Here is a 72,089-nt window from a genome sequence, read left to right as displayed (position 1 = left end):
GGCATGGATTGTACTTTTGGCCTGTGCTTTCTTAATTTAAGAAGATGTATATTTGCTACCTTTATTGCCTTGTGCATAGACAATATGCTTCCTATAAAGGTGTTTTTTATTGAATTTAGAGTCGAGACACAATCGCAGGTCCTTCCTTAGCTCTGACAATTTATCTATGAGGGAGTTGGTTTGTGAGAGCTTTGCCAGCTGCTCTATCTTGGCTATTTGCGCCAGTTTATCATCTATTTCTTTTTGCTTTATTTTTTTAGTTCTAGAGCCCAAGGCGATCAGCAGGCCTCTCACGTAAGCCTTATGGGCCTCCCACACCATGGGCAATTCAACCTCTCCTCCCGCGTTAAGTTGGAAATACTCTTCAATTTGGTTAGTTAATTTTATGGTCTCTTCTTTTGAGTCCAATAGTGTAGCATTGAGCCTCCATCTCCATTCCTTGGGGACCTGCCGTACAGAGCGGAGTGTCACGTGTACAGGTGAGTGGTCGGAGACTGTCACCGAACCCATATCGGCTCCTACCAATTCCGTGAGAAGCTCGGATGAAATAAACAGGTAGTCAAGCCTCTGGTAGGATGAGTGTACCTGGGAAAAGAAGGAGTAGTCCTTCGTTGTTGGGTATATAAATCGCCAAGCATCCACTAATCCCATATCCTGTAGGCATTTGTTGAGCTTCCTCAATCTCAATCTAGGTAACTGGGATCGCCCGGTAGAGGAATCAAGAATGGGATTGAGGGTGGTATTAATGTCCCCTCCCAATATGATCTGTCCCACCGCAAAGTGTTTAAGCCCTTCTAGTTGAGAAATTAACCATGAGGCCTGGTCAGTATTGGGAGCATACAGGTTTGCAATTGTGAATTGTTTATTGTTGATGGTCCCCTTCAGGAACAAAACCCTTCCCTCACCGTCAGTGTACTGCGAGTCGGGGATAAAACTGAGGGTTTTGTGAAAGAATATTGAAACCCCCCTGGAGGCTGAGGCAGTGTAAGTGCTGTGAAAACTCTGGGCAAATTGTTTACCTGGCAACGCGAAGCACCTATCCCCCTTGTAGTGGGTCTCCTGGAGGAGGAGAATCTTCGTGGCGTATCTTTTAAGAAGTAGAGCCACTCCATGACGTTTTTCGGGCGTGTTGAGACCTCGAACATTGAAGGAAGTTATCTTCAAGTCATCAATGTCGCACTGCTTATAGGGAAGAGGAATGAGAGAAGAAGTTACTTAAGAGAGTTCCCGGTCTTGTGCTGAAATCTGCCTACCAGCCCAAGGTATAGGATATGAACAGGTGAAGGGGTGAGGGTGGGGACAAGAGGTAAGTATACACTAGGAGGTAAGACACTTAAGATAAACGGTTGTTACACAGACAGACAGGTAAAATAATATGATATAGAGAGTCAGATGTATTAGACTCTTGTTGTTAGGTGGGTGAGCTGTAATCCGGTGGCTCAACAGCAGCACCTAAGAACTTGAGCGAAAAAAAAAAAAAAAGCACACGACCTGATCTAATAAGCACGGTCGTGGACCCTGGCTATTGATGGGGAATCAGGCAGGGGGCTGGTTTAATAACCAGCGCGAAATGAGCGGGTATCGAACAGAAAGACAAACGTAACCTTGAAGTAAACGTTACACATACCAATAGCAGAAACTTTAAATAACCAATTACCTTGAAGGTCTTGTGGGTAACTGTGAGGGGTTAGAGAGGAGACCTCTCCTCAATCTCTCAGGGAAAGGTTAAACGTGTCACCGCCTCCTCTGCAACCCGGTCAGATTCGGAAGACCAGAGGGGTCGGGTTCCACCGTCTCACATACATTAACAGTACTAACTCCTCAACTGGTGCAACTTGGCAGTGAAATAGAGTCAGAAATAAGATAATGATCACAGGTGGGTGGTAACCCTCGTCCTCTCAAAGAGAGTAATTTTTAGCAAACCTCTGGTGGATTCAAGTGTCTGACACCCAGTAGTTGTACGGAGCAGAGGCGTCACGGAGGACGGTGGTACAATCGGCTGCGTACTCCCTCACCATCTTCTTACAGTGCTCCCTCCGACTCAGCCTGGACTGGGGAGGTGTGAGACAGTCTTGCTGGGGAGTCATAAAGCTGGAAAAGGCCTTGGAGAGTGTTCCCCTGCTGCGCTGAACATGCTGCCTGATCTCCGCGCCTCCCCTGCTACTTGGCCCTTGGAACTGCGCCTTCTGCCACTAGCGCTGTCAGATGGGAATTTTACCATCACTTTGACCACCAGGGCCCTGTGGTATTGCATCACTCTCAAACCCCTTTCCTCTTCGGGAATGAGAGTAGAAAGGTTCTCCTTATAGCGTGGGTCAAGCAGTGTGTATACCCAGTAATCCGTAGTGGCCAGAATGCGTCTAACATGAGGGTCACAAGAAAGTCATGCTAACATAAAGTCAGCTATGTGTGCCAGGGTACTTGTACGCAACATATGGCTGTCCTCACTAGGAAGATCACTTTGAGTATCCTCCTCCTCCTCTTCTTTAGGCCATACACGCTGAATGGATGACAGGCAAGCAGCATGGGTACCCTCTGCAGTGGGCCCAGCTGTCTCTTCCTCCTCAGGCTCCTCCTCCTCCACGCGCTGAGATATAGACAGGAGGGTGCTCTGACTATCCAGCGACATACTGTCTTCCCCCGCCTCCGTTTCCGCCCGCAAAGCATCAGCCTTTATGCTTTGCAGGGAACTTCTCAACAGGCAAAGCAGGGGAATGGTGACGCTAATGATTGCAGCATCGCCGCTCACCATCAGGGTGGACTCCTCAAAGTTTCCAAGGACCTGGCAGATATCTGCCATCCAGGCCTACTCCTCTGTAAAGAATTGAGGAGGCTGACTCCCAGTTCGCCGCCCATGTTGGAGTTGGTATTCCACTATAGCTCTACGCTGCTCATACAGCCGGAACAACACGTGAAGCGTAGAGTTCCACCGTGTGGGCACGTCGCAAAGCAGTCGGTGCACTGGCAGATTAAACCGATGTTGCAGGGTGCGCAGGGTGGCAGCGTCCGTGTTGGACTTGCGGAAATGTGCACTGACCCGGCGCACTTTGCCGAGGAGGTCTGACAAGTGTGGGTAGCCTTTCAGAAACTGCTGAACCACCAAATTAAAGACGTGGGCCAGGCATGGCACATGCGTGAGGCTGCCGAGCTGCAGAGCCGCCACCAGATTACGGCCGTTGTCACACACGACCATGCCCGGTTGGAGGCTCAGTGGCGAAAGCCAGCGGTTGGTCTGCTCTGTCAGACCGTGCAAAAGTTTGTGGGCAATGTGCCTCTTCTCTCCTAAGCTGAGTAGTTTCAGCACGGACTGCTGACGTTTGCCCACCGCTGTGCTGCCGCACCGCGCGACACCGACTGCTGGCGACGTGCTGCTGCTGACAAGTCTTGATTGCGAGGTAGAGGTTGCGTTGGAGGAGGAGGAGGAAGGTTTAGTGGAGATGGCACACACCGCCGCAGATACCGGCACTGATCTGGGGCCCGCAATTCTTGCGGTGGGTAGTACATGAGCGGTCCCAGGCTCTGACTCGCTCCCAGACTCCACTAAATTCACCCAATGTGCTGTCAGGGTGATATAGTGGCCCTACCCACCTGTGCTTGTCCACGTGTCCGTTGTTAAGTGGACCTTGCCAGTAACCGAGTTGGTGAGGGCACGTACGATGTTGCGTGAGACGTGGTCGTGCAGGGCTGGGATGGCACACCATGAAAATTAGTGGCGACTGGGGACAGAGTAGCGCGGGGCTGCCGCCGCCATCATGCTTTTGAACGCCTCAGATTCCACCAGCCTGTAGGGGAGCATCTCCAGGCTGATCAATTTGGCTATGTGGACATTTAAAGCTTGAGCATGCGGGTTGGTGGCGCCGTACTTGCGCTTTTGCTCCAACGATTCTCTTAGCGACAGCTGGACGCTGCGCTGAGAGACATTGCTGGATGGGGCCGAGGACAGCGGAGGTGAGGGTGTGGGTCCAGGCCAGGAGACGATCATGCCTGTGTTGTGAGAGGTGAGTTGGATCTCAGTGGCAGGTTGGGGCCCAGGGGGAGAGGCAGTGGCGCAAGCTGGAGGCGGTGAACGGCCTTCGTCCCACCTTGTGGGGTGCTTGGCCATCGTATGCCTGCGCATACTGGTGGTGGTGAGGCTGCTGGTGGTGGCTCCCCGGCTAATCTTGGCACGACAAAGGTTGCACACCACTGTTCGTCGGTCGTCCGCCGTCTCAGTGAAAAACTGCCACACCTTAGAGCACCTTGGCCTCTGCACGGTGGCTTGGCGCGAGGGGGTGCTTTGGGAAACAGCTGGTGGATTATTCGCTCTTGCCCTGCCTCTACCAATGGCCACCCCACTGCCTCTTCCAACTTGTCCTGCGGCTGCAATTGCCTCCCCCTCTGAAGACCTGTCCTCACTTGGCTTATCACACCAGGTGGGGTCAGTCACCTCATCGTCCAGCGGCTTTTCCTCCGAATCCTCTGTGCGCTCCTCCCTCGGACTTACTGCCCTTTCTACTACCTCACTGATAGACAACTGTGTCTCATCGTCATCGTCCTCCTCACCCACTGAAAGCTCTTGAGACAGTTGTCGGAAGTCCCCAGCCTCATCCCCCGGACCCCGGGAACTTTCCAAAGGTTGGGCATCGGTCACGACAAACTCCTCCGGTGGGAGAGGAACCATTGCTGCCCAATCTGGGCAGGGGCCCGAGAACAGTTCCTGGGAGTCTGCCTGCTCCTCAGAATGTGTCATTTTCATGGAGTGAGGAGGCTGGGAGGAAGGAAGAGCAGCAGCGAGACGATTCAGAGTTGCATCAGTGGACGGCGTAGAAGACTGGGTAGTCGATAGATTGCTGGATGCATTTTCTGCCATCCACGACAGGACCTGCTCACACTGCTCAGTTTCTAATAAAGGTCTACCGCGTGGACCCATTAATTGTGAGATGAATCTGGGGACCCTAGAAACTTGCCTCTCTCCTAATCCCGCAGCAGTCGGCTGCGATACACCTGGACCAGGAGCTCGGCCTGTGCCCACACCCTGACTTGGGACTCTGCGTCCTCGACTGCGTCCATGTCCTCTGCCCCTACCCCTACCCCTCAGCATGCTGGATTAAGAATCGAGCAGAGACAGAGCGGCGTAAAAATGTTAAATGGTAAATTATTGCCGCGCAGTTGGTGGCTGCCAGTGGTAATATAACGCAAAATGAAGCCAGAGATAAATTATAAAGAAGGCTGCACTTAGGCCTAGCTGTGAACTATGCATTTTGGATGGGCGTGAAGTCCCACAGGCCACGCAGGCAAATGCACTGGGTCACCGGTAGCCGTAAAAAGGAATTTAAAAAAAAAATCTCCTTATTTTACTCAGCAATGCTGGCTGAGGCTAGGGAGTGTGTATTGCACTTTCAATCTATGGGCGTCGGGCAGACTGTGAACTTCTGAGACAGCGCACGTATAACACAAAGCATTGTAGAAAATGTGTATTTTCTTGGCGTACACTTAGAGGCAGAGTGAACTGAGGCGACACAAAGTGCGGACAGAAAAATGTTTAAATGAAGGCTGCACGCAGGCTCTGCTGTGCAATACAGAGGTACTACAACTCCTAGCAACCACGGAGTTAAATGCACATGGTCACAGGTTGCCCTAAGAAGAACCGTTGGGGTACTTGTAGACAGGATTCTACACTACCACTGTCCCTGCCTGACCAATACTGCCCCTATACTCAAGTACAGACTGCAGCCTGAGAACGCTACAGCCTGCACGCCCGATATACTGTACATAAAAAAAAAAAATTGTGCAAACTGCTCACAGCAGCCACAACAGTAATGCACTAGGTGAGCTGTGGCCCTAAGAAGGACCGTTGTGGTTCTTGAAGATGCTAACACTGTCCCTATAGCAGCAGCAGCATCAGCAGCACTGTCCCTCATCTCTCTTAGCGTGTGTCTGAGGCGAGCCGCGGGCGGGGCAGATTTAAATACTCGGGGGTCACTTGATCTCGCCACCCACTCACTGCAGGGGGGTGGGATAGGGCTGATACGTCACAGGAGGAAGTTGTAATGCCTTCCCTGTGTTTCTATTGGCCAGAAAAGGGTGCACATTTCTCAGGGAAGGAAATGTAATGGAGTCGAGTGCCGCATGGTGCTCGTCTCGAGTAACGAGCATCTCGAACACCCTAATGCTCGAACGAACATCAAGCTCGGACGAGTGTGCTCGCTCATCTCTAGTTAATATTTCTTTTTACTATCAAATTTAAGGGATGGGACAACATAATCCCCTAGTAGGGAATGTTATCCTCCTGCTATCCACTCGAAGGGAAACTCTTTCCTTAAAGCTTCACGGTGGCTGGATTCAAGCTGCAATAGGACACTTTACTATACATTTGTATAGCCTTCCAGACCTCTGTCAGACTGGAGAGTTATGGTTAAAGTCAGATTGATATCATCTTCAAATAAACCTAATTTATGGTTAAGGGAACCTGTGATAACACCCTGCACACACATGTTGGTACAGATCAATTAAGCCAGAGGTTTAATAGCCATAGTAAAAAGCAAAGGGGACAGCGGGCAACACTGTCTTACCCCATTGGAAATATTAAAAGGTCTCAAAAGTGTTACGACAACCAGGACTCTAGCCGCAGGGGAAGAATAAAGTGCTTTAATTGTATTAATCACGGTATTTCCCATGCCAAACTTTTTAAGGGCTAAGAAAGCAAAGTCCCAATAGACCCTATTGAAGGCATTTTTAGTGTCCAACATTAGGAGCACAGTAGGGGTACGAGATTGTTCTGGAATATGGATCAAGTTTATAACTTTGCGTATGCTGTTTGGTGCTTGTCTGTCCTTTGTAAACCCTACTTGGTCAGAGTGAATAACCTTAGGGAGAATAGTCAGTAGGCGATTAGCTATCAATTTAGCATAAATTTTAGCATCTGAATGTAACAAAGAAATTGGGTGGAAATTGCTGCAGACCTTCTTCTGGAAGGAACCCGTCATCTGCAGTAGAGATGAGCGAACGTACTCGTCCGAGCTTGATATTCGTGAGAATATTAAGGTGTTCGGGATGCTCGTTACTCGTAACGAGCACCACGCGGTGTTCCGGTTACTTTCAGTTTCCTCTCTGAGACGTTAGCGCGCTTTTCTGGCCAATTGAAAGACAGGGAAGGCATTACAACCTCCCCCTGTGACGTTCAAGCCCTATACCACCCCCCTGCTGTGAGTGGCTGGGGCGATCAGATGTCACCCGAGTATAAAAATCGGCCCCTCCCGCGGCTCGCCACACATGCCTTGTGACTTAGCTGAGGGAAAGTGCTGCTGCTGGTGCTGCTGTAGGGAGAGCGTTAGGAGTCAGTGTAGGCTTCAAGAACCCCAACGGCCCTTCTCAGGGCCACATCTACTAGTGTGCAGTACTGTGTTAGCACAGTATTTTTTTTGTCCAAAATTGGATCTGCAGAGCATTGCGCTCAGCAATAGGGACAGAAGTGGGGGTTAGGCAGGGAGAGTGTTAGGAGTTAGTGTAGGCTTCAAGAACCCCAACGGTCCTTTCTAGGGCCACTTCTATCCGTGTGCAGTACTGTCCAGGCTGCTGTTAGCAGTGTTGCATTTTTTTTTTTTTTTCTCAAAACCGGCTGTGCAGAGCATTGCACCCGGCATTAATACTACAGGGATAGAATTGTGTAGGCAGGGCCAGAAGACATACATTATTCATTGAATACACGCAGTGGGGTCTTCCCTAAGCTAAAAAGGAAAAAAATTATATTTGGCCAGCCTGTGTCAGTCCTAAGGTCTGCGTGTACGTGTGTGCTGCGTGTACAACGTACAAAAATTAGACGCAACCAGCTACGCTTTACTGCAGCCTAGCGCCATTGTGTATCCTGGCTGGCAAATACCTGCTCTGCTAGAGTTAATAACTCTGCTACACTATACCTGTGTGACACTTTTTGAGGGCCACACCACAGATATTAAACTTCTTGTTTTTCATTGAATACACGCAGTGGGGTCTTCCGTTTGCAAAAAAGCAAAAACATTATATTTGGCCTGCAGGCTTGCGCCAATTTATTTCCTGCCTGGGAAAGCAAATCACTGGTAATACAGCATGCTGAGGGGTAGGGGTAAGCCTAGAGGACGTGGACGTGTCCTGTCCTGGATGGCAGAAAGTGCTTCGAGCAAGCTATCATCCACCCACAGTTCTGCGCCGTCCAGTGCTGCAAATCCGAATCCTCTGTCTGATGCTCCTCCTTCCTCCCAGCCTCCTCATTCCACTACAATGACACCTGCTCAGGAGCGGGAACACTCCCAGGAACTGTTCTCGGGCCCCTGCTTAGATTGGGCAGCAGCGGTTCCTCTCCCACCAGAGGAGTTTATCGTCACTGATGCCCAACCATTCGAAAGTTCCCGGGGTCCGGGGGAAGAGGCTGGGGACTTACGCCAACTGTCTCAAGAAGTTTCTGTGGGTGAGGAGGACGATGACGATGAGACACAGTTGTCTTGCAGTGAGGTAGTAGTAAGGGCAGTAAGTCCAAGGGAGCAGCGCACAGAGGATTCGGAGGAAGAGCAGCAGGACGATGAGGTGACTGACCCCACCTGGTGTGCAACGCCTACTCAGGACAGGTCTTCAGAGGGGGAGGCAAGGGCATCAGCAGGGCAGGTTGCAAGAGGCAGTGCGGTGGCCAGGGGTAGAGGCAGGGCCAGACCGAATAATCCACCAAGTGTTTCCCAAAGCACACCCTCGCGCCATGCCACCCTGCAGAGGCCGAGGTGCTCTAAGGTCTGGCAGTTTTTCACAGAGACGCCTGATGACCGATGAACAGTGGTGTGCAACCTTTCTCGCGCCAAGATCAGCCGGGGAGCCACCACCAACAGCCTCACCACCACCAGCATGCGCAGACATATGATGGCCAAGCACCCCACAAGGTGGGGCGAAGGCCGTTCACCGCCTCCGGTTTGCACCGCTGCCTCTCCCCCTGTGCCCCAACCTGCCACTGAGATACAACCTCCCTCTCAGGACACAGGCACAACCGTCTCATGGCCTGCACCCACACCCTCACCTCCGCTGTCCTCGGCCCCATCCACCAATGTCTCGCACTGCACAGTCCAGCCGTCGCTAGCGCAAGTGTTGGAGCGCAAGCGCAAGTACACCACCACGCACCCGCACGCTCAATCGTTAACCATCCACATAGCCAAATTTATCAGCCTTGAGATGCTGCGGTATAGGGTTGTGGAAACGGAGTCCTTCAAAGCTATGATGGCGGCGGCGGCCCCGCGCTACTCAGTTCCCAGTCGCCACTACTTTTCCCGATGTGCCGTCCCAGCCCTGCACGACCACGTCTCCCGCAACATTGTACGCGCCCTCACCAATGCGGTTAGTGGCAAGGTCCACTTAACTACGGACACGTGGACAAGCACAGGCGGGCAGGGCCACTACATCTCCCTGACAGCACATTGGGTGAATTTAGTGGAGGCTGGGACAGAGTCAGAGCCTGGGACCGCTCACGTCCTACCCACCCCCAGAATTGCGGGCCCCAGCTCGGTGGTGGTATCTGCGGCGGTGTATGCTTCTTCCACTAAAGCACCCTCCTCCTGAACCTCTGTCTCGCAATCTAGATGTGTCAGCAGCAGCAGGACGTCGCCAGCAGTCGGTGTCGCGCGGCGTGGCAGCACAGCGGTGGGCAAGCGTCAGCAGGCCGTGCTGAAACTACTCAGCTTAGGAGATAGGAGGCACCCGGCCCACGAACTGCTGCAGGGTCTGACAGAGCAGACCGACCGTTGGCTTGCGCCGCTGAGCTTCCAACCGGGCATGGTCGTGTGTGACAACGGGCGTAACCTGGTGGCGGCTCTGCAGCTCGGCAGCCTCACGCACGTGCCATGCCTGGCCCACGTCTTTAATTTGGTGGTTCAGCGCTTTCTGAAAAGCTACCCACGCTTGTGAGACCTGCTCGTAAAGGTGCGCCGGCTCTGCGCACATTTCCGCAAGTCCAACACAGACGCTGCCACCCTACGCACCCTGCAACATCGGTTTAATCTGCCAGTGCACCGACTGTTGTGCGACGTGCCCACACAGTGGAACTCTACGCTCCACATGTTGGCTAGGCTCTTTGAGCAGCGTAGAGCTATAGTGGAATATCAACTCCAACATGGGCGGCGCAGTGGGAGTCAGCCTCCTCAATTCTTTTCAGAAGAGTGGGCCTGGTTGGCAGACATCTGCCAGGTCCTTCAAAACTTTGAGCAGTCTACCCAGGTGGTGAGCGGCGATACTGCAATCATTAGCGTCACCATTCCTCTGCTATGTATCTTGAGAAGTTCCCTGCAAACCATAAAGGCAGCCGCTTTGCGCTCGGAAACAGAGCCGGGGGAAGACAGTATGTCTCTGGATAGTCAGAGCACCCTCCTGTCTATATCTCAGCGCGTTCAGGAGAAGGAGTAGGAGGATGAGGAGGATGAGGAGGAGGGGGAAGAGACAGCTTGGCCCACTGCTGACGGTACCCATGCTGGTTGCCTGTCATCATTTCAGCGTGTATGGCCTGAGGAGGAGGAGGAGGAGGAGGAGGAGGATCCTGAAAGTGATCTTCCTAGTGCGGACAGCCATGTGTTGCGTACAGGTACCCTGGCACACATGGCTGACTTCATGTTAGGATGCCTTTCTCGTGACCCTCGCATTCAACGCATTCTGGCCACTACGGATTACTGGGTGTACACACTGCTCGGCCCACGCTATAAGGAGAACCTTCCCAGTCTCATTCCCGAAGAGGAAAGGGGTTCGAGAGTGTTGCTATACCACAGGACCCTGGCGGACAAGCTGATGGTAAAATTCCCATCCGACAGCGCTAGTGGCAGAAGGCGCAGTTCTGAGGGCCATGTAGCAGGGGAGGTGCGTAGATCGAGCAGCATGTACAGCCCAGACAGTGCAACAGTCTTTAAGGGCCTGGCCAGCTTTATGGCTCCCCAGCAAGACTATGTCACCGCTCCCCAGTCAAGGCTGAGTCGGCGGGAGCACTGTAAAAGGATGGTGAGGGAGTACGTAGCCGATCGCACGACCATCCTCGGTGACGCCTCTGCCCCCTACAACTACTGGGTGTCGAAGCTGGACACGTGGCCTGAACTAGCGCTGTATGCCCTGGAGGTGCTTGCTTGTCCTGCGGCTAGCGTCTTGTCGGAGAGGGTGTTTAGTGCGGCTGGGGGAATCATCACAGATAAGCGTACCCGCCTGTCAACCAACAGGGCCGAGAGGCTAACACTCATCAAGATGAACAAAGCCTGGATTTCCCCAGACTTCTCTTCTCCACCAGCGGACAGCAGCGATACGTAAGCAATACGTAGGCTGCACCCGCAGATGGAAGCTACGTTCTCTCTCACCATCCAAAACGGGACATTTCTGCTTCATCAATCTGTGTCTAATATTCCTCCTCCTCCTCCTCCTGCTCCTCCTCCTGAAACCTCACGTAATCACGCTGAACGGGCAATTTTTCTTAGGGCCACAAGGCTCACTCATAATTTTTCTAAACAATTTTTATATGTTTCAATGCTCTTAAAAGCGTTGAAACTTTAACTTGAACCAATTTTTAGTTAAACTGGGCTGCCTCCAGGCCTAGTTACCACTTAAGCCACATTAACCAAAGCGATTAATGGGTTTCCCCTGCCCTCTTGGTTGGCCATGGCCAATTTTTTTCAGGTACATTAGTACTGTTGATACAGCAATTTTTGTGGGCCCTCGCCTACAGTGTAATCAAATAAATTTTTAGCCCACCTGCATTAAGCACGACATTACTACCTCAGCTGTGTTGGGCAATGCAATGGGATATTTCTATGTACCGCCGGTGGCTTCCTGGCACCCACCCATGCTGTAGGTGCACACAGAGTTTTTACTACATCTGTTTCCACTTGTAAAGAACCCCAGTCTGACTGGGGCATGCAGTGTGGGCCGAAGCCCACCTGTATTAAGCACGACATTACTACCTCAGCTGTGTTGGGCACTGCAATGGGATATTTCTATGTACCGCCGGTGGGTTCCAGGGAGCCACCCATGCTGTAGGTGCACACGGAGTTTTTACTACATCTGTCCACTTGTAGAGAACCCCAGTCTGACTGGGGCATGCAGTGTGGGCCGAAGCCCACCTGTATTAAGCACGACATTACTACCTCAGCTGTGTTGGGCAATGCAATGGGATTTTTCTATGTACCGCCGGTGGCTTCCTGGCACCCACCCATGCTGTAGGTGCACACGGAGTTTTTACTACATCTGTTTCCACTTGTAAAGAACCCCAGTCTGACTGGGGCATGCAGTGTGGGCCGAAGCCCACCTGTATTAAGCACGACATTACTACCTCAGCTGTGTTGGGCACTGCAATGGGATATTTCTATGTACCGCCGGTGGGTTCCAGGGAGCCACCCATGCTGTAGGTGCACACGGAGTTTTTACTACATCTGTCCACTTGTAAAGAACCCCAGTCTGACTGGGGCATGCAGTGTGGGCCGAAGCCCACCTGTATTAAGCACGACATTACTACCTCAGCTGTGTTGGGCAATGCAATGGGATATTTCTATGTACCGCCGGTGGCTTCCTGGCACCCACCCATGCTGTAGGTGCACACGGAGTTTTTACTACATCTGTTTCCACTTGTAAAGAACCCAGTCTGACTGGGGCATGCAGTGTGGGCCGAAGCCCACCTGTATTAAGCACAACATTACTACCTCAGCTGTGTTGGGCACTGCAATGGGATATTTCTATGTACCGCCGGTGGGTTCCAGGGAGCCACCCATGCTGTAGGTCCACAGGGAATTATAAATGCATCTGTTTCCACTTCTAAAGAACCCCAGTCTGACTGGGGCATGCAGTGTGGGCCGAAGCCCACCTGCATTAAGCACGACATTACTACCTCAGCTGTGTTGGGCACTGCAATGGGATATTTTTATGTACCGCCGGTGGGTTCCAGGAAGCCACCCATGCTGTCGGTCGACAGGGACTTCACAATAGGGAGTTGTACCTGCCTGTGTCTATGAATTAAAAAGCCCGGTCTGACTGGGGCATGCAGAGACACCTTGACAGAATGAATAGTGTGTGACACATAGGTTCCCCATTGCTATGCCCACGTGTGCAGCTCCTGATGGCGGTGGCACAGGATTCTATTTCTCATTGCTTCTGTACAGCATTGTGGGCTATCGCCCCGCCCCTTTTAAAGAGGGTCGCTGCCTAGCCGTGCCAACCTCTGCAGTGTGTGCCTGCGGTTCCTCGTCATGGCAGACGCACTTCTCAATAGACATGAGGGTGGTGAGGCATTAGGGCAGCTGAAGGCTGCGCAGGGACACTTTGGTGTGCGCTGTGGGGGGGAGGGGGGGGCGGTTGGGCAGCATGTAACCCAGGAGAAGTGGCAGTGGAGTGTCATGCAGGCAGTGATTGTGCTTTGTTGGAGGTAGTGTGGTGCTTAGCTAAGGTATGCCATGCTAATGAGGGCTTTTCAGAAGTAAAAGTTTTTGGGAGGGGGGGGCCCACTCTTGCCGCTATTGTGGCTTATTAGTGGGACCTGTGAACTTGAGATGCAGCCCAACATGTAGCCCCTCGCCTGCCCTATCCGTTGCTGTGTCGTTCCCATCACTTTCTTGAATTGCCCAGATTTTCACACAAGGAAACCTTAGCGAGCATCGGCGAAATACAAAAATGCTCGGGTCGCCCATTGACTTCAATGGGGTTCGTTACTCGAAACGAACCCTCGAGCATCGCGAAAAGTTCGTCCCGAATAACGAGCACCCGAGCATTTTGGTGCTCGCTCATCTCTAATCTGCAGCTAAATTTAAAGTTTCTAGTAAACATGGAGACAAATATTCTATAAAATGTTTAAAAATTCCTTTGCAAACCCCTCGGGACCAGGGGCCTTTAGGGGCTTCAAGGATTTTATTACCAAATCTAACTCTATTGAAGAGAAAGGGGCCCCCAATATCTTATTATTTTCTTCAGATATAGTCTGTAAATGGATGTGGCGAAAAAGTCTTCTAAGCTTTCTGATGTTGGATGTGGATTGTTTCCTTTAGCTATCAAAATTATTTTTACTGCGTTTTTGTTTCCCATGACATATAAGGCAATTTTTTAAATATATTTTTCACTGTCTTTTTCCCGTTTTTTTGTTTTTTTTTAGTTTTATTGGGGGTGAAATGCTAAAAAAAATGTTTAAAAAAAAAATTATTTATAGTTATTTTTTTTTATTTATGGGTTCTTCTATTTATTTTGGACGTTTTGATATATAGTATGTATGGTTTTGGTTTACAGGGCACATACAGCGATGTTTTTTTGTTGGCGTCGGCTTTGTGTTATTTTCTTTCTTATGTATATATTGTTGTTTTATTCTATAATTTTGTTTTACTTGTGTATGTAATTATGTTTTTTTACTATCTATGTCCCCCATAAAGTCATATAAGACCTCTGGGGAACATTCATTTTTTATTTTTTTATTTGACACTTTCCCACTGTAGCTGAGGCATTCATAGGAGCCCCAGTTACAGGGGAAAGCAACCCCTGTAGTGACATTAGTCACTGGCAGAGCTGCCCAGGGTCTAGTATGAGCCTCCACCTCTGCTGTAGCAGAGAACCTCTGTGGTCACATGACCCCCCCCCCCCCCGGGCTCCCGATGTGAAAGTTACACTTTACTTTCACTTTCAGTACACTGTATACTCTGGGAAGCAGAAGGCAGAAAGGGTTAAAAGGGGGATAACCTTCTACTCCAGGTTATCAGCTGTCCCTAACAGTTGATAACCCGTTCCTGCTCTGAATTATTGCAGATGCAGGAGGCTTAAAGCGCCGCCGTAATTTTACTATCGGCAGAGCTTTAATAATAATAATAAACTTTATTTGTATAGCACCAACATATTCCGCAGCGCTTACATAGACAGGGGATACAGAAAGACAAAAGTACAAACATTACAGAACCACAGTTACATAGTAATCAATTGATGGAAACAATAGGGGTGCGGGTCCTGCTCCAACGAGCTTACATACTACAAGTAATGGGTTGATACAGAAGGTAAAGGGGCTGGAGATGTGCACTGTATGGCGAGGTGGAGAGTGAGGGGTGATATACACATAGACAATGGTCAGACATTTAGCCGTGTGACGGCAGAAACAGTATGACTGCAGGAGCGGTTTATGATGGCTAGCAGGGATTGCAGTCAGTAGGTCAGGGAGCATGTTATCAGGCGGAGTACAGAGGGGTTTGTTTAGGGAATTCCGTATGCCTCCCTGAAGAGGTGCGTTTGTAGAGCACGCCTGAAGTTCTGCGAGTCCTGGATTGCTCGGGTAGCCTTTGGTAGTGCATTCCAGAGGACCGGTGCTGCTCTGGAGAAGTCTTGGAGGCGGGAATGAGAAGTTCGAATTAAAGGGGAGCTCAATCTGGTTTCGTTAGCAGAGCGGAGAGCCCGGGCGGGTTGAGGGATTGAGATGAGGGAGGCGATATAGGGGGGCGCTGCACTGTGGAGGGCTTTGTGGATGAAGGTGGCGAGTTTAAATTGAATTCTGTATTTAACGGGCAGCCAGTGCAGTTACTGGCACAGGGCAGAGGCGTCCGAGTAGCGGCTGGACAGGAAGATGAGCCTGGCTGCCACATTCAGGATGGATTGGAGAGGGTAGAGTCTGGTGCAGGGGAGGCCGATCAGCAACGAGTTGCAATAATCGAGCCGGGAGTGGATGAGGGCAACAGTAAGCGTTTTTAGCGTGTCCACAGTGAGAAAAGAGCGGATTCTTGCGATGTTCTTGAGGTGCAGCTGACATGTTCGGGCCAGAGATTGGATGTAGGGGGTAAAAGAGAGATCAGAATCAAATATGACTCCAAGGCAGCGGGCATGTTGTCTAGGAGTTATGGTGGTGCCAAACACTGAGATGGAGATGTCAGGATGAGGGCGGTTAGTGGAGGGTGGAAATACCAGCAGGTCAGTTTTAGAGAGGTTTAGTTTTAGATAGAGAGAGGACATGGTGTTAGAGACAGCAGACAGACAGTCAGTGATGTTTTGGAGTAAACGTGCAGAGATGTCACACATGCTTTAAGCCCATAAATTTACTGTGCCTTGTTTTTAATGGATTAATAAGATCATCTACTTCTCTTTTTTAAATCTTGCCCCCAATTTAATAAATATACCTCTCGCATAAGCTTTATGTGCCAACCAGACCCACTTAGCATTGCACTTAAAATAGTTCTTAATCTTGTCTAATATAATTTCTCTATATTTGGGTATTGTCATCAGGAATGTATTTATTCTCCAAGGTTTAGGATGTGAATACTGACGTCCCAGAGAGAGGGTGGTAACACTGTGAGCATGGTCAGACCACATGGCTGTTCCTAACTTAGAAGCTGACATAGCGGGTAATAGTGATCTATTTACAAGGCACAAGTCTATCCTGGAAAAGGCTCTGTGTCGGGCCAAGTAAAAGGAAAACTCACGGGAAGAGGTGTTTTTGCAACAAAACGTGTCATATAGTGCTTCCCTTTGCAACCACGGTCCAAGCGAAGGCTTATGTCTATTACTAGTACCTACATTATCTAGCTCTGTGTCCAGGGTAATGTTGAAGTTTCTGCCAATAATCATATCACCCCTACTAAGCCTCCGCACCTCGCTCATTACTTTGTTCAAGAAATGAGTTTGCTTGGTACTTGGAGAATAAATATTCGCTAATGTCACTGGAACTGAGTTGATAGTACAAACTATAATAATATAGCGGCCTTTAGGGTCTGAAATTTGCATTGGCTCTGAATATTCAAAAATGTGCATGTTTCATGGAGGGGGTGCAGAGGCTTTTAAGTGCGACTCCTGTAAACACACTGTCTGCTCCAGATTGTAATGCCTCTCTCCAGACGGCTCTTCTCCTAAAGGGAGAATTAAGGCCCCTCGCGTTAAAGGAGAAAACATGTATTGACATACTTTTTAAATATATTGAGGTAAAATGTGGGGCAGGCTTGTTAATCGCATTTATAGCATTAAACAATACTGAACAATAAGGCAAGAAACAAAAAAAGGACATTGTGAGGACATACCAGACTATACGAGCTGTCCTCAATCGGGGGGTGGAAAGTTTCTTAAAGTCCAGCAGCCTCCTATACTTTCAATAAAGGATCTGGTAAAAGGAAAGGAAAAGAGTGAACAAAATCAACGGGCTCATTTTTTCTGCCCCAACCAGAGTTGTTCCTTGAAGTCTTGGAAGTTTGGAAAGCCCGTAGATCCGGAGCCAAAAAAATGTGCCAAGTTTTGAGGCTCTTCTCTTTGGATTCCAGATTATGGCTAATATGTGTTTTTTCATCTTTATTTAGTAATAATTTAATGCGATGCCAGCTTGTCTAAGGGCCATAGTTACGCGTAAAAGGGATCTTCTGGCTTGCATAGTTGACTGAGATAGATCCGAGAACAACTTAATATTCGAAAAAGGGGCCGAGAGTTGGGTTATCCTTCGTGTTGTCGAAATTAAAGCCTCCTTGAGATGGTAGAAATGGATATGGGCAATAGGGTTGAGGGGCGTTGTTTCCGGCAGAAATCTGGGTTTTGGGAGTCTATGAATTCTATCAACAACAAGGTCTCCTAGGGGTTGTCAGGGAGAACCTTAAAAATAAAGTCTTTTAAATTCTCAGAAGAGACAGACTCAGGGATTCCTCGAAATTTGATGTTTGGCTACTGTGATCTTTGACGGTTGTCTCTGCGGAAGCCACTGAGCAAAGCAAAAACAATGTACTGCTGGCTATTTGCCACCAGGGATCCCACTGCCGCCTCTCTTCCTGTTTGTCCTCTCCTCTCCCACTTGTGGCAGAGGTGGGAGAGAAGTCCCCCATGCTTTAGAGGACTCACCCGAACTCTGGACAGTCCTGGAGGAAGTGACGGGACCATGGGGTGCTGCTATTAGGCCTCATGCCCATGGCCATCTTCCAGCGGAATATCATAGTGGAGTCCGCAATAGCGCCCCCCAAAACCCCAATACTCATCTCTCAGATCTGCTGCGTGAATTTTGTCTGCTGGGCCGGCGCAGTATAATGCATGATGCGCTGGCAGTGATGGATGACGCGGCCAGGGGTGGGCGGGGATGCAAATTCATGTGATTACTCTACTGTGCTGCAGCAGAAGTATAGCGTGATGACCGGCTTCCATTGACTACAATGGAAGCCGTCCGCCCGTATTCACACGGGAAATAGAGTATGCTGTGTTTTCTGTCACGCTGCGTTTTTCCGCGGTGGAATTCCACAGCATGAACATTCAGCTTTTTGGCTCAATAGAACCTAATAGCTGCGGGACAATGCCTTAGTGTTCTCCCTTCTCTCTGCTCCCGACTTCCGCATGGAAACTGGCGCCATCTTGGATGGGATTTCTTTGGAGGAGAAAAAGTCCTCTAGTTTCTTTGGCAGAGCTTTGGATGCTCTTTTTTTTTTTTTTTTTAATATTTTTTATTGAGCATTTTCAAAGCGTACATGAAAACAAGGTACACATCAAGTATGTAATACAGTATTCGACGATTGGGTGAAAATCAATAGAGATAAATGCCTATTTTATAAACAGTGACTCACAGATAGAATACATGTAGGTTAATGAGCAAACTTTGACATGTTTCCATATGAGCATTATTAAGTCCTTGATTAACGCGGCAAGGTAGATATTTGGAGAAATATTTGTTATCACTTCAGCAAAATTAAAACAACAGTTTAACTCAAAATTCTGTCAGTCATTCCACATGCTTGTGAACTTAGAGAGAGAAGTGTTGTTTGTTGCATATAGTCTCTCGTAACAGTAGTGGTTTGGCATTAAGTCCGACAGTTCTTTCAAAGCGGGGGGAGAGGTTTCTCTCCATTTCCTTGCTATAACATTCTTTGCCGCCAGTAGAACATGGCAAATCCACGATCTTTTTCCTGGGGGAATAGATTCGCAATCTAGAAGGAGAAGGGCAAGGTGGGGGCTAAAGGCTCTATTAGCATGACAAACAATAGGGGGGAAAGGGGGCATCCCTGGCGGGTCCCGGTAGTGATTGGGAACACTGAAGATAAGGCTCCATCAACTAGAACCCTGGCAGAAGGCTTCACGTAAAGGGCCCGAACCGCTCGGAGGAAGTTATCTTCCACACCAAATTTCTGGAGGACCGCGAAAGCAAAGCCACAATGGACTCTGTCGAACACCTTCTCTGCATCCAGGGAAAGGAAGAGAGAAGGCGTCCGACACGAGCTTGTTAATTCCAGCAGGTTCTGGACTCTCCGTGCACCGTCTGTTGCGTTTCTGCCCCTCGTGAAGCCGATTTGGTCATTATGTATGATCCCTGGTAGTTGCTTTAAAAGTCTATTAGCTAGAATTTTTGAATAGAGTTTCGTGTCCGTATTTAGGAGCGAGATGGGCCTAAAGTTTGCCGAAGAGGTGGTGGTTTTTCCTGGCTTCAGTATGGTAATTATTTTGGCTTCTAACATCTCTTCTGGCATTTCTCCTTGACTAATTGAATCATTAAATATGGATATCATGTGAGGGGAGAGGAAGGAGGCGAATATTTGATAGTATTCGTTAGATAGGCCGTCAGGGCCAGGGGATTTGTGGTTTTTTAGACTCTTAATAGCGTTGGTAATTTCTGGGATGGATATTGGATTGTTTAAGGATTTATTTTGTGAGGCCAAGGAAGGGAGGGACACATTGTCTAGAAATTCTTTTATGAGAGTTGAAGTGGGTTGGGAGGTGTTTATGTCTGTCTTTGTTTAGGTTATAGAGATTAGCGTAGAAAGTTCTGAATTGTTCCGCTATTTGTTGGGGATGGGTTATTTTTTGAGTGGGGTCTTTAGCATGACTTATGTGTGGGATTTTGGCCTTGACTCGCCTTTTTTTTTTGCCAAATTGGCCATTAATTTTGAGGGCTTGTCAATATATGAGTAATAATTAGCTTTAGGAAAGGTAATGTTTCTGTTATAATTGTCTAATAGGGTTTTCCTTAGTTCTCCCCTTAGTGTAGTTAGTTCTTGGTGAAGGTTATTTTGAGGGGAGTCTTGTTGCGCTTTTTCTAGTGTTCTGATATTGTTTAGTAGGAGATCATTTTTTGCTTGTTTATTTTTCCTTTCTTGGATTTTTAGTTTAATTAGGACCCCTCTAATTACAGCTTTGTATGCACACCACAGTGTAAAATTGTTAATGTCAGGAGTAGCATTAGTAGTGAAGTACTCATCTACGACGTTTTTTATTTTCCTTTGGTAGGTGGGAGACTTGAGCAAATTTACATCATTGCGACATATTCTAGTTAGGTTAAAGGGAGCATTGATATTAAGCTTTATATAGGTTGAGGCATGATCCCACCACGTAATGGTACCTATTGTCGAGTTTATGGCTGAGGCAAGGGTCCATCTATCGATTAGTATAAGATCAATCCTTGAGTATGTTTGGTGTCTTGGAGAATAGTACATGAATTCTCTTGAGGAAGAATTTAGACATCTAAAAGAGTCATAGAGCCCCTCTCTATGAAGCCCAGGTTGGAGCGCTGGGGCCATTCCTGTTTGTGCTGTGGTGCTGTGGACTCTATTTTAGTGTCTGGAGTAGCATTGAAGTCTCCACATAGAATCAGCTTTCCTGATTGGATTTTTTTGACTTTTGTATTAATTTATCTAAGAAGGAGATTTGTTTCTTGATGAGTGCATAAACATTGACTAGAGTTGTTGGGACCTCGTTAAGGGTGCAGAGCAGAATAAGGTATCTGCCTTTTGTATCAATGATTGAGTGTTTTAAGGAGAAGTTTATATTGTCCCTGAAGCCTATTAAAATGCCTGCATGTTTTTTTGAGGCGTTTGCGGTAAAGATGTTTGGATAAGAGATGTTGCTAAATTTGGGGGAAGAATGTTGTGTGAAATGTGTGTCTTGGAGACACAGCATGTCAATATTTGCTAACCTGGCGTCCCTCCAGGCCATCGCCCTTTTGAAGGGAGAATGAAGTCCCTTGACATTTAGTGAGCAAATATTAACTGACATTGTACATATTTAGTATTTGCTTTGAGGGTGGAATTAGCATGGCAGCAGAAATAACATGTAATACAGAAATAGTAGAACTTACAAAAAACAGAAACAGATACCGGTCTTCTTGAGGGAGGTAGCGAAAGTAGGTTTCCTGTAGAATAGATTCTGGAAACTTGGTTTACGACCTGTAAATAAGAACTTGAGAAACAAAGCAGAATGACAGGTGTTAAAACCTGGAGCATTGGGGGGGGGGGGGGGGGGGGGAGTTCGGCACATAGACAATCGCCTTTTTTTTCTGTAGTGAGAGTACTGGACGTCCAGCGTATATCACAGATCTAGCAAGGAAGGTCTTAGGAGTAATTTGTTTCCTTCAAGGAGGAGTGGAGGGTAGCGTACGACGATTAGAAGCTTTTAGTGAGTTTTGAGGTTTAGTTGAAGGTAAAGCTTCTAGTAGAGGGATATCCCACTTAGATAGGATTTTGGCGCCATCTTCTACAGAAGAAATTATCTGAATTGCATTGTTCTTGTGAATTATTAGTTTAACTGGAAAGCCCCACTTATATGGTATTTTAGCGGTTCTCAAAACTGAAGTGACTTGAGAGAAAGCTTTCCTGGCTTGTATTGTTGCTTAGGAGAAGTCTGTATAAAGCTTGATGGTGGAAAATGCAGGTGGAAGGGGATTGGAGGCTCGTGAGGCCGACATCAAGGCTTTTTTTAATATGAAAAAAATGGATTCTCGTGATCACGTCGCGTGGGACCGCATCTGGGAGAAAGCTTGGTTTTGCTAATCTGTGAGCTCTGTCCAGTATGCAATATTGTTCTGTAGAGCTTGGAATAAGTTGTTTTATAAGTTTGGCGAGAACATTTTTCAGATCGGCCTGGGCGACACTTTCAGGTATACCCCTAGATTTAACGTTATTACGTCTGGTTCCATCTTCCAGATCGGTCAATTTGTTCCACTTCGTCCTCCAGAGTATAATGCGCATCGATTAGTTTGTTGTGGGAGGTTGTAACTTCTCCCATTTTGTTTTCAATATGGTCAGAACGCATTTCTAGATCTTGCATAGAAAGGTTGAGCGCATTTGAAAGAGATTTTATGTCCTTTTGTATGGAGCCACGGAGGGCTAAAATCATATTTTTTATAAAATCTTCTGAAGCAGGGAGGTTTGATGAAGGAAGGTCCTTGATAAGGTCCAAATAGGATACCTGCTGGTATGAATTTGTGGAAGATGAGAGACGTGGTCTTATTTTTTCAGGGCTTGCAGAAGGGGTGGAGGGGGCAGAGGTGGAGTGACTGCGTTCAGATGCCATTTTAGATGCAGCCCTGCGGGGTATGTCTGACTCAACAAAGTCTTCAATCACCCGACACTGCAGGGGAACACCTGACATCTCATCCCCATGTCCCTTCGGATCGCCGACAGAAGCAGCTCTGCTGTGGTGAGTAGCTGTAGAAGCCTGTAAGCTGTCAGCGCTCACTTCGGAGCATGTGGAGTGAGGGGAGCCATTTTCTCTTGTCGGTCCCTTCTGCCCCGCGCCGCGGGAGGAGAAGAAGTCGGAGACCTTTGAGAGCGGAGCCTTTGACGTTCTTCTCTTAGGCATGGTTAGCTGGGATGCTTATCGGTTCTCCGGGAGGTTTCTATGAAGTTTACTTTCTTAAACCCTTTCATAAGTATATTTATGCTAAAATAAAGTACAGGAACGGGTTCCTCTATTTGTTTCGGATGTTTTGATATATATCTATGGCTTTGGTGTACAGGGCGCATACGGTGACGGTTTTGGTTGGCGTCGGCTTTGGGTCGTTTTCTTTCTTGTATATATTCTTATATATATGTACATATTGTTTTATTCTGCAATTTTTTAATTACTTATATATGTAATTATGTTTTTTACTATCTATGTCCCCCCTGACATCGTATAAGACCTCTGGGGGACATTCACATGTTTTTTTTTTTTATTTAACACTTTTCCACTGTAGTTGGGGCATCCATAGGAGCCCCAGTTACAGAAAAAGACATCCCCTACAGATGCACGTAATCAAGCTACAGGTTTGCAGAATCAGGTTGCAGAGTTGAAAATGCAGTTAGCAAAGAAAAAATTGTGAATTGGAGTCCCAGATAAGTCAGCTCAAGAAAAATTTGGAAATAGAGAAAGCTGCTTGCAGTCAGGCAGAGAAGCAAGCAGAGATCTTGAAAAAGGCTTGGTATAAGCCGAAACGCGTCGCAGCATTGTAAATTTGTTTTAAAATTATTAAATTTGACCTACAAGAACACGCTTCCCTCTACTGGGTTTTCTGCTTCTCTGGATGTGAGGGGTGCCAGGAGATCGGGCACCCCCAAACAAATAAGATCCTGACACATATCGATACAGTTTTAACGGAGAGCTGAAGTGTTTTCTCCTTTTATCCTGATTGTAAATTCTCTTCCTCCTCAAATGTATTTGTTTGGAGTCACCTTCTGCTGCTCTCCCTCTGGGATGTCTTAGGACGGTTGATCTTCTAATAACCAAATTCTAGTATACGAGGCTTACGTGGATCAACAGACTGACCGGTTCCTAAATCTTAGGACCAGTTCAGTTGCGGTGAGACCCCCTATACACCAGTTCCTCTTCTGTCTTTCCCATAAATCACTGGAGCGCCGCTTCTGACTTATACAAATTCTCTCTACAGCTACTCCTAATTTTTCCAACAGGCTAAACAAAACTGGCCTACGTGTATCCATTCTCTCTTTCCTCTTCCTAAAACCCATTAATGCTTGTCTAACCAAACATTCTTGGCAATGTCTCCGCTTCCCCTCAACTTGCAACCAGTTCACCCCCACTATTGACAAATGTTTTTCCCGCTACGTCCCCCAACCAACTCAGTAAAGCCCCCACCATATCTTCTTCTGAACTCCCCACACCACAATGAGCTAACCACTCCTCTTACTCCTGCCATGCCGCCCCATATGCAGCCCTTCAATTAGGTACCCTACTGCTCACTTACCGCATTCCAAAGCCAAGACGGGCAAGTCTACCCTTCTTCCTCTGCCTCTGGGGCCAATGTCCTGAACCGCTCCTACTGATATGGAGAGAGAGCATCCGCAATTAAGTTTTTGACCCATGGAACGTGCACTGCCACTACCCACATATTTAGGGAAAGTGCCTCCAAAACCAAATAGCGCAGCACATTTACCCCAGGGGGAGCTGAGGCCATCAGAGAATTAATTACCTGTACAACCCCCATATTGTTGCAGTGGGACCTCACCTTTTTGTTTTGAAAATGAGTTCCCAATAGCTGTGGCTATTGCACTTTGGGGCAAAGCTCCAATAGTACTAGATTCCGTACTAAACCCGACGTTATGCACTCCTCTGGCAACTCTCCCCATGCACCATTGCCCTTGGCAATAGGCGCGAAGACTCGCGCTTACTGCCATATACCTGAACAATTCCCAATTCACATTCTCGCTCAAGTCATCCATTATCATGGATCTCCTATTGTCCTCTCTAAAAAGGACGACCTGCACAATAACCGTTATTACCCCAGTAACTGGATGCTGCCTTGAGCCCCAGCAATAGGCAAAAAGCTGATTCAATATCAGATTTCGCCAATAATGCCCCACTTCCGTATTTCCTGGCCCCTTATAACACAGTGTCAAACGAGGTATACACCACCGAACATAGCTCAGGATCTATACCATCATTTACTGAAGCCCCCCTTTGGGTAGGATAAATGATGGATTAACTGAAACTTGTTCGGTTCCTTCTTTGAAACTACACCCAGACACCACAAATTCCTGTGAAGGAGGGTTCTTGAAAAGTCCTGCCATGCGGCCTAAACTAACTACCTTGGCCAACATTTCGGTTACAATCTCCGGACACCTCAGTGTTGACAGCAAGTTTTTTGTAGAAAATGGTAATTTATGTAACGGGACGAAATGGCAAAACCGTCCCTAAAACCCCTAAACAATAACTCGGCCTTCTCCCTGTCATGGTATCTATTTAGGAAGTACACCAACTCATCTAGCATCACCGGGGTCATCTTTTTTTTCAAAACCCCTGTAAGCTTTCCCCTTTCCTTTCCTGAAGCACTTAGCTGCTCTGTGTGACCCTGCATTACAGAGGGAGCAGCCGTGTTTGAACCTACAACCCGCCCCGAATTTACATTGGCCTTCATGGAATTGCTAACAAAACAAAATCTATTACCTCTTGCCCGGTCTCCTTGACTTCCAGCTTGCGAATTAGAAGCGGCTCCTACCTGAAAGGGCTGCCCAGAATGCATTAAGGCCATTACCCTCAGCCACAAACCGATGTTTTTTTCATGCCATCTGATTGATGGCCGGACTGCTTTCCACTGCCTGAACTGCTCATCATAGCGCAGCCAAGTCTGCCCCCTATATACTCGATATGCTTCTCCTATTGAGTACAAATAACAAAAAGGCCGCAGCAATTTTCCCATGCTTTTTTTTTCTTTTTCCCCAATTACCCTTGCCAAAATGGCCAACGCTTGCAGCCAATTGGTGAATGTCTGAGGAATCATATGCCACCTTTGTCTTTTCTCCTCCTTGCACTCTGTCCTCTTCACTTTATCTAAATTAATTTTTCCAATGGAAGGAGGGAGAATATTTCCAAATATTCATCCTTCCAGATCTTTTCCCTAACGTCTTTCTTCAAGTGAGCCCATAATGGCCCCTCAAAGCAAACATAGACCTCCCCTTTACCCTATCATCCCGGCGAATCCCAGGCTTTCCCTACTGGATGATGTGCTGAACGGCATGTGACACCGCGAAACAGACTGCGGACCAAGCCCTAATTCCTGTCCCTGCAAAAACTCCACCATGCACCCTACTAATGCCCTAACCTCACTGCTAGCACCGCACACAGCTGCAAAGGCATCACCAAACCACCCATCCCCTGAAAAACTACTCCCTGCAGGCACTACCCAGCTAAGTATGTTAGACAAAACCGACATGAATGTTAACTCACCAGGCTGCATAGGACCCGTCTTCCTGCCGATCTCCCTTGGAGTCCATGACGTTTCTGCTTTGCGCCACCATCTCTTCTCTGGACTGCTTCCTCCCACCTGTGCACACAGCCACCGCTGCATGCTCCGGTGCTGAGATCCTCCTGTTCTGTGCTGAATCGGCCGAACGCCATCCCACACTAACTTCTCCATGCCACCTGCCTCCACCAACCAGTGGAGCCTGTCTCTCTCCTTTTACTGCTGGGCTGTGTCTGTGGTGGGACTACTCTCCGCTCGGTCCTGCAACAAGAGAGCAGCCCCCCTCTCTCAGCTCTCATGGATACCAGACCAGCACTAGTCCCCGCCTCCCTCTCTACATGGGACCTATTATTGGATGCCGCCCCATGCCACTGTGTGGGATTCCACCCAGTTTTGCTATCTCTGCTTGGTTCTGATGCAGGGGAGAGCCTGCCTGAAGGGACCTGGGATGTGCTCCCTCTCCCGCGTCGGCGCATTGGCACGTGCTCGGGGATAACGCTTGTGGGTGCATGCACCCTCTGCAGCCTCCACTCCCTCTTCAGACCTGCCACTGGCTCTGTCTCTGCTGCTCCAAGGGCCGCTCTGGAGATCTGCTCCAGCCAGGCCAGGCCCTGTTCTTCTGCTGCCACCATGATGCATACCAGCAATGCTTCCATCTTCTCCTCCATAAGTCCTTCATCTTCGGGCTCTTCCTTCTTCTTTCAGGCTCTTCTTACTTCTCGATATGTATTGGAAATATTTTTGCTCGTCCACTGCCTAGGTGTCTCCTCCTTTGGAAAAATTATGCATTGGCTTGGGATCTCTTTCAGACTGCTTCAACCGCTCCGTCCAATTGCGGTACACAGGTAAGTAGATGCAGAAAAATGCTGTCTTCACAGAAATAGTGTCCACAAGTCTTTATTGAATAAAGTGCTACATAAAAACAGTCAGACTATGGCCGCCTGCAGACGGGCGGGTCGGATCCGGCGGCGTACTCACCCACGCCCACCAGCTCCGGCTGTTTGATGTGCCGGCGCATGCGCAGACCGGAGCCGGCAGCAGGTGAGTGACATTTCTGTGTGGGGCTCGCCATGCCGCGATATTTTGCGCGGGCAAATCACGGCCGTCTGCATAGTATTGCGTTTGTTAACGCAATCCCATGCAGGCTTCCAGCAGCGGAAATTCCGCGGGGAAATCCTGCCGCGGAATTTCCGCTCGTGTGCAGACGGCCTATCTCTGTGAAGACAGCATTTTTCTGCATCTACTCTTCTTACTTCTCCTCTTCCTCCTTCTGATTGCCAGCCAGCTTCTTTACTTCAGTCAGTTACTTACTTTTCTCTTCTCCGTCCAGCTCCAGGTTCTTCTTCTTCCTTCTCCCTTACTGCTGGAACTGGCTCCTCCCCTGTCTTTCATGCACTCTTCCATTGTATCCTTCTCTTCCCCTGCTTCGAGCATGCAGCCTCTTCCTTAACCCCTTTCCTCCCCGTTAACACAATCATGACTTTCTCATACAGCTACGTCGATGGATAAATAAAGGAGTAACAATTTTTTAAGAGGGGAGGAAAAAACTAAAATGTCAGGAAAAAAAGGGCTGCGTCCGTAGGGGGTTAATACATAATTAGGGATGAGCCAGTATATTCACTAAAGCACTACTCGCTCGAGTAATGTGCTTTAGTCGAGTATCTCCCTGCTCGTCCCTGAAGATTCGGGAGCCGCCGCAGCTGACAGATGAGTTGCGGCGGGGAGCAGGGGAGAGCGGGCGGGAGAGAGAGATCTCCCCTCCGTTCCTCCCCGCTCTCCCCCGCAGCTCCCTGCTCCGCGGCGGCCCCCAAATCTTTAAGGACGAGCAGGGAGATACTCGTCTAAAGCACATTACTCGAACGAGTAGTGCTTTAGCGAGTATACTCGCTCATCCCTATACATAATGTTTTAAAATTTAATATATAGCGTATGCTTACAGATAGCAGAATTTTACATGAATATTTAGGATTATATCAATAGTTATTACAAATGGGAACCAAAAATCCATAGAGTTCCTGTAATGATAGATATATCGGGAGTATGGGTCTATTCAAAAACGTAATCATTTTCTTTAATTTTCTAATCTTGTAATATATTGTGTTTACATACATATAAATAAGTGAAGATTCACTCATTTGCTTTAATGAGGCTTGGCTGAATTGGAGTATACATTGGTATACGCTTCTCAGAGAGTTTATGGGATCAGTTATTGAAATAAGGACGTCGTCGGCAAAGAGGCCAATGTTGTATTGCCTTTAGCCAACTGGGATGCCTTTAATTGTTGAGGACATTCTGATCATTTCCGCTAAAGGCTCTATTAGCATGACAAACAATAGGGGGGAAAGTGGGCATCCCTGGTTGGTCCCGTTACTGATTGGGAACACTGAAAATAAGGCTCCATCAACTAGAACCCTGGCAGAAGGCTTCACGTAAAGGGCCTGAACCGCTCGGGGGAAGTTATCTCCCACACTGAATTTTTGGAGGACCGCAAAAGCAAAGCCTCAATGGACTCTATCGAATGCCTTCTCTGCATCCAGGGAAAGGAAGAGAGATGGCGTCCGACTTGAGCTTGTTAATGCCAGCAGGTTCTGGACTCTCCGTGCACCATCCGTTGCGTTCCTGCCCCTCGTGAAGCCAACTTGGTCATTATGTATGATCCCTGGTAGTAGCTTTAAAAGTCTATTAGCTAGAATTTTTGAATAGAGTTTCGTGTCCGTATTTAGGAGCGAGATGGGCCTAAAGTTTGCCGGAGAGGTGGTGTTTTTTCCTGGCTTCGGTATGGTAATTATTGCGGCTTGTAACATCTCTTCTGGCATTTCTCCTTGACTAATTGAATCATTAAATATGGATGTCATGTGAGGGGAGAGAGAGGAGGCGAATATTTGATAGTATTCGTTAGATACGCCGTCAGGGCCAGGGGATTTGTGGTTTTTTAGACTCTTAATAGCGTTGGTAATTTCTGGGATGGATATTGGATTGTTTAAGGATTCATTTTGTGAGGTCAAGGAAGGGAGGGACACACTGTCTAGAAATTATTTTATGAGAGTTGAAGTGGGTTGGGAGGTGTTTTATGTGTTTGTTTAGGTTATAGAGGTTAGCGTAGAAAGTTCTGAATTGTTCCGCTATTTGTTGGGGATGGGTTATTTTTTGAGTGGGGTCTTTAGCATGACTTATGTATGGGATTTTGGCCTTGACTCGCCTTTTTTTTGCCAAATTGGCCATTAATTTTGAGGGCTTGTCAATATATGAGTAATAATTAGCTTTAAGAAAGGTAATGTTTCTGTTTTAATTGTCTAATAGGGTTTTCCTTAGTTCTCCCCTTAGTGTAGTTAGTTCTTGGTGAAGGTTATTTTGAGGAGAGTCTTGTTGTGCTTTTTGTAGTGTTCTGATATTGTTTAGTAGGAGAACAATTTTTGCTTGTTTGTTTTTCCTTTCTTGGATTTTTAGTTTAATTAGGACCCCTCGAATTACAGCTTTGTATGCACACCACAATGTAAAATTGTTGATGTCAGGAGTAGCATTAGTAGTGAAGTATTCATCTATGGCGTTTTTTATTTTCTTTTGGTAGGTGGGAAACTTGAGCAAATTCACATCATTGCGCCATATTCTAGTTGACTTAACCCCTTGAGTGGCACACCCGGAAATTTTCCGGGACGAGCTCCACTGCCCATAGCGATATAGCCTGGAAGATTTCCGGGCTATCTATCACTATGGGAGCTGCAGAGCACAATGCCACAAGCTGTGGCACTGTGCTCTGCCTGCACAGTCCCACAGAGAACAAAGTAAGGGCTTTGAAAAGCCAGCAGAAGATATTGCCGATCTGCCGGCAATCTCCTGCTTCTAAGTCTCCTGCTTTGTTTATAGGTTGCCATAGAGACCATTGGGTTGTCAGAAGCAAGCCGATAGTCTCTGTGGCAAGGAGAGCTAGTGCTTGGCTGTCAGAGGACAGCTAGGTACTAGCTCTTACAGCAGAGATCAGAGAAAACCTCCGATCTCTGCTGTGTTAACCCTTTACATGCTGCAGTCTATGTGACTGCAGAATGTAAAGGGCTGTCACTGCAGCATGTAAAGGGCTGTCACCATCGGACCCCCGGAATGTGATCAGGGGGTCCTGATGGGTCCCTGTGGAAGTCCCCTAAAGGGACAAAAAAAAAAAAAGTAAAAAAATTATAAAAAAAAATAATAACACTTGTCTCCCTTTACTTGGTAAAAAAATCAAAAATAAAATCACACATGTGGTATCCGTGTGCGTCGTAATGACCCAGAGAAGGAAGTTAATGCATTATTTAACCCCTTAATGACATGGCCCCTTTTTTTCTTTTTTCCCCATTTCTTTTTTTCCTCCCCCCTGTTTAAAAAATCACAACTTGTCCCGCAAAAAAAACAAGCCCTTATATGGCCATGTCAATGGAAAAATTAAAAAGTTATGGTTCTTGAGACGCAACTGCAAAATTAGTTGAAATTCAATGATTAGACTATTGAAAAAACCTGCCCTGGTGGGTCTGACAGGGTGGTAGGAAACCCGCCACTCAAGGGGTTAAAGGGAGCATTGATATTAAGCGTTAGATAGGTTGTGGCATGATCCGGCCAAGTAATGGTACCTATTGTCGAGTTTATGGCTGAGGCAAGGGTCCATCTATCGATTAGTATAAGATCAATCCTTGAGTATGTTTGGTGTCTTGGAGAATAGTACGTGAATTCTCTTGAGGAAGAATTTAGACATCTAAAAGAGTCATAGAGCCCCTCTCTATGAAGCCAAGGTTGGAGCGCTGGGGCCATTCTTGTCTGTGCTGTGGAGTCTATTTTAGTGTCTGGAGTAGCATTGAAGTCTCCACATAGAATCAGCTTTCCTGATTGGATTTTTTTGACTTTTTAAATTTATTTATTTAAGAAGGAGATTTGTTTCTTGTTGGGTGCATAAACATTGACTAGAGTTGTTTGGACCTCGTTAAGGCCTCGGTCACACAAGCTTTTTTCCCCGCGATTTGCGGATCGCATGACGGAAGTGCATCTGCAAATCACGTGACCGGGGCCAAAAAATCGCCAGAAAAAACTGCTCCTAGCCGTGTTTCATTAGAAACGGGCCGGAGCAGTTCAGCGCTGTCCAGCGCATTGAATTCAATGGAGCCGGCAATACAGCCGGCTCCATTGAAAGCAATGGGCTGCGGGCGATCTCACAATGAATTTTCGGGAAGGGCTTAAAAATATAAGCCCTTCCCTGAAATTCATCCAGAAATGTGTAAAAAGTAAAAAAAATATATACTCACCTTGTCCCGGCAGACGGAGTTCAGCCGTGGCCGGCTGGCTGTTCTCCTGAACTGCTATGAGTAGTATTCGGCAGCCGGGGATTTAAAATCCCCGCCTACTGAATGAGCTGCCTCTGATTGGTCACATCCCTCACCAATCAGAGGCAGCTCTCACTCACCCATTCATGAATTCAGCCCATTGCTTTCAAGGGAGCCGGCTGTATTGCCGGCTCCATTGAATTCAATGGGCAAACATCATTCTTCTCTGCCACAGCTGTTACAGCTGTGGCAGAGGAGAATGATTTGTCTAGTATATGTTCTCAATAGGGTCGGCGCTGCTGCCGCCGGCCCCATTGAGCACATATAGAGAAGAGAACAGGAATCGCAGATCGCAGATAGGTGCGATCTGCGATTTCTGTTCTATAATTTATCGGACGAGCGCATAAAAAGCGCTTATTAGAGATGAGCGAACGTGTTCGGCTCCGCCCCTTTTCGCCCGAGCACCGAACTTTGCGAGCAATTCCGTGCTCGGGCGAAAAAAGTTCGGGGGTCGCCGTGGCAGCGCGGGGGGGTGCGGCGGGGAGTGGGGGGGAGAGGGAGAGAGAGAGGGCTCCCCCCTGTTCCCCGCTGCTGCCGCCCGCGCCGCCGCGCCTCTTCCCGCCCCCCGGCGCCGGCCGAATCTTTACGCGCGGACACTGAAGTCCTCGCTAAAGCCGGTGTCTGGGTGCGTAAGTGTTCGTTAAGAACACGTTCGCTCATCTCTAGCGCTTATGTGTCCGATACCATTGCGAAGCAATGGTTTTATAAAATCGCACATTGCATGCGCATGCACAGATCGCACGGAAAATCGCCCATGTGACCGAGGCCTAAGGGTTCAGAGCAGAATAAGGTATCTGCCTTTTGTATCAATGATTGAGTCTTTTAAGGAGAAGTTTATATTCTTCCTGAAGCCTATTAAAATGCCTACATGTTTTTTTGAGGCGTTTGCGGTAAAGATGTTTGGATAAGAGATGTTGCTAAATTTGGGGGAAGAATGTTGTGTGAAGTGTGTTTCTTGGAGACACAGAATGTCAATATTTGCTAACCTGGCATCCCTCCAGACCATCGCCCTTTTGAAGGGAGAATTAAGTCCCTTGACATTTAGTGAGCAAATATTGACTGACATTGTACATATTTAGTATTTGCTTTGAGGATAGAATTAGCATGGCAGCAGAAATAACATGTAATACAGAAATAGTAGAACTTACAAAAAACAGAAACAGATACCGGTCTTCTTGAGGGAGGTAGCGAAAGTAGGTTTCCTGTAGAATAGATTCTGGAAACTTGGTTTACGACCTCTAAATAAGAACATGAGAAACAAAGCAGAATGACAGGTGTTAAAACCTGGAGCATTGGGGGGGGGGGGGGGGAGTTTGGCACATAGACAATAGCCTTTTTTTTCTGTAGTGAGAGTACTGGACGTCCAGCGTATGTCACAGATCTAGCAAGTCAGGTCTTAAGAGTAATTTGTTTCCTTCAAGGAGGAGTGGAGGGTAGCGTACGACAATTAGAAGCTTTTAGTGAGTTTTGAGGTTTATTTGAAGGTAAAGCTTCTAGTAGAGGGATATCCCACTTAGATAGGATTTTGGCGCCATCTTCTACAGAAGAAATAATCTGAATTGCATTGTTCTTGTGAATTATTAGTTTAACTGGAAAGCCCCACTTATATGGTATTTTAGTGCTTCTCAAAGCTGAAGTGACGTGAGAGAAAGCTTTCCTGGCTTGTACTGTTGCTTGGGAGAGGTCTGTATAAAGCTTGATGGTGGAAAATGCAGGTGGAAGGGGATTGGAGGCTCGTGAGGCTGACATCTCGTGAGGCTGATATCTTTTATATGAAAAAAATGGATTATTGCGATCACGTCGCGTGGGACCGCATCTGGGAGAAAGTTTGGTTTTGCTAATCTGTGAGCTCTGTCCAGTATGCAATATTGTTCTGTAGAGCTTGGGAGAAGTTGTTTTATAAGTTTGGTGAGAAAATTTTTCAGTTCAGCCTGGGCGACACTTTCAGGTATACCCCTAAATTTGACGTTATTATGTCTGCTTCTATCTTCCAGATTGGTCAATTTGTTCCACTTCGTCCTCCAGAGTATAATGCGCATCGATTAGTTTGTTGTGGGAGGTTGTAACTTCTCCCATTTTGTTTTCAATATGGTCAGAACGCATTTCTAGATCTTGCATAGAAAGGTTGAGCGCATTTGAAAGAGATTTTATGTCCTTTTGTATGGAGCCACGGAGGGCTAAAATCATATTTTTTATAAAATCTTCTGAAGCAGGGAGGTTTGATGAAGGAAGGTCCTTGATAAGGTCCAAATGGGATAGCTGCTGGTATGAATTTGTGGAAGATGAGAGACGTGGTCTTATTTTTTCAGGGCTTGCAGAAGGGGTGGAGGGGGCAGAGGTGGAGTGACTGCGTTCAGGTGCCATTTTAGATGCAGCCCTGCAGGGTATGTCTGACTCAACAAAGTCTTCAATCACCCGACACTGCAGGGGAACACCTGACATCTCATCCCCATGTCCCTACGGATCGCCGACAGAAGCAGCTCTGCTGTGGTGAGTAGCTGTAGAAGCCTGTAAGCTGTCAGCGCTCACTTCGGAGCATGTGGAGTGAGGGAAGCCATTTTCTCTTGTCGGTCCCTTCTGCCCCGCGCCGCGGGAGGAGAAGTCGGAGACCTTTGAGAGCGGAGCCTTTGACGTTCTTCTCTTAGGCATGGTTAGCTGGGATGCTTATCGGTCCTCCGGGAGGTTTCTATGAAGTTTTTGAGGCTGGAAATGCTTTTTTAGTTGCTTGTAAGGCTAGTGGAGCATGGAGCTCAAGACTGCACGTCTGCCTCCGCCCGCATCCAGGCCACGCCCCCTAGCTTTGGATGCTCTTGATATAGTAGCCATCTATATTAGGAAGTTCTCTGTTGTGGATTAGGACAAAGTTCTCTCCCTCTACAGGCTGGGATGTTTCTAGAAAGGAGGCTGCAGCACAGAGCTCTCCTCTACACCACCATCTTCCTCAGGCTCTCAAGCCACTCCCCAAAACCTTTTACTTACTTAAAGCCTTTCATGGGTATATTTATGCTAAAATAAAGTTCGGGAACGGGCTCCTCTATGTGTTTTGGATGTTTGGATATATATGTATGGCCTTGGTGTACAGGGCGCATACGGTGACGGTTTTGGTTGGCGTCGGCTTTGGGTCGTTTTCTTTCTTTTGTATATATTGTTTTATTCTGTAATTTTTTAATTACTTATATATGTAATTATGTTTTTTACTATCTATGTTCCCCCTGACATCGTATAAGACCTCTGGGGGCCATTCACATGTTTTTTTTTTATTTGACACTTTTCCACTGTAGTTGGGGCATCCATAGGAGCCCCAGTTACGGAGAAAAACATCCCCTGTAGTGACATTCGTCACTGGCAACCTGGTCAGGGTCTTCTAGGACCCTGTAGCTCTACTGTAACGGAGAATCCCGGCGATCACATGATTTATTGCAGAGCAGGAGGCATAAAAACACTCCGTAATTTTACTATTGGCTGGGCTTTAGCCTGGGACCAGGCGCCATATATTTACCATGCTTGTTCCTTAATGTGTTAAACCTGAACTCTCCACCGCCTTATTAAAGACTACTATAAATTGAAACTTTGATACAAATTGCTCATCCTGGCGCTGCGGGGGCCCAAACTGGCAGCTCTGTCCTAGGTTCCCCCACTCTGGTGGTTGGTCGCAGCGGCCGTGTGGTGCTCGGGCCGGTGCGCGCCGCTGGGGGGAGGCAGCTTTATGATTACCTCCACTCGTCATGTGACTTCGCTCTGCTCTTCTGGGCGGGGAGTTCTGCACTTATACCTTGCTGGCCCAGACTCTGGTTGCCAGTGTTTGGTTTGACTTATCTGCCTACAACCGCAATTATTGACCTGACTTTTTGTGTGTTCGACTTCGGCCTTTCATTTGACTCCGCCTCTGTTTTGCCCTTCTGTACTCCACAGGTGTCTTTCGGCTTGACCCTGCTTGTTTCACGACTACTCTCTGGTCTGTTCATTTGTTGCTTCCAGTCAGCTACGCGGTGCTCACTGGTCAGTCTCCCTGTTCCTCCTTCTTTGGGGTCTCTGGGGTCTCCTTCTTCCTCCGCCTCTGGGGCCAATGTCCTGAACCGCTCCTACTGATATGGAGAGAGAGCATCCGCAATTAAGTTTTTGACCCATGGAACGTGCACTGCCACATTTACCCCAGGGGGAGCAGAGGCTATCCGAGAATTAATGATCTGTATAGCCCCCATATTGTTGCAGTTCGACCTCACCTTTTTGTTTTGAAAACGAGTGCCCCAAAGTGCAATAGCCACAACTTTTGGGAAAAGCTCCAATAGTACTAGATAACGTACTAAACCTGACGTTATCCACTCCTCTGGCAACTCTCCTCACGCACCATTGCTCCTGGCAATAGGGACCGAAGCCTGCGCTTCCTGCCATATATCTGAACAATTCCCAATTCACATTCTCCCTCAAGTCATCCATTATCATGGATCTCCTATTGCCCCTCTCTAAAAAGGACGACCTGTAAAATAACCACCGTTTTTATCCTAGTAACTGGATGCTGTCTGGAGCCACCGGCAATAGGCGAAAACCTAATTCAATATAAGATTTCACCAATAATGCCCCACTTCCGTATTTCCTGACCCATCATAATGCAGTGTCAAACGAGGTATACACCACCGAACATAGCTCAGGATTTATACCATTGTTTACTGAAGCCTCCTTTTGGGTAGGATAAATGATGGATTAACTGAAACTTGTTTGGTTCCTTCTTTGAAACTACCCCCAGTGGTGACACCACAAATTCCTGTGAATGAGGGTCCTCGAAAGGTCCTGCCTTGCGGCCTAAACTAACCGCCTTGGCCAACTTTACGGTTACAATCTCCGGGCACCTCAGTGCCGACAGCAAGTTCTTTGTAGAAAATGGTAATTTATGCAATGAGACGAAATGGCAAAACCGTCCCTAAAACCCCTAAACAATAACTCGGCCTTCTCCCTGTCATGGTATCTATTTAGGAAGTACACCAACTCAACTAGCATCACCGGGGTCATCAATTTTTTCCAAAGCCCTGTAAGCTTTCCCCTTTCCTTTCCTGAAGCACTTAGCTGCTCTGTGTGACCCTGTATTACAGAGGGAGCAGCCGTGTTTGAACCTACAACCCGCCCCAAATTTACATTGGCCTTCATGGAATTGCTAACAAAACAAAATCTATTACCTCCTGCCCAGTCTCCTTGACTTCCAGCTTGCGAATTAGAAGCGGCTCCTGCCTGAAAGGGCTGCCCAGAACGCATTAAGGCCATTACCCTCAGCCACAAACCAATGTTTTTTTCATGCCATCTGATTGATGGCCGGACTGCTTTCCACTGCCTGAACTGCTCATCATAGCGCAGCCAAGTCTGCCCCCTGTATACTCGATATGCTTCTCCTATTGAGTACAAATAACAAAAAGGCCGCAGCAATTTTCCCATGCTTTTTTTTCCCCCCAATTACCCTTGCAAAATGGCAAAGCTTGCAGCGAATTGGTGAATGTCTGAGGAATCATATGCCACCTATGTCTTTTCTCCTCCCTGTACTCTGTCCTCTTCACTTTATCTAAATTAATTTTTCCAATGGAAGGAGGGAGAATATTTCCAAATATTCATCCTTCCAGATCTTTTCCCTAACGTCTTTCTTCAAGTGAGCCCATAATGGCCCCTCAAAGCAAACATAGACCTCCCCTTTCACCCTATCATCCCGGCGAATCCCATCCCCATCCTTTTCTGTTTGTACTGCCACTGTAACCCCCACTAGCGATTCCTGACCATTCACCCCCCCAGCCAAGCTTCCAGCCAGAGTACCATTCCTGCTGCATGAAGTTCGCATCGGCAAGTTTCATGCCGCTGTCAGCAACGGGACTGTCCACACCTCAGACACCCCGCACTGCCTTTCTACCCCAGTCCCACTGACTGAGCTTCCATTCGGAAGGCTTTCCCTACTGGATGATGTGCTGAACGGCATGTGACACAGCGAAACAGACTGCGGACCAAGCCCTAATTCCTGTCCCTGCAAAAACTCCACCATGCACCCTACTAATGCCCTAACCTCACTGCTAGCACCGCACACAGCTGCAAAGGCATCACCAAACCACCCATAACCTGAAATACTACTCCCTGCAGGCACTACCCAGCTAAGTATGTTAGACAAAACCGACATGAATGTTAACTCACCAGGCTGCATAGGACCCGTCTTCCTGCCGATCTCCCTTGGAGTCCATGACGTTTCTGCTTTGCGCCACCATCTCTACTCCTGACTGCTTCCTCCCACCTATGCACACAGCCACCACTGCATGCTCCGGTGCTGAGATCCTCCTGTTCTGTGCTGAACCGCCCGAACGCCATCCCTCACTAACTTCTCCATGCCACCTGCCTCCACCAACCAGTGGAGCTTGTCTCTCTCCTCTTTCTGCTGGGCTGTGTCTGTGGTGGGACTACTCCCCGCTCGGTCCTGCAACAGGAGATCAGCCCCCCTCTCTCAGCTCTCATGGATACCAGACCAGCACTAGTCCCCGCCTCCCTCTCCACATGGGATCCATTAGTGGATGCCGCCCCATGCCACTGAGCGGGATTCCCCCCAGCCTTACTATCTCTGCTTGGTGCTGATGCAGGGGAGAGCCTGCCTGAAGGGACCTGGGATGCGCTCCCTCTCCGGCGTCAGCGCATTGGCACGTGCTCGGGGCTAACGCTTGTGGGTGCATGCACCCTCTGCAGCCTCCACTTCCTCTTCAGACCTGCCACTGGCTCTGTCTTTGCTGCTCCAAGGGCCGCTCCGGAGATCTGCTCCAGCCAGGCCAGGCCCTGTTCTTCTGCTGCCACCAGGATGTGTACCAGCAATGCTTCCATCTTCTCCACCATAAGTCCTTCATCTTCGGGCTCTTCCTTCTTCTCCTCTTCAGGCTCTTCTTACTTCTCGATATGTATTGGAAATATTTTTGCTCGTCCACTGCCTAGGTGTCTCCTCCTCTGGAAAAATTATGCATTGGCTGCTACAACCGCTCCGTCCAATTGCGGTACACAGGTAAGTAGATGCAGAAAAATGCTGTCTTCACAGAAATAGTGTCCACAAGTCTTTATTGAATAAAGTGCTACATAAAAACAGTCAGACGTCTACACAGGACGCGTTTCCACTCTGTGAGGAGTCTTGATCAAGACGCGTTCTGTGTAGACGTCTGACTATTGAATAAAGTGCTACATAAAAACAAAGACTATCTCTGTGAAGACAGCATTTTTCTACATCTACTCTTCTTACTTCTCCTCTTCCTCCTTCTGATTGCCAGCCAGCTTCTTTACTTCAGTCAGTTACTTTCCTCTTCTCCGTCCTGCTCCAGGTTGTTCTTCTTTCTTCTCCCTTACTGCTGGAACTGGCTCCTCCCCTGTCTTTCATGCACTCTTCCTTTGTATCCCCCTCTCCCCCTGCTTCGAGCATGCAGGCTGTTCCTTAACTGCTTTCCTCCCCGTTAACCCAATCATGACTTTCTCATACAGCTACGTCGATGGATAAATAAAGGAGTTACAATTTTTTAAAAGAGGGGAGGAAAAAACGAAAATGTCAGGAAAAGAAGTACTGCGTCCTTAAAAGGTTAATACATAATGTTTTAAAATTTAATATATTGCGTATACTTACAGATAGCAGAATTTTGCATGAATATTTAGGATTATATCAACAGTTATTACAAATGGGAACCAAAAATCCATAGAGTTCCTGTATTGATAGATATATCGGGAGTATGGGTCTAATCAAAAACGTAATCATTTTCTTTAATTTTCTAATCTTGTAATATATTGTGTTTACATACATATAAATAAGTGAAGATTCACTCATTTGCTTTAATGAGGCTTGGCTCTGAAATACATGTAGAACGCAGGGCAGCGTTGGACATTCTGATCATGGTGACTGGCGTCAGCTGAGACGCGCAGTGGAACGCATCGCCATCTTGCTGTGTCCTCATGTGATGTGCGCCTTGATGTATCACATCACCACGTGACGTGTCACATGACCGAGTTAGTTGGAACGCACAATGGAACACATCGTCCCGCTGTGGATGATGCCAAATGATTGCGCCGACGTGATAACTGACGTCATTTGGAAACGCTGTGGGTCCATTTGTGAATACTATTATAGGATAATATATGTGAGTATGTTTGTGTATTACCGTTAGGCTTGAAAAAGGGCTATGTGGACCCTGAAACGCGTTGCCCTGTATACCTATTTATTCAAATTACAGCTGGTTTTGTAAATATAAGAAGTGAAGAAAGAATAAAATCACTATTTCTATCTTTTAAGGCTGACCTGGAATGGGAAGAAATAGTTGCATCCTGATAACCCCAGTGAAGTAAGTAACATTCACTCTGGTTTGAATGTACATCCCTTACTTATAGTTGTTTAATAGCACAAGGGAGCTGAACTGTTCTCTATTATACACAGTCAGTGATTATGTCATATAAAAAATTAGATTTCTCCAGCATGATTTGTTTGTTTCAAACCCATGCCGGCTCTGGTTAATTATTCCATTCTCATCCAAGTACGTGCATACATGCTGTTTAATAATTTGTTCAAAGATCTTTCCTGGTATAGAAGTCAGGCTCACTGGTCTGTAGTTTCCTTGTTAAGGGGGGCTGGGACCTTAGAATGGCATGATCACTGCCTCTTAAGGTCCCAGCCACCCTTACTTTCTCAACCATTCCCTCCCTGTTGGTAATAATTAGGTCCAAGATAACAGATCCCTTTTTCTCTTCTACATTTTGGAAGATAAGGTTTTCTGCAAGAGCGGATAAGAATTTGTTGGACCCATTACTTTTGCCTGAGAGAGATTCCCAAGAAATGTCTGGATCTATGACATCATATTTATTTTCTTGTGTTAGTGTAGTGGCCCGAAATACCTATATATCTGGCCCCTCCATAACTGTCTTTGTCTCACATGTCATGTCTTAACCGTGGATGGACTGTGAAGATTGTCCTGATACCAGTTATGTGTATTGCACAGCATCAGCATGTGAGAGGTTAATGTCTGTGAATGTCTGGGATATGTCTGGAAAGTGTAAGAATTTGTGTTGTCATGTAAGTATACAAGATATATGTGACTGCAAGGTGCAAGTCAGAGAGTTCCATTCCTATCAGTCGGAGAGTTAATGCAAGCCACATAGGGGTACCTTCAACCCTCATGTGTTGAAGAATAGAAGCAGAGGAGCGGTACCCTGGAGGTTCATGCCCAGGACCCCTACCCTAAGAGAGAGTGAGAGAAAGAAAGCAAGAGAAAGGAATTCACTGTGCAGAGTTTAAAAACCGTCAGAAAGTGAGTGTCAGTGGAGTGTTCGAGTTCTCCTCTGGAGTGTGTGTCATACAGATAACTCAACTGTAGTCCTGGTGTCATCCTGTGTTTTCCTCCCTGACCTCCATCATTGTCTTTCTTGCACTGGTGTGTTAAATTATTCAGAGAATTGTGATTTTTATCTCACGATATTTCTCTACAAATAAATGTTTATGCCGATAGGTACCGGAATGGTGGCATCACCCGTGACAACATTTGCACCTGTTCCCCAGTCTATTGGGCATCCCTATGGCTGGGGTGATCGGAAGAGGCCCAGAGCTGCCCTTGCCAAGGCTACTTGTGTTTCTCTGGGAAGGAACGCAGTAAGTGCCACCATGACAAACGAGCATCTTACTCTCCCTGCTCCTCAACGTATGCCCCGTGCTTCGGGGTCACCCTATGGGGCACTGCAGGACCCTATTTTTTGTATCACTGGGAACAGGATTAAATCCTCTGCGCCACAACGAAAGAAGGAATGTGTAAATAATTTACAAGTGTGTGCTCTGCATGATCTGAGAGGGACTATTCAATATGGTGCTCAATCATCAGAGCTCCTCTCTGGCTCACTCTCTCCCACCAAAAGACTCCAACAAGTTTTTGGTATGAAAAGAACTGCACCCTGGCTGTGCGTGAAGTAGGGAAGAGGACTACCCCTATCAAAAGAACTTTACCTATAATTCAGGACAAACCACAGGGGAAGGAGTTATCTGCTGCTGCAGACTCCATGAGACCTAACATTGGCGGACCTCATGGAGTAGAGATTAGAGATGAGCGAGCGTACTCGTCCGAGCTTGATACTCATTCGAGTATTAGGGTACTCGAGATGCTCGTTACTCGAGACGAGCACCGCGAGGTGTTCGAGTCACTTCCATTTTCTTCCCAGAAAATTTTGCGCCGTTTTCTGGCCAATAGTAACACAGGGAAGGCATTACAACTTCCTCCTGTGAAGTTCCAGCCCTATCCCACCCCCCTGCAGTGAGTGGCTGGGGAGATCAGGTGCCACCCGAGTATATAAACTGGGCCCGCCCAGTATATTTAGGGAAAGTGCTGTCTTGCTGTAGCTGCTATAGGGAGAGTGTTAGGCTGTTATATTTGTCTTCAAGAACCCCAACGGTCCTTCTTAGGGCCACATCTGACCGTGAGCAGTACTGTTGAGGCTGCTTTTAGCAATTTTGCTTATTTTTTTTTTTTTTGTATATCGGGCGTGCAGACCATAGCGTCCTCAGTCTGCAGTCATTTTACTGAGTATAGGGGTAGTACTGGTGAGGCAGGGACAGTGGTAGAGGGAAAGAGGTATACTGGCTATATAGGCAGTGGGCTTTTTCAAAAAAATTGGAAAAAAAAATCTTTGGGCTGCCTGTGACTGTGTTCAGTTTACTGTGTGTCTGCTGGGGGTAGTAGTCGCTCACTTATTACCCAGCTAGGTGTTACTGCAGCCTTGCGCATAATTTTTTCTGGCTGCACTGTGCTTTCAATAACCACAGTCATCCTCCAACAGGGAAATCCATATACAGGCTACATAGGCAGTGGGATTTTTCCCAAAAATTGGGAAAAAATACTATATTTGGGCTGCCTGTGACCGTCTTCAGTTTACTGCGTGTCTGCTGGGGGTAGTAGTTGCTAATTAATACCCAGCCAAGCCTGTGACCGTGAACAGTTTACTGCATGTCTGCTGGGGGTAGTAGTCGCTCATTATTACCCAGCTAAGCGTTACGGCAGGCTTGCGCATAATTGTTTCCTGGCTCTGCTGTGTCCGTTACATGATCGCCATCATCCCACCAGAGGGAAAGAGTATACATATATACGCTGCATACGGTGTCTGTCTGGTTTTTCACCTCACCATTTTAAAAAGTTGAAGCAAAATACTTAAGGCCTACCACTGGCCTTTGGCCACTTGACTGGTTCTGCGCTATGAATTCCAGTAGCTCAGTCATACGCACCTAGGTCTCACTACAGGCTTGCGCATAATTGTTTCCTGCTCTGCTGTGCGTTCTGTAAGCGAAGTCAGCCTCCAACCACAGGCCAATAAGCGGCACATTTAATTACAGCGTTCCATTTTCTGCTCTACTCGTAATACACTATGCTGAGGGGTAGGGGTAGGCCTAGAGGACGTGGACGGCGGCGAGGACATGGAGGCCCAAGTCAGGGTGTGGGCACAGGCCGAGCTCCTGGTCCAGGTGTATCACAGCCGACTGCTGCGGGATTAGGAGAGAGGCAAGTTTTTGGGGTCCCCAGATTCATCTCACAATTAATGGGTCCACGCGGTAGACCTTTATTAGAAACTGAGCAGTGTGAGCAGGTCCTGTTGTGGATGGCAGAAAGTGCATCCAGCAATCTATCGACCACCCAGTCTTCTACGCCGTCCACAGCTGCAACTCTGAATCCTCTGGCTGCTGCTCCTCCTTCCTCCCAGCCTCCTCACTCCATGAAAATGACACATTCTGAGGAGCAGGCAGACTCCCAGGAACTGTTCTCGGGCCCCTGCCGAGATTGGGCAGCAATGGTTCCTCTCCCACCGGAGGAGTTTGTCGTGACCGATGCCCAACCTTTGAAAAGTTCCCGGGGTCCGGGGGATGAGGCTGGGGACTTCCGGCAACTGTCTCAAGAGCTTTCAGTGGGCGAGGAGGATGATGTTGATGAGACACAGTTGTCTATCAGTGAGGTAGTAGTAAGGGCAGTAAGTCCGAGGGAGGAGCGCACAGAGGATTCGGAGGAAGAGCAGCTGGACGATGAGGTGACTGACCCCACCTGGTTTGCTAAGCCTACTGAGGACAGGTCTTCAGAGGGGGAGTCAAGTGCAGCAGCAGGGCAGGTTGGAAGAGGCAGTGCGGTGGCGAGGAGGAGAGGCAGGGCCAGACCGAATAATCCACCAACTGTTTCCCAAAGCGCCCCCTCGCGCCATGCCACCCTGCAGAGGCCGAGGTGCTCAAAGGTGTAGCAGTTTTTCACTGAGAGTGCAGACGACCGATGAACTGTGGTGTGCAACCTTTGTCGCGCCAAGATCAGCCGGGGAGCCACCGCAACCAGCCTCACCACCACCAGCATGCGCAGGCATATGATGGCCAAGAACCCCACAAGGTGGGACGAAGGCCGTTCACCGCCTCCGATTTGCACCACTGCCTCTCCCCCTGTGCCCCAACCTGCTACTGAAATCCAACCCTCCTCTCAGGACACAGGCACGACCGTCTCCCGGCCTGCACCCACACCCTCACCTCCGCTGTCCTCGGCCCCATCCAGCAATGTCTCTCAGCGCTGCGTTCAGCGGTCACTAGCGCAACTGTTTGAGCGCAAGTGCAAGTACGCCGCCACGCACCCGCACGCTCAAGCGTTAAACGTGCACATAGCCAAATTGATCAGCCTGGAGATGCTGCCGTATAGGCTTGTGGAAACGGAGGCTCTCAAAAACATGATGGCGGCCCCGCGCTACTCAGTTCCCAGTCGCCACTACTTTTCTCGATGTGCCGTCCCAGCCCTGCACGACCACGTCTCCCGCAACATTGTACGCGCCCTCACCAACGCGGTTACTGGCAAGGTCCACTTATCAATGGACACGTGGACAAGCACAGGCGGGCAGGGCCCTATATCTCCCTGACGGCACATTGGGTGAATATAGTGGAGGCTGGGACCAAGTCAGAGCCTGGGACCGCTCACGTGCTCGCCGCCCCCAGAATTGCGGGCCCCAGCTCGGTGCTGGTATCTGCGGCGGTGTATGCTTCCTCCACTAAACCACCCTCCTCCTCCTCCAACGCCTCCTCCCCCTACGCAACCTCTGTCTCGCAATCAAGATGTGTCAGCAGCAGCACGTCGACAGCAGTCGGTGTCACGCGGCGTGACAGCACAGCGGTGGGCAAGCGTCAGCAGGCCGTGCTGAAACTACTCAGCTTAGGAATGAAGAGGCCCACGAACTGCTGCATGGTCTGACAGAGCAGACCGACCGCTGGCTTTCGCCGCTGAGCCTCCAACCGGGCATGGTCGTGTGTGACAACGGCCGTAACCAGGTGGGAGGAGTCTACCCAGATGGTGAGCGGCGATGCTGCAATCATTAGCGTCACCATTCCTCTGCTATGCCTCTTGAGAAGTTTCCTGCAAAGCATAAAGGCAGACGCTTGGCGCTCGGAAACGGAGGCGGGGGAAGACAGTATGTCAGTGGATAGTCAGAGCACCCTCATGTCTATATCTCAGCGCGTTTTGGAGGAGGAGGAGGAGGGGGAGGAGCATGAGGAGGAGGGGGAAGAGACAGCCGGGCCCACTGCTAAGGGTACCCATGCTGCTTGCCTGTCATCCTTTCAGTGTGTATGGCCTGAGGAGGAGGATCCTGAAAGTGATTTTCCTAGTGAGGACAGCCATGTGTTGCGTACAGGTACCCTGGCACACATGGCTGACTTCATGTTAGGATGCCTTTCTCGCGACCCTTGCGTTACACGCATTCTGGCCACTACGGGTTACTGGGTGTACACACTGCTCGACCCATGGTATAAGGAGAACCTTTCCACTTTCATATCCGAAGAGGAAAGGGGTTCGAGAGTGATGCTATACCACAGGACTCTGGCGGACAAACTGATGGTAAAATTCCCATCTGACAGCGCTAGTGACAGAAGGCGCAGTTCCGAGGGCCAGGTAGCAGGGGAGGCGCAGAGATCAGGCAGCATGTACAGCACAGGCAGGGGAGCACTCTCCAAGGCCTTTGACAGCTTTCTGGTTCCCCAGCAAGACTGTGTCATCACTCCCCAGTCAAGGCTGAGTCGGCAGGAGCACTGTAAAAGGATGGTGAGGGAGTACGTAGCCGATCGCACGACCGTCCTCCGTGACGCCTCTGCTCCGTACAACTACTGGGTGTCGAAGCTGGACACGTGGCCCGAACTCGCGCTGTATGCCCTAGAGGTGCTTGCTTGCCCGGCGGCTAGCGTCTTGTCAGAGAGGGTGTTTAGTGCGGCTAGCGGAATCATCACGGATAAGCGTACCCGCCTGTCAACTGACAGTGCCGACAGGCTTACACTCATAAAGATGAACAAAGCCTGGATTTCCCCAGACTTCCCTTCTCCACCAGCGGACAGCAGCGGTACGTAAACAATACGTAGACTGCACCCGCGGATGGAAGCATAGTTCTCTATCACCATCAAAAACGGGGACTTTTTAGCTTCATCAATCTGTGTATTCTATTCATCCTCCTCCTCCTGCTCCTCCTCCTGAAACCTCACTTAATCACACCCAACGGGCAATTTTTCTTAGGCCCACAAGGCTCAGTCATATTACTTTTGTAAACCATGTTTATACGTTTCAATTCTCATTAAAGCGTTGAAACTTGCACCTGAACCAATTTTTATTTTAACTGGGCTGCCTCCAGGCCTAGTTTCAAATTAAGCCACAGTAACCAAAGTGATTAATGGGTTTCACCTGCCCTCTTGGTTGGGCATGGGCAATTTTCTGAGGTACATTAGTACTGTTGGTACACCAATTTTTTTGGGCCCTCGCCTACAGTGTAATCCTAGTAATTTTTATGGGCTTCGCCTTCACTCATGGTACAGCAAGGTGTGTGGGGTTGGCTTACACTTTTGCTACATAAATGTAACTGGGGCCTTGTCTATACTGCAGCTACTGAAATGTGAAAGAGACTGTTATCTCCCTAAACTGCTGCAACGGGAATGTTACTGGGGCCTGTCTAGACTGCAACTACTACTGAAATGGAACTAATACTGTGCTCCCCCTATACTGCTGCTAGTGATATGTTACTGGGGCCTGTCCAGACTGCTACTACTACTGAAATGGAACTAATACTGTGCTCCCCCTATACTGCTGCTAGTGATATGTTACTGGGGCCTGTCTAGACTGCTACTACTACTGAAATGGAACTAATACTGTGCTCTCCCTATACTGCTGCTTTGGAATTGTTACTGGGACCTGTCTTGACTGCTAGCCGGCTAGGCCTCGGAGAACTTTTAAATGAGGCGAGTGTGTCCGCGATTCTGCCTGCAGTCCTGTCCACGAACATTCTACGGGCAAGACTGGTGCCACGGTTGCTACCCTATGGTGGAGAGGAGCCATCTCTCCCCTGGATTATAATTAATCAGGCCAACAGGGTGGCCCACGCTGTTATACCCCCAGGGTTGCATCCTTTCATACAGGATTTTGAAGACCCCAGGGTAAAGTCTTTTTCCAGGCCCGTGAACATTTCTCCCGTTTGAGGGAACTGCACCCTCCAAGGTTGACTGCCATGTCAGATACTGACAGACTTTTTTCACTACGCAACTGCATACGAGCCCCCATTGCTTCCAGGTTCTTCTGTACTTCTTTCCATACCCCCTGCAGTGTATCTGTGGTGGCAACAGTTGCAGGACAGGCCGACGCAGTAGAAATAGCTGTTAGGAAGTGAGGATACTGACCATATACGCAAAAGAATGGAGGCACCCCAGTGAAAGAACAAGTACGGTTGTTCAATGCAAACTCTGCCAGCGGCAGGTATTCTGCCCACTGATGAGCCTTTTTGCTAGCAAACAACCGTAAATATTGCACTAAATCCTGTTTTTTCCACTCAATCTGACCATTAGTTTGCCGGTGGAATGCAGATGAGAAGGAAAGCGAAATTCCCAGGCTTCTACAGAAGGCTCGACAAAATTGCGCAACAAACTGAACCCCACGATCAGATACAATGTTCTCGGGAACCCAATGTAGACGAATGATTTCTTTTGCAAAAATCTTGGAAAATTCTATCACAGAAGGTAGCTTCTTTAACACCACAAAATGGGCCATCTTTGAGAAACGGTGTACAACAACTAGGATAGTGTTGAACTTCTGAGACTCAGGTAAATCAGTGATAAAATCCACCGGTAAATGAGACCACGGATGAAAAGGCACCGGTAATGGTCTCAGAGGCCCCTCCGGACGCCGACGGCTACTTTTACCATGTACACAGACAGATCATCCCTTAACAAAGTCGTGGATCTCCCGAGACATGCCTGGCCACCAGTAGTTTCTAGTACAAAGATCCAGAATCCCCTGAGCCCCCGGATGGCCTGCGAGACCAGATGAGTGAGACTCTTCAATGACTCTGAGACGCAAGGTCTCTGGCACAAACCATCGGCCCTCTGGCACCCCCGAGGGAACGTTCTGCTGACAATTTTGTAGATGAGGAACAAGATCAAATTCTGCAGCTGCTGCCACCACCCCAGGTGCCAAGATATTCTCGGGAGCCACTATCTCACTTTCCGGCGAACTGAAACTCCGTGACAGGGCATCTGCCTTCATGTTCTTCTCCCCTGGAATATATGTAACGACGAGGTTAAACCTGGTAAAAAACAACGCCCACCTGGCCTGACGAGCCGTGAGTCTCTTAGCATTGGTGAGATATACCAAGTTTCTATGATCAGTACACATGGTAATGGGATTCCTTACCCCCTCAAGATGGTGACGCCACTCTTCTAGAGACAACTTAATCGCGAATAACACACGATAACCCACATCGTAGTTACGCTCCACCAAACTGAACGTCTGCGAGAAGAATGCTCATGGACTATACCCAAGTCTCCTGCTGACTTCCTGAGACAGTACAGCCCCTGCCCCCACCTCAGACGCATCGACCTCAATGAAGAATGGTCACCGCGTGTCAGGCTCTACTAGCATCAGGGCAGCAGTAAACACACTTTTGAGATGACTAAACGCCTCTAGGGCCTCAGGCACCCTTCTTGGTTAGATCGGTCAGGGGTAGAGCAATAACAGAATAATTCTTAATGAATCTACGGTAGAAATTTGGGAAACCTAAAAACCGCTGGAGAGCTTTCAGGTTATCTGGTCTGACCCATTGGGAGATTGCTGCCACTTTACCAGACTCCATTTGAATCTCCGTGTGTGAAATCATATAACCAAGAAAAGACACTTGTTTACTACCAAAAATGCATTTCTCCAATTTGACAAAAAGTTGGTACTCACGCAAACGGGTCAGAACCAGCCTCAGGTGCCGCACATGTGAGTCCTAGTCTGGGGAGTACACCAGAATGTAATTGAGATATATGACCAAAAATACCCACAGAAAGTCTTGAAGGACCGCGTTCATATATCCCTGGAACTCAGCGGGGACATTACAAAGTACGAAGTGCATGACTAAACATTCAAAAGGTCCCAACGAGTTGTTGAAGGTGGTTTTCCACTAATCCCCCTCTCAAATGTGAATTAGATTGTAAGCACCCCTTAATTCCAATTTGGAAAACCAGTGGGCTCCTACAACCTAATTCAATAAGTCAGGAATCAGGGGCAAGGAGCACTGGTTCTTCACTGTAATTTTATTTAAAGCCTGATAATCCACACAAGGCCTCAATGTCCTATCCTTCTTCTCCACAAAGAAGAGACCTGCCCCGGCAGGGAACTTGGACGGCCTGACATGTGGTTTTGCCAGAGACTCTGAGATATAGGACTTAAGGGCTTCGTGCTCACGCCCAGACAAATTGAAAATGGCTCTCTTAGGGATGGGACTGTTGGGGATCAAATCAATACCACAGTTCCACTCCCTATGGGGAGGTAAAGTCTAAGACAGTGTTTGGGAAAATACATAATGAAAATCAGACAAATACTCAGGAATAAGTATGGTATCTGCTGAACACCCAGAAATAGTAGCTAAGTGACTATGACAGGACAACCCCTAATGTGTCAATTCCCGAGTGGACCAATCAAATCGGGGATTGTGCAGTGCCAACCAGGGAATACCAAGCACTACATGAACAAAAATCCTTCCCATTACCAAGAACAACAGATTCTCAGAATAGAGAACACCCACAGTGATCTGTAACATAGGAGTCCTCCATTGTACAACCCCTGCAGATAGAGGGGTAGAATCAATACTAGTGAAGCGTATGGGAATTTTTAACGCTGAAAATTCAGTCATCAGAGTTCTGACAAAACTTAAACTAATCAAATTGGCGGCAGCACCCGAATTAATAAAGGCTGGACCGGACCGAGTGAAATTCCGGAAGCCAATCTGACAAGACACCAACAATTTAGGGAGTACCTGTGATCCTAGGCGATCCTCCCAAAGATCGCCTAGGATCTGAAGTTTTCCGTTGGTTCAGACTGATGTTATGGATGTTTCTGAGGACAGGTCACTACCCGATGTCCGGCTTTCCCACAATAGAGGTAGAGGCAATGAGTCATCCTGAACCGTCGCTCTTCCTCAGGACTTAGCTGATCCACATCTATAGGCTCGGCACCATAAGTTGACATGGGAGAAGGAGGACGAGCCTGCCGGATTCCATAGCCTTATGGGCCTGACATTCCTCTTTTCTAGATCTCAGCCTCCTGTCAGGGTTGATCACCAGTTTCATTGTATCATTGAATGTCACGGGGGCGGGATGAGAAATGAGTAGATCCTTGACAGCGTTAGAAAGACCCAACAAGAACACATCTTTAAGGGCGCTTTCATTCCAAGACGTTTCACCTGCATACAGTCCAAATTTAGAGCAATAGTCCTCTACCCACTGCTGCCCCTGACAGAGGGACATGAGATGAGATACCGCCAACCCCGCACAGTCTGGCTCATCAAAACTACCTCCAAGTTCCTGAAAAAAACAAGTCAACTGACTGCAGGCAAGCTGATCTTTCCGGCAAGGAGTAGGCCCATGTCTGGGTGGGACTCCGAAGTAAGGACATAATCAATCCAATTTTCTGGGATTCTGAGCCGGAGGAGCGGGGCTGCATCCTAAAATACAATCTACACGCCTGCTGAAAAACAAAAAAACTGCTCGTCTCCCTGAAAATACCTCAGGAGGAGGACACTTGGGCTCAGGAATAGAAGGGGCAGTAGAAACATGCACTAACCCCCACTGCTCCTGGGCCATCATACGACCGGACAGATCTTGGATCATGACCACTAAATCCTGCAACTGACTTGCGAGGGTACTCATGGCCTCCATTGGAGAGCAATTTTAAGGGCCAGTTATTATGTTATGGTATACTATCCTTGATATGCCAGCCCGGGTGCCCTAGATCTCACCCGCAACCCCTGTCCCTACCTGCTTACCTCCACCCCTGGCTACCTCCAGGCGGGCAACTGGGCGGCAGTCCCTACTTTCACTAGGGAATGAAAAGGGACATTGGCGTACCTGGATGGAAAGGGTAGAATACTGACAGAAAAGGCCGGGCACCTGCACCCCCGGCAGCTGGACAACAACCTGAGGGGACGCGCCTCGACCACGGGACCCCACATACCGCCGCTCCGGGAGGACCAGCAACCGCCCAATGGTAACAATTAAAGTAATGTGCAGGAGGATGTTTAATACAGCACTTATTGTTTATTGCACCTGCTAAAGTCTAATTCAAAGTAATATATTCTCCTATAAATTTAATGTACTAATGTAGAAATGTTTAGCTTAGATATGCCACCATGTGCATGAGACTGTATGTATGGTATGTATGATTTATGTGTATGACTGGAGCTTTCTTAGGTCCCCTATGTCATGTCATAGTGCTGGCTGTCCCGCAGACAAAAGTAGAAAAAGCAGCAGCACCTCCCTGTGTAACACCGCTGGTGCAAGGTATTCGTTCAGATGCAAAGCCCAGAGAAGGAACCGGACTCCAGGTATCAAATAGATCACAAGTGGGCAGCATCAATATGTAAAAGAAGTTCCTTTAACCCCTTGAGTGGCACACCCGGAAATTTTCCGGGACGAGCTCCACTGCTCATAGCGACATAGCCCGGAAGATTTCCGGGCTATGTATCACTATGGGAGCAGCAGAGCACACTACCACAAGTTGTGGCAGTGTGCTCTGCCTGCACAGACCCACACAGAGCAGTGCAAGGGCTTTGAAAAACCAGCAGAAGATATTGCCGATATGCCGGGTATCTCCTGCTTTGTTTACAGGTTGCCATAGAGACCATCGGCTTGTCAGAAGCAAGCCGATTGTCTCTGTGGCAGGGAGAACTTGGTGCTTGGCTGTCAGAGGACAGCTAGGTACTAGCTCTTACAGCAGAGATCAAAGAAAACCTCCGATCCCTGCTGTGTTAACCTTTTACATGCTGCAGTCTATGTGACTGCAGCATGTAAAGGACTGTCACTGCAGCATGTAAAGGGCTGTCACCATCGGACCCCCGGAATGTGATCAGGGGTCCTGATGGGTCCCTGTGGAAGTCCCCTAAAGGGACAAAAAAAAAAAAAAAGTAAAAAAATTATAAAGACACTTGTCTCCCTTTACTTTGTAAAAAATCAAAAATACAATCACACATGTGGTATCCATGCGTCGTAATGACCCAGAGAAGGAAGTTAATGCATTATTTAACCCCTTAATGACATGGCCCCTTTTTTTCTTTTTTCCCCATTTCTTTTTTTCCTCCCCCCTGTTTAAAAAATCACAACTTGTCCCGCAAAAAACAAGCCCTTATATGGCCATGTCAATGGAAAAATGAAAAAGTTATGGCTCTTGAGACGCAACTGCAAAATTAGTTGAAATTCAATGATTAGACCATTTTAAAAAACCTGCCCTGGTGGGCACGACAGGGTGGAAGGAAACCCGCCACTCAAGGGGTTAATCGTCCATGATAGGAGGGGATGTACAAGCCATATATCAACCCCACACGGGTCTTTGTGAAGCTCATCACTACTAACCCCCACCCATCCTTGAATATGGCACACAACCAATCACATAAAAGCACAGACATATAAAACAGGTGTAGAGAAACACTCACCCATCGGTCTGCTGTAGAGGCAGACTGTTCTGGTCTCTACAGCAGACCGATGGGTGAGTGTTTCTCTACACCTGTTTATATTGATGCTGCCCAGCTGTGATCTAGTTGATAACAGTGCTGGCTGTCCGTCTGGTCTGTTCCAGCTAGCAGGGCCTTCCTTTCTCCTAGTTCTACTTTTTCATGGAGAATGATGGTCATTCCACTCGTCTCTTGTTTCTCTTTACTGCCAGTCGCCCCCCTCATATTTTTGTAGTTTGTTTTATTCTTCAAAAGAGAAAGTGATGTTCATTCCACTTGTCTCAATTCTTTTGTCTTTAGGGGAAAGAGTAATGAATAACCCTCATAGCTATACTAGTATTCCTGAATTCTGTTCAGCCTAGTAGAAATTCCTTAATGTACTTGCAAGTCATATTCCTGACATGCTGTCATAATAGAAAAGCCATACACAGAAATTACACTTCTAGTAGTCTCTGTACACCTGGAGTGGGTTGATCCTTAACATTAGTAACTGGGGGTAGGACATGTGTTTATCGGTTTAGCCTTGCACACTCCATGACTGTGCAGAGGTAAATAGGAAGTCAAACACTGAAGATGACCGGACTCTGGATTCACACACTCTGTTAAGAATAAGCCGCCCCTGCGCCTCCTAAAGTATGTGGGAAAACTGTAGTGGCCCAGTACATCATCCTGTCATCTCCATAATGTCATACATGTCATGTCTTATGTTGATGCACTGTGCAAGCCTGTTTTGTCATTCAGTTATGTGTATTGCACAGCTGCAGCAAATGTAGAGTTAAAGTCTGCAAAGTGTGATTGTAACAATTTCTATCCTGTCAAGTGGCATGAGTGAAGATATAAATGAGTGCCTGAGAGCAGGAAAGGGTCTTGTCCATGTCTCCTGGGTTTCTGCTAAAGAATGCCAGCTACACGGGTGTACCTTTATCCCTCGTGTAGTGAAAAATGGAAGAGGTAGAGAGTAGAGATAAGCGAGCACCAAAATGCTCGGGTGCTCGTTATTCGGGACGAAATTTTTGCGATGCTCGAGGCCTCGTTTCGAGTAACGAACCCCATTGAAGTCAATGGGCGACCCGAGCATTTTTGTATATCGCCGATGCTCGCTAAGGTTTCCATTTGTGAAAATCTGGGCAATTCAAGGAAGTGATGGGAACGACACAGCAACGGATAGGTCAGGCGAGGGGCTACATGTTGGGCTGCATCTCAAGTTCCCAGGTCCCACTATTAAGCCACAATAGCGGCAAGAGTGGGCCCCCCCTCTCCCAACAACTTTTACTTCTGAAAAGCCCTCATTAGCAATGCATACCTTAGCTAAGCACCACACTACCTCCAACAAAGCACAATCAGTGCCTGCATGACACTCCGCTGCCACTTCTCCTGGGTTACATGCTGCCCAACCCCCCCCCCCCCCCCGCCCGCACGACTCAGTGTCCACAGCACACACCAAAGTGTCCCTGGGCAGCCTTCAGCTGCCCTCATGCCACACTGCCCTCATGTCTATTGATAAGTGCGTCTGCCACGAGGAGGAACCGCAGGCACACACTGCAGAGGGTTGGCACGGCTAGTCAGCGACCCTCTTTAAAAGGGGCGGGGCGATAGCCCACAATGCTGTACAGAAGCAATGAGAAATAGAATCCTGTGCCACCGCCATCAGGAGCTGCACACGTGGGCATAGCAATGGGGAACCTATGTGCCACACACTATTCATTCTGTCAAGGTGTCTGCATGCCCCAGTCAGACCGCGGTTTTTTATAAATAGTCACAGGCAGGTACAACTCCGCAATGGGAATTCTGTGTGCACCCACAGCATGGGTGGCTCCCTGGAACCCACCAGCTGTACATAAATGTATCCCATTGCAGTGCCCTGGACATTAGAGCTAATGTCAGATTAAATACAGGTGGGTTTCGGCCCACACTGCATGCCCCAGTCAGACTGGGGTTCTTTAGAAGTGGAAACAGATGCACCCTCTCTGACAAGACGCTAGCCGCAGGACAAGCAAGCACCTACAGGGCATACAGCGCGAGTTCAGGCCACGTGTCCAGCTTCGACACCCAGTAGTTGTAGGGGGCAGGGGCGTCATGGAGGACGGTCGTGCGATCGGCTACGTACTCCCTCACCATCCTTTTACAATGCTCCCGCCGACTCAGTCTTGACTGGGGAGCGGTGACACAGTCTTGCTGGGGAGCCATAAAGCTGGCAAAGGCCTTGGAGAGTGTTCCCCTGCCTGCGCTGTAAATGCTGCCTGATCTCCGCGCCTCCCCTGCTACCTGGCCCTCGGGACTGCGCCTTCTGCCGCTAGCACTGTTGGATGGGAATGTTACCATCAGTTTGTCCGCCAGGGTCCTGTGGTATAGCATTACTCTCGAACCCCTTTCCTCTTCGGGTATGAGAGTGGAAAGGTTCTCCTTTTACCATGGGTCAAGCAGTGTGTACACCCAGTAATCCGTAGTGGCCAGAATGCGTGTAACGCGAGGGTCACGAGAAAGGCATCCTAACATGAAGTCAGCCATGTGTGCCAGGGTACCTGAACGCAACACATGGCTGTCCTCACTAGGAAGATTACTTTCAGGATCCTCCTCCTCCTCCTCCGCCTCCTCAGGCCATACACGCTGAAAGGATGACAGGCAAGCAGCATGGGTACCCTCAGCAGTGGGCCAAACTGTCTCTTCCCCCTCCTCCTCATGCTCCTCCTCCCCCTCCTCCTCCTCCTCCTAGTCAGAGGGTGCTCTGACTATCCAGCGACATACTGTCTTCACCCGCCTCCGTTTCCGAGCGCAAAGCGTCTGCCTTTATGCTTTGCAGGGAACTTCTCAAGAGGCATAGCAGAGGAATGGTGACGCTAATGATTGCAGCATCCCCGCTCACCATCTGGGTAGACTCCTCAAAGTTTCCAAGGACCTGGCAGCTGTCTGCCAACCAGGCCCACTCTTCTGTAAAGAATTGAGGAGGCTGACTCCCACTACGCCGCCCATGTTGGAGTTGGTATTCCACTACAGCTCTACGCTGCTCATAGAGTCTGGCCAACATGTGGAGCGTAGAGTTCCACCGTGTGGGCACGTCGCACAGCAGTCGGTGCACTGGCAGATTAAACCGATGTTGCCGGGTCCGCAGGGTGGCAGCGTCCAACTTGGACTTGCGGAAATGTGCGCTGTGCCGGCGCACCTTTCCGAGCAGGTCTGACAAGTGTGGGTAGCTTTTCAGAAAGCGCTGAACCACCAAATTAAAGACATGGGCCAGGCATGGCACGTGCGTGAGGCTGCCGAGCTGCAGAGCCGCCACCAGGTTACGGTCGTTGTTACACACGACCATGCCCGGTTGGAGGCTCAGCGGCGAAAGCCAGCAGTCGGTCTGCTCTGTCAGACCCTGCAGCAGTTCGTGGGCCATGTAAATTCACCCAATGTGCCGTCAGGGAGATATAGTGGCCCTGCCCGCCTGTGCTTGTCCACGTGTCCGTTGTTAAGTGGACCTTGACAGTAACCAAGTTGGTGAGGGCGCGTACAATGTTGCGGGAGACGTGGTCGTGCAGGGCTGGGACGGCACATCGGGAAAAGTAGTGGCGACTGGGAACCGAGTAGCGCGGGGCCGCCGCGCCATCATGCTTTTGAAAGCCTCCGTTTCCACAAGCCTATATGGCAGCATCTCCAGGCTGATCAATTTGGCTATGTGCACGTTTAACGCTTGAGCGTGCGGTTGCGTGGCGGCGTACTTGCGCTTGCGCTCAAACACTTGCGCTAGCGACGACTGGACGGTGCGCTGAGAGACATTGGTGGATGGGGCCGAGGACAGCGGAGGTGAGGGTGTGGGTGCAGGCCAGGAGACGGTAGTGCCTGGGGGGTTGGATATAAGTGGAATGTTGGGGCACAGGGGAAGAGGCAGTGGTGCAAACCGGAGGCGGTGAACGGCCTTCGTCCCACCTTGTGGGGTGCTTGGCCATCATATGCCTGCGCATGCTGGTGGTATTACGAGTAGAGCAGAAACAGAACGCTGTAATTAAATGTGCCGCTTATTGGCCTGTGGTTGGAGGCTGACTTCGCTTATGGAACGCACAGCAGAGCCAGGAAAGAATTTTGCGCAAGCCTGCTGTAACACTTAGCTGGCTGCGTATTAATTAGGACTACTACCCCCAGCACAGATGCAGTACACTAAGGATGGTCACAGGCAGCCCAAATAGAAAGTTTTTTCCCAAATTTTTTAGGAAAAGCCCACGGCCTATATAGACAGTATATCTCTTTCAGCTTTTTCACTGCCCCTGCCTCACCACTACTTGCCCCATACTATGTAAAATTACTGCAGACTGAGGACGCAATGCTCTGCATGGCCAATATACAAAAAAAAAAAGTGCAACACTACAAAAAGCAGCCTCAACAGTACTGCACACGGTCAGATGTGGTCCTAAGAAGGACCGTTGGGGTTCTTGAAGCCTAAAATCACTCCTAACACTCTCCCTATAGCAGCTCCAGCATCAGCAGCACTTTCCCTGAGCTATGTCAGAATGCATCTGTGGCGAGCTGCGGGAGGGGCCGATTTATATACTCGGGTGACACCTGATCTCGCCAGCCACTCACTGCAGGGGGGTGGTATAGGGTTGGAACATCACAGGAGGAAGTTGTAATGCCTTCCCTGTCTATTGGCCAGAAAAGCGCGCTAAGTCTCAGAGACGAAAGTGAAAGTAACTCGAACATCGCGTGGTGCTCGCCTCTAGTAACGAGCATCTCGAACACGCTAATACTCGAACGAGCATCAAGCTTGGACGAGTACGTTCGCTCATCTCTAGTAGAGAGGTTTCCCGGAGTGCTTGTGTTGGTAATGATGATGGAGTGAGGCGCCCCCCAAGAGAGAGAAAGAGAGCAACAAGTGAGTGCATTCTTCCAAAGCCTTGTGCAGAGGTGGTTGGGTAGGTAGGAGAACATTCATAATTATTTCAGACCCGTGCGTCCTGAAGTCTGGGACCGCCAGGTGGAGGTATTCTACTTTCATTGCTCATCCTCAAGCGTCCTGAAGTCTGGGTCTTGCTATGTGGAGGTGCGCGTCCTTTTTAGGTCAATGTGTGATTGTTCTCAGTGAGAGAAACCCAGTAATCTTGTAAATATGATACATTTCAATGGCTTACAAAAATGCATGATGTTACAACAAGTTTTCGGGGATATCTTGCCCCCTTCGTCAGGCTATTGAATGAAACTAGTTTGGATGACACATAACTATAACATACAGATGCAGAGGGGAGGAGAACAAATAGCTATTGATCTAAATAAATGTTCACACATAGAAATTTAAGACTGTTTTGCACTCAAAACTTAAAACATTAGACAAACAGAGCTGAGAAATAAATCGTAAATCAGTCCACTGAGCTCAGGACAGTTTTATGATGTGTCTTATCTCTCCTTCAACCTGCACACTGAAGGAGATGCAGCACCACCTATTGGATGGCAACATTATTACAAGTCAAGTTCTGAATTTTTTGAATTTTTAAAGAGAAAAGAAAAAAAAGTTAACAATTATTAGGTCACGCACACACGGCCTAAAGTCTGGGTCTCCCACTTTGAGATACTCTGGCTTATGTAATTCCTGCACTTTCCAGCCCTGACATTTGTGCCTTGTCTATTGCTAAAGTTACCATTAAGTAAAGTTATTCCAGGACTTCATCGTTCCTGGTGACCTGAGGTATGATATCACTGTCTGTGGCTCCATTACTTCCCCGCCGATGTTCATGCCAGTAGGTACCAGAACTGTGGCGTCATCCGTGACAGCCCTTGCACCTTTTCCACAATCTATTGGGCATCCCTATGTCGGGGGTGCCCGAAAGAGGCCCAACGCTGCCCTGGCCAAGGGTACATGTGTCCCACTGGGAGGGAGCCTGGTAAGTGCCGCTGTAACAAGCCAGCATCTAACCCTCCCTTCTAAACATTTGCCCCATGTCCAGGGTCACCCTATGGGACACTGTACAGAGGATACAACTGACAAAACTTAACTTATCTCCTATTTTTCGGAGAGAATGGTGTCATCCCTATTGCCGCAGAGTGAGCAGATCCAGGAATTAAGAGACGAGATGCGTTTCCGCTGTCAGGGTTGTGGAATGTGTAAGGGGCACCGTGTAACCCAGCAATTAGTCTGATGGGGTGGGAAGTGGCGAGGTGCCATGTTCCTGAAGAGCTGCTGATACTGGCACAGAAAACACTGATTTTATGGGAAGTAATGAAAGAAAACCAGTAATTTGTCATTATCGGAGTTTCTGCCACTAGTTTTTGCAGCTCTCCAATCCGGCACCATAAGTCTGGTGACAGATTCCTTTTACATATATTGTGTGTGATGTAATTTATTATACTAGAGGTAAGTAGTAACATTAATGGTACTGTGAGTGGTGCCATTTATACTGGAGGTAAGTGGTGACATAAATTGTACCATATGTGGAACCATTTATTATACAGAAGATAGGTGGTGGTATTAAATGTACTGTAAATGATACCATTTATTGTACTGCAGGTAAGTGGTGACATTAATTGTACCGTGAGTGGCTAAATTTATTATACTTGAGGTAAGTGGAGACATTAATGGTACTGTGAGTGGTGCAATTTATACTGGAGGTAAGCGGTGACATGAATTGTACTGTGAGTGGCTCCATTTATTATACTGGATGTAAATGGTGACATTAAATATACTGTATGTGGCGCCTTTTATTGTACTGCAGGTAAGTGGTGACTTTAATTGTATCACGAGTGGTGCTATTTTTTATACTGGAGGTAAGTGGCCATCTGTGATGACTGACAGACCCCTTGTGTGCAGGGAGGTAAAGGAATGATTTAGGTCTGTATGTAACGTGATTTCTTTTTTTTTAGGTTACCTTAGATAGCCCGGCATTCGCTGACGTTCCAGGATGTTTGCACATCTACTTGAATCTTCTCCTCTGTTTGCACAGTAAATATTTACAGTAGTAAAAATATTATTAGAAACCTTAAGGACGCCTCATCCAGAATGTAACGTCAGAATCAAGACCTTTTACTTCTGTAACCTTTCATGACCGAGGTATTTTTTTTCTCTGTTAGTGTGCTCCTCGCCTTTGTTCAGCCTTAAGGCCTCATGTCCATGAGGAATATACAGCCCGAGCAGATATTTAATGCAGATTTCTGAAGCAGATGCACTGTGGATAATCTTTAAATTTTATGCTGCGAATTTCGAACTGTAGTGAGTAGTCACCCTAAAAATGACAGGTCATTACCAGTTTGTTTGGTAAAGTTCGTGTATATATGTAACTAGCTGATATACCCGGCTTCGCCCGAGTTAATTTGGTACTGGTGTTTATCTGGTGTTCACACGGAAAATCTTATGAAGTCGTCGTTACTTTAGAGATACCAAGGAAAAAAATATGTTCACCATTTTGCATGGTTCTTTGTGTTACCCAGGAAACACCACGTGGAGGCAACCATGTGACATTTCCTTTACATAAAATGACATCAGGAAGTGAGAGAATTAGATTCCGTACATGAAATTTGGATATTAATTCTTTTGCACTTAGAATTAAATTATCGAGTTGGGTCCCATTAGCTTTTCCTATTTATGACATAATCTATGCTCGTGCCAAATTTCATCTTTCTATGACATCGGGAAGTGAATTAGATTACGTGCGTAAAATTTGTACGCTAATTCTTTTGCGCAAAAATTGAATAATCGAGTTGGGACCCAATAGCTTTTCCTATTTTGGACATAATCGATGCTCATGCCAAATTTCATGTTTCTACTACATCGGGAAGTTGGAGAATTAGTGGCCAGTCAGTCAGCCAGTGAGGGCTTTCGTCTTTACACACACACACACACACACACACACACACACACACACACACACACACACACATATATATATATATATATATATATATATATATATATATATATATATATATATATATATATATATATATATATATATATAAATACATATGCCAACATTGTCTATCACTACCGCGCCATCCTGAACCTGTGTCACACATGACGCTTGCTTCACTCTCCTTTCCCATCTTTTCCACTCCTGCCTTTGGCTTATTCTTTACCACACTTAGGGCTCATGTCCACGACTGTGTTCTCACCACATATTAGGCATGTGGTGCAGGCATGAAACTTGGTGAATGGAGGAAATGAATGTGAATGGACTTACATTGATCCATGCACCCTGGCAGTGGACACTGCTTATCAATACACAAGAGAAATAAATGGCAGTGTGAGCCCTATACACTTGTATAGGCTGTGTATGATATGTTCTCCATACTCAATAAATGGACAGTCTTCTCATACACATCCAGGTCTGAAACAGCAAGGTATTAAATAAAAAAAAAAGAATCACAATGCTCATGTCCGTGTGATACCTGTGCATGTGATATGTGGGCATGCGTAATGCCATATGCAGCCGTACGCGGTCGCTGCCAGTTCTCTGCTGGCAAAGCATATATTTGTCAAGTGGGCAAAATGCTGTGCGGAGACCCGCAGTACATTACACATACACCCGTGGGCATGAGCCCTTACTTTGCTGCTTGCTCGGACCTGCTGCCTGATTTTACAGTTATGCAAGATTTCCACCTGCTGTGTCCTCGGCTCTGTCTTATGACTATCCATGACCGGAGGTGAAAGTTTAACTTTTCTTTACTTATGCCATTGGATAGCGACTATCACGTGACCATGAAACGTGTACTGCGGCCCCAGGTCAAATCTTCAGGCTCTTGACTACGTTTGGTAGCCAGAAGCAGGGTAATCCGTGGCTTTTGTGTATGCGGCCGCCATTTTGGTGACATGCGCAGAAGCTGGGGTAAGGTCTGCGAATAAATCCAGGGGCCTTAGGTACGTAATTTCATCCCCCCTCACAGATTTTTTTCCTTTTTTTTTTTTACTTTACATGATCATTGTTATCCATTGTGACCAGGAACCGCCTGCAGCATATGTTAGCTGGGAATAGAGAGATTTAAAAAAATTTCCTGGGGCGCGAGCCCTTCTGTGCAGAAGGCGACGCAAGGGCCTGGAAGGACCATATCGCCGCGGGACATCACTGAGGGTAGAGGTGAGTATTTTTACCTCCCCTCATGGATCTAATCCATGAGGGAAGATGTATTTTTAAACTTTATTTTACTTTTTATAACTTTTCCGGCAGCGCCGGCTCCATTGAAATGGAGAACATCTCGTTATTTTGGCACAGGGGTGGCAGGGGATTTTTTAATGCAGTGAATGCTCGAGCTTCATTGGTGGCGTTAAAGGATGAAAACCAGAGAACAGCGGGTGCTGCCCCTCAATTTTATCCAAGGCTAAATTGGTTTTGTAGCCCAGCAGACCCACATCCAGTGTCTGAGCTGAGTTAATCTGGAATTCACATCAGCATTTGGTGGCTCCTCTGGTAACACCTTAATATATGTAAATGGGAGCAGGGATGAGAAGGAAGGAATTATATTTTCGTTTGAGTGCCGCCCAATAGCTAATGATCGGCACCTAACTGAGAGGATTATCCAGAGAGATTATCTAGGAAGACATGGATTATTTTGAACTGCCGACTGCCATTTGGTTAAAGCAACCCTCCAGTTTCAGGACAAAATTTTGTCCAGGGCCCAAAGGGCGGAGGGGTATCTTACCCGTACTTTATCTTCTCTCCCTGAGAAACTGACCAGATTATTTAGGCTTGTAAGTAATAGGTATATGGGATTCTTATGTAAGTTTACATTTCCTGCCCTACTGACAGCACATGTGATCTCCAAAAAGATCTCCCTTGACCCCTTCCAATCCACTGTCTGACCTCTGAAGACATTATGATTTAAGGCTATACAGCTCCGATGTTGGAAGACATCCATCAGGGTTCTCTTACTGTATATTGCCCGCCTCTCTGCTGTTAGAGCCTATCCAATGTGTTACCTCATGCAGTACTGGCTTTAGCCAGCATATGACGCCGTTGTATAACGGCAGAAAAAGAGTAAGCCCCCTAGAAAAACCAGGATACAAATTGGGTCGGAAAGGGTTAAAAATAAGCCTTTCCCTGATTATTTGGGTTTTTTGAAAGGCTTGAAATATAAGTCCTACCCTGGAAATAAAAGCCCTAGCTGCATTACATAGAAAAAGGGAATACTTACCTAGCTGGCTAAGTCCAGGTCCGCCTGCTGCTGTCCGGAGCTCCGCCATGTGTCCTGCAGTCCTTGTTCACCCACAGATCACTTCCTGGTTACAGGATTCATAAATCCCACCTCCAAGAAGTGATGGCTCTGAATGGCTGAGCAGCGCTCGAGAACCAATCAATGCAGCGCTATCCAGTGCTGCTTTGATTGGCTAAGCATCGGTCGAAGAACTAATTACGACTATCGTGCTGTGGAAGCGGGATTTTTAAATTGGCCAATCAATGCCGCTGCTCAGCACATCAGAGCTCCGGAGAGCAGCGGGAGGGACCTGGACCAAGCATGCTAGGTAAGTATGATAAGACATCCCCTGAAAATAAGACCTAGTGCCTCTTTTGGGGTAAAATAACATAAGACCGGATTTTATTTTCAGGGAAACACTGTATAAGTACACGTGACCATTAAGCTTCACGTTTTTCTGTTTGCCCAGTATGTACATAGCCAAGAAATCTATAGACTTTAGTAAATGGATGAGGAGGCTGGATGCAGCATGTGACAGTAAGCTCTGGGGCGTTTACCTTCTTCCTCATCATATATCTTTGCGACGTGTGACTGAGGGAACTATATATGTCCCATCTACACCCAGCATTCTTCAGTCTCCCTGTCTGCTTGCTGGCTCGCTGGGTAAACGCTCCAATCTTCTGCTGCAGCTTCCATCACTACAGATATGGCACAGCATAGCATTATGTCCATCTTGCTGTTTGTGTGCCTATCGCTCTGCTTTGAGGTCGCACAGTCTCAATTTCGGGTAAAGTGAATTCTTTATATCAGATTATGTATTTTCTATGTTGTGTATTTGCATTTATGTAGATATTTCAGGCTTCTATATGCAGCTTCTCTCTGTTAACAATAGGGGATATTTCTTGCAAAAACTAAAAAAGCTATTTTTCATTGCTCTAATTTACCAGCTATAAACCTTCCTGAGCAGATTACCATTTCTGCATGGAGCAGATCCCTCCACTTGTAGCTGCAGGACATTACATTTGCTAATATGGTTTCAGGCAATGCTATGCGGTCTCTGGTGGAAACGTCCATTTACCACAAGCCGTCTGCTGGTAACACTATATTATATGCTTCATCCTGTCATCCTATTCATGTGTGTAATAGTGTCCCAGTGGGAGAATTGCTGCGTGCCAAGCAAAATTGTTCCTCTGATTTGGCCCACCAGATGGAGGAACAATAAGTTATGGAGAGATTACAGCATCACAATTACCCACAATGGATGTTTTGGGGCCCAAAAATTCCTTCTGAAAAAAATTATACTGGCTTGTTGAGAGTTAAACCACATCCATGGGGGGCATGATGATCTATTCACCCCCATATAGTGTAGAATATCCCTCTATCTGTCAGATTATGCAGAAATATCTTCCTTTATTGCGTGCTGACGGGGATTTTGCCAGAATTCTTGATTCAGGCTGTATATTTGTAGCTATAAAGCCCACAGCGTGCGACATTAATTATCCCCCCAGTATGACTATTGACCATCGGATTGATCCGTCCTCCTGGCTTCACTTTTCAGGCTGTGTGAAATGTGGCCAGAACAGATGGATTTGTTGCTCCGTTGTTCACACTACAAAACACTTTGTGTCACGATGAAACCTTTCAGCATAACTCAATATATAAACTGTAATCCGAGTTCTGTGGTTTATCTCATCACGTCTGTCCTGCCAAGTGCAACATGTGCAAAACCAAAAACTAGGATAAGGAGACACAGATCTGATAGTGAACATGCTGGAAGGAAGAATGTATCGGCCGTTTCATCACATTTCTTTTGGTTTATAAAGGAGATTTTATCTCTCTACAAGTCTGCGGTATTGGAAGAGTTAACCGCCCATTATGGGGTGGAGATCATCTCCGCAATCGTCTTGTTAGAGAGGCATTTGGATGCATATTTTGCAAACCTCTGAGCCGCCAATAGGACTTATCATTGCATTATTAGTTATTCTTGTTCCAAGCACCCCATTGGCTGTCTATTGTGATATATGCATTACTCACATGTGCCTTGATGTCTATGATTAAAGGCAACATGTCGTTATACGTCCCGCTTTATACGTTACTGTATGCGATTCCCGGTCACATGATCAACGTTATTCATCATGTAAAAGTAGAAAAAAATGTAAATGCAAAAAAAAAGTTTGTTTCATCTCTCGTCACGGATCATATCCATGAGGGGAGATGAAATTCCCCACTTTATTTATCCCCATATTTATCCGCGGACCATAACTTGGCATGCACAAAAGCCATGGATTGTCGGAGTAATTTAAAATCTCCCTGCTCCTGGTTACCAAACGTAGCCGATAGCCTAGAGATTTCATGCGGGGCCACATTATGCAGTACGGGGCCCTTGGTCACGTGATCGCCGCTATCCAATGGATAACAGTGATCACGTAAAAGTAAAAAAAGCTAAAGTTTCATCTCCCGTCACAGATCCGAATCTTGAAGGGAGTGAAATTACTTACCTCAGGCCTCTGGTGATGTCCCTCGATGGGATCCTTATCAACAGACCTTTCCCCAGCTTCGACTTAGGCAAGCGCAGAAGCTGGGGAGGGCTCGGGAAATTTAACATGTCCCTGCTCCTGGCTACAAAAGGTAGCCGATAGCCTGGGGCAGTGACCAAGGACCGTGGTGAGTGGTCTCTGGTCACATGATCACAGTTATCCAATAGATAATGGTAATCACGTAAAAGTTAAAAAATTGTTGAAGTGTAATGCTTGTTTTAGTTTAGGCCCCATTGTGCATATGGACATAAGATTAGGGCCACAATGGGTAGGTCTCTGTACACAGGACAAACAGGGGTATTTATTTTGGGATGAAAGTCTTCATTCATACATGTCCTGTACAAAAAAAAAACATTTTTAAAATGACTCAATTGCCAAAAAAATGAAAATAGTATTTTTTTCTTTCTGCTTTGCTGGGATTAATTGAAAAACTGGTGTCAAAACACACAGTACGCCCCTAGATAAAATGGGGTCATTGGTGGGGATTCTCTATCATTTTGGCCACTCAAGTGCTCCATAGATGGGCTAGGGGGCCTAAAACACCTTCAAGCAAAAGTTCTATTCTGACAGCCACCGGCAGCTCATTTCAGTTTGGGCCCCGTTGTGTATACATACATAAGTTTAGGGCCACAATGGGTATGTTTCTGAACACAGGACAAACGGGGGTATCTATTTTGGGGTGCAAATCCTCATCTTCATGTGCACTATAGAAAAAAAAACCTGTCTCTAACCCCTTAATGACGTGGCCCCATTTTTTTTTCATTCTTGGCTTGGTGTAAGAAAACAAAGTGTTCCTCAAAATGTTAATCAATGTTAAATTTGTATGTCTCCTAAATGGCTAAAAAAACCTGAAGTTTTTCCAATGTGCATCCAGAAGAAAGTAAACAGATGGAAATATTTGAGATATTGCAGTTGAAAATGTGAAAAATTAAAAAAAAACTTTTAATTTTTCCCAATTTTGGTGCTTTAAATAAACATACAGAATTTCTATCAGTCTATTTTTACCACCTAAATGAAGTAGAATATGTGGTGAAAAAACAATGTCAGAATCACTTGGATATGCAACAGTTCTACAGAGTTAATCTATGTTAAGGTTACACGTCAGATTTCCACAATTTGGCCTGATCACTAAGGGGTTAATTACCAGTTTGTTTGGTAAAGTTCATATATATATCTTATAAAACATATGCCAACATTGTCTATCACTACCGCGCCATCCTGAACCTGTGTCACACATGACGCTTGCTTCACTCTCTCCTTTCCCATCTTTTCCACTCCTGCCTTTGGCTTATTCTTTACCACACTTAGGGCTCATGTCCACGACCGTGTTCTCACCACATATTAGGCATGTGATGCAGGCATGAAACTTGGTGAATGGAGGAAATGAATGTGAATGGACTTACATTGATCCATGCACCCCGGCGGTGAACACTGCGTATCAATACGCAAGAGAAATAAATGGCAGTGTGAGCCCTATCCACTTGTATAGGCTGTGTATGATATGTTCTCCATACTCAATAAATGGACAGTCTTCTCATACACATCCAGGTCTGAAACAGAGCGGGGAATTGCTAAGAAAAAAACAAAAGAATCACGCTGCACATGTCCGTGCGATACCTGTGCATGTGATATGTGGGCATGCGAAGTGCCATACTCAGCCGTATGCAGTCACTGCTGGGTCTCTGCTGGCAGAGCATATGTCTGCGAAGTGGGTAAAATGCTGTGCGGAGACCCGCAGTACATTATGCATACGCCCGTGGGCATGAGCCCTCACTTTGCTGCTTGCTCTGACCCTCTGCCTGATTTCACTGTTATGCAGGATTTACACCTGCTTTGTCCTCGGCTCTGTCATATGACCACGTCTCGGTCAACTCCTCCAGTATCACGTTATGGTAACCCTGACCAGTTAGTGTCAGCTGCATCCTACAGAGACTACTTCCAGGGTAACAGATTAAGGTTCCATGCAGTGAAGGCTCAATTTTGGTTGGTGGAGTGCAACATGTGAAAACTAAAAACTGGGATAAGCAGACAGATCTGATAGTGAACACGCTGGAAGAACGAATTTATCGGCCATTTCATCACATTTCTTTTTAGTTCATAAAGGATATTTTTTCTGTCTACAAGTCTGCGGTATTGAAAGAGTTAACCGCCCATTATGGGGTGGAGATCATCTCCGCAAGCTTCTTGTTAGAGAGGCATTTTGGATGCATATTTTGCAAACCTATGAACCGCCAATGGAACTTTCTGTTGCATTATTAGTTATTTTTACTTTGTTTCCTTGTAATTATATGTTGCCCCTGGGGTCATGTGTTCTCGTTCTAAGCACCCCATTGGCTATCTATTGTGATATATGCGTTACTCACATGTGCTTTGCTGTCTATGATTAAGGGCAACATGTTTGCCTGAAACATATACGACGGCACATGTCCTTTGTTCCTCCGTGTCTGTCTGTCTGGATCATCTAATAATGACTGAAAGCTTTTAACCCAACGCTGGACTTTCTCTGTTTTCCTGAGCAACATTTCTAAATGGACCAAATCCCTCCACTTGTAGCTCAGATCATTTGCTAATATGGGGCCACTAGGAAACATGTTATGATGGTAAAAAGTAGTACACTGAAGGGTCCTGGGTGAGGGGTAAATAATATCACAAGGGGCAAAAGAAAGCTTCAGGTGGGGGGCTGAGTCTGGAGTCACCCAGATTCTGGAGTGAGAGTGCAACAAACATTGTCTTTTTTAAGAACTTGCAATTCTTAAATCTGTTTAACCCCTCCCCGCTCCAGGATGTATATTTACGTGCTGGAGCGTCGGGGTATGTATGAAGACAGGTCGCGGGGTGACCTGTCTTCATACAGCGCAAGCGTCAGCTGTTTCTTACAACTGACACCCACGGGCAATAGCTGCGATCGTCCGTTCTGCCAATCGCGGCTATTAACCCTTTAAAGGAGTTAAGATTTTTTTAAAGGCAGGAAAAAACGAAAATGGAAAAAAAAACAGGGCCGCATCATTAAGGGGTTAAAAATTACACTCAAACCCTGCCCCCTTTTCTTTTCTAGACATTTTTGAAAAGTGGAATGTGATTGTTCCCAGCAAGAGAAACCACGTAATCTTGTAGATATGATACCTTATAATGGCTAATAATAATACATGATGTAATAGCGAGTTTGGTAACCTCTCAGGCTCTTCGTCAGGCTAAAATGGAATAGATCCGAGGAGGCATGAATATTTATACACACTTATAGCATACATACTTAGGGCGCATTCAGACGACCGTATATCGGCTGGGTTTTCACACCCAGCCGATATATGGCGTCTCTCTCTGCAGGGGGAGGAGGATGGAAGAGCCGGGAGCAGTGCTCTGAGCTCCCGCCCCCTCTCCTCCCCTCTGCACTATTTGCAATGAGAGGAGGCGGAACGGGGGCGGGGCTAAGTTCCGGGAATCAATAATTCTGTAGCACAGTGTGTAAATGCAGAGACCCTGTTTATCTATGTATGTGCACCTCTCTTCTGTAGTAGTGTATTTCTAACTAATGTCTAATCATCTGTGGGACACATTTATTAACCATTTACATGAAAAATAAGAGCCATTTGTGCCTTGCCGGACAGTTGTAAAAAGTGAGTGTGGCTTGCTGATATTTATTACTTGCTACTTTAACCCATTAAGGACCAGGCACTGTAAATGTATGGCACCAGGTCCTGGGCTCAAAGCCTAGCCGTATGTAAAATTACGGCGAGGCTTTAAAGGGGTTGTCCGCCGCCGAAACTGATTTTTTTTCCCCCATGAATGCCCTGTTGAGGAGAAGCATCACACACTACAGCTTTACCCATAAAAAATGATATTTTGCTCACCTTTTTATTCCTTTTCTTCCCTTTATAAAGCTGGCCTGAAGAATTTTTCAAAGATGGCGCCGCTGGGTAGTTTCCATGATGCACTGCTGCCTCTCTCTCCTCAGTGCGCGCTCCTGATGACACTGGTCACATGACTGGAGGATCGGCGTCATAATGGAGACGCAGGCTTCACAGCTTTGAATGGAGCCGGCAGCCGGCCGTCCCCATTCAAAGTAATGAGAGAGCAGAGAGAGCAGTGCGATCTGCTCCTACTGCTGTGACAGCTGTAGCAGGAGATTCCTTCATCTCCCCGGCATGTCCCCTCATCACTGGACACTGGGACAGCAGTGAGGATTATCCATGAGGATTACTTCTACAAGGATTCATGCTCATGCCACCACCCTGTCCCTATCACCTGCATTATTCCTTCTTACAGTTAGGGGATTGTAGTGTGTTGGGATGTATTTTCCTTGTCCTGGATGTCACCTAAGATTAATTTGGGTAACTGTTCAGGGAGTGTGCCTTGTTGGATGTTGTGGAATACTTTCCTCTCTGCCCATACATACATATCTATATGGCTTGTGGAACACAATACAACAGGAGCTTAACACCTAAAAAGACTGCAAACAATATCAGCAATATTTGGAGGATAATTTGTATTACACCCATAACTCATCATTCTATCAACTTGCACCAATTTCCTGGATTAAACATGGAAAAAGTGTCACTCCACCATGAATCTTGCTTCTGCTCCTGTTTCTTCAACCACTTGTCTCTCATTTCATTAACAACATGTAAACTGGGTCATACCTGCATATTATCCTCCGGATCTATATAATGACTATAGTTGGCCCTATTATTTAACACATTCCACCCTGAGCAGCTATAAAGTAATCTAGCAGTATTGTGTATTGGTTAGTAACAACAATCAATCAAGCTTGGATTACATTAATTTGATTATTCAGCCCAATACTGTGAAAATGTGATAATCTAGACAGTCTGTAGCTTTCACTAACTAATCCCCCATTCATAGTATGAGTGGGAAAACCATCCTGTTAACCATGCCCATAGACATGACCCGGGTATAACGGACTCGTTCCTTTACTTGCTGTAGCTTGAATTAATGACAATACATCTTTCTTTGGATAATTTTGGCCGCAGCCGCGAATTTTTTTACAAAACAAAAATATTTATTAACTCAATACTAATAATCATAAACCTTAATTAATTTCCCCCTCCAATACGAGGGGACGTCCTTGGAGCCCCGACATCTGTCACCTTCCCTTTCCAACCCCAAAAAGATACACAGATTAGAAATATATATAAAAAATCTTTATTTACCAGTCATTTAGTAATATTTCTATTTAAAATTTCACAAGAGAGAAAAAAGTTTCACAAGAGAGTGCAGCCCTCACACAAAAACAGTACATCATCAGTCAGATCTGCATTAGAATAATGGTTGATGTCCCATATGCATGTTACAATGTATAACCAGCATCGTATCACAATACATTAATAGCAGTCACATGTTACCATGCAAAATAAAGGAACATACTTAGGGCTTATTTAGACGACCGTATATCGGCTCGGTTTTCACGCCGAGCCGATATACGGTGTCCTTGTATGTAGGGGGAGGAGGATGGAAGAGCCAGGAGCAGGAACTGAGCTCCCTCCCCTTCCCCAACCCTCACCACTATTTGCAATGGGAGGGGCGGAGCTAAGCGCCGGGCAATATGACATAATGGCCAAAAAAACGAAAATTGTAATTTTTTCCTTCTACTTTGCCTCGATTCATTTAAAAATGGGGGAGTCAAAATACGCAGTACACCCCTAGATGAATGCGTTAAGGGGTCTAGTTTTTAAAATGTGTCATTTGTGTGGGTTCTCTATAGTTTTGGCCGCTCATTGGCTCTACAAGTGGGCAATGGGGCCTAAAACACCTTCAAGCAAAATGTCTGTTTTGAAAACCACCCGCTGCTCTTTTCGGTTAGGGCCCCGTTGTGCATACGGACAGAAGATTAGGCCCACAATGGGTATGTTTCTGAACACGGAACAGGGGTATCCATTTTTGGGTGAAAGCCTCCATTCATATGTCTGCTGTCCAAAAAAAACTGTTTTTAAAATCACATAATTGATAAAAAAAACAAAACTCGTAATTTTTTACTTCGGCTTTGCTTTGATTCATTCAAAAACTGTTTGGTCAAAATATGCAGTACACCCCTAGATTAATGCGCAAAGAGGTCTAATTTCCAAAAGGAGGTCATTTGTGGGGGTCCTCCGCGTTTTGGCCGCTCAAGGGGTCTACAAGTGAGCAATGGGGCCTAAAACGCCTTCAAGCAAAATTTCTGATCTGAAAGCCACCGGCTGCGCCTTTCGGTTTTGGCCCAGTTGTGCATACAGACAGAAGATTAGGGCCACAATGGGTATGTTTCTGAACACAGGACAAACGGGGGTATGCTTTTTGAGGTGTAGATCCTCATTTTTATGTGCACTAAAGAAAAAAATCCTGTATTAAAAATTACATATTTGCAAAAATATCAAATTTTATTTTTTCTACTCTAAATTGCATTAATTCCTGAAAAGAAACTGTGGGATCAAAATACTCCTGACCCCCCTCATTGAATACAATAAGGGGTGTAGTTTTTAAAATGACATCATTTGTGGGGGTATCTATCATTCTGACACCCATGAGCCATTGCAATCTTGGCTTGGTGCCGGAAAATAAAGTGTTCCTCAAAATGTTGATAATTAATGTTAAATTTGTACGACTCCTAAATGGTTAAAAAAACTAAAGTTTTTCCAATGTGCGTCCAGAATAAAGTAAACAGATGGAAATATATATCTTATCAAACATTTCTATGCTATGTTTGCACATATTTGAGATATTGCAGTTGGAAATGTGAAAAAATGATGATTTTTTCAAAACTTTCCCAATTTTAGCGCTTTTAATGAATAAACACAAATACTATCTGTCTATTTTTTCCGTCTAAATGAAGTACAACATGTGGCGAAAAAACATTGTCAGAATCACTTAGATACGCAAAACCTTTACGGTGTTTTTCCATGTAAAAGTGACACGTCAGATTTCCAAAATTTGGCCTGGTCATTAAGGCGCAAACAGGCTTGGTCACTAAGGGGTTAACCTGATCTTCCGTCCCTCCACTCTTTGTGCGGCATAATTTCCAACCAAATAACAACCAACCCTGGAAATGATGTCATTAAACATAGCATATCATACCGGATATCTCTCAATGGCTCGCAAAAAGGCCCCTTCCCTAAATCGTTCCCACCTGCATGCAGCACCAGATTATTTGTTGCCCTGTCCAAATCCACAAAATTATAAAACTCATGCAAAACCGTCCACCATAACATTCCTCGTATTCCTATCCATCGTAACACCGCTGATACTTCTTAAAAACCCAACTGCCTTCCTTTT

The sequence above is a fragment of the Eleutherodactylus coqui genome, chromosome 1, assembly GCF_035609145.1.
Source record: "Eleutherodactylus coqui strain aEleCoq1 chromosome 1, aEleCoq1.hap1, whole genome shotgun sequence".
Taxonomy (NCBI): Eukaryota; Metazoa; Chordata; class Amphibia; order Anura; family Eleutherodactylidae; genus Eleutherodactylus; species Eleutherodactylus coqui.
Note: the sequence above shows the minus strand (reverse complement) of the source record.